Raw genomic sequence first — 72089 nt, forward strand, 5'->3', positions numbered from 1 at the left:
CTTTTTTTCCTCAGTTTTCTCCAAGTTTATAGTCTTACACTTTGTCAATAAAATGCCTTTTAAGCCACCATCAAACAAGAAAATACACTGAATAATTTTGACAGGACTTTTTCACTTATTTTTTGGTATTTTTTTTCAATTGCAAAGTGCTAAAAGGTTATTTTAAACAGAAGATTAAGAATTATTTTCTAGGAGAAAACTCAGGAGAAAAAGTAAACTGCATATGAGCCATTGCAAAATATTAGACTGTTCATTTAAAAACACTCTATAAAGATGTTTAAATTAACTTGGTAAAAATCAGTATAGATTCCATGTGAAGTATATTTTCTCATTACGACAATTTTGTTAATATTGTGCAGCCACTTAAAATAATATGCTGACAATTTTTATAGTGACACATATGAGGCAAGGTCAGAGCTTTGCACTGCAATGCAAGGCAATGCAGAAATCACATCTGCTTGTTAAAGCTTATCTGTAGAGTTATTGTAATTGTTATTATTCACATACTCCAAATTGTCCATGTAAGTTTCACCTAGACATAATCTGAAATGATAGTTGCACTATATAAACATCACTTCTTCTACATACAGGCTACTGTTATTTCATACAGATTTATTCAGGTTATATTAGATTCAACTAGGATGCACAAAACATGGAATTATTGTGATAAGCTCAGGGGGCAAAGACCAAACAAATTATTGGCTGTACCTGGGGTCAATAAGGTATTCAGATTTAAAAGTTAAAGGTTGATTTTCAGTCTGGTGTCATATACAAACACCGGCGTTCAAAACGCAGCATTTTAGTGCATTTTTTTACAGACCTTATACTGTTTTATGTTGGTGAATATTTTAATGATATTTCCACCCTGCTGTATTCTGCCGTTTTAATGAGTCACTTAAAGTTTTTACTATTTGTAATTGAATAAATTTGTATTTTACCAAATGGAAGTGACAGATAGTCACTCCCCCACTCCGCCCTCCACCGGAGGTATAATTTACCAGCCGTCACCGCCATCACATCACCTGACGAAGGCATGGCTTACTGCCGAAACGCGTAGTGAAGTCAGATGGCTCCAGCGCGACCAGGCCCCGCCCACCGCACCTCGCTCCATGCCGATCATCGCCCCTGCTGCTCTGGCCAAGCGCAGGAGAGGAGAGAGTACTCGCTGGCAGGCCTTTGATGCGCTCATATTTTACTACAACACTGTAAGTGTCATTTTAATCGTGATCGAAGCAATAAAAAAGTTAATGCACCAGGAGGAGCGCTCCTTTCTCTTTTCATTTTATACTGATATAAAAGCCTGAGAAGCTTCTGAGCTAAAGCAGGATTACAATTAAAAAATTTACAACTCAGGAGAAAGTCCTTTTTTAGCACAGAAGTCCTTTAGGTGTCTAGTAAAACTATTTTAGTAGAGGATAGCTAAGGTGGCCATACCTGATTCAATTTTTTTATTTTATAGATCCAGTAGAATTGTCACACAACAGTTAGAAGGCCAATATTGCACATGAGCTGGTAAGGCAGCATTGTACGTGAAGACCTATTTAGCTACATGAAGGATTAAGATGCATGGGGTAAATGATAGCCAATGAGGGTGAATGCTGTTATTGGAGGTGAGTATAAATGGTACAAGGGCAGTTCAACTGTAAATGGTTGGAGTGAGACCTGCCAATGAGGTGGGGTAATCTGTTATTTAATGGGAGGAGATGCAGTGTCATGGCTGAGGGTGAGACTTGTCACGGGGAGAGATTTTGAACTATCACTAAGAGGTGTGGGTGACCATGAACTGGAAATGAGAACTGTTGCCACAGTGGATCCCCAGGGATAGTAGAATTAGGGGGCATGTACATTGTGAGAGGGAGGAAAAGAGTGATGTATAATGTAGGTGGGGTTTCGGTTTGACGAAGAGAGATGTATAAGGTATATAGTGGCCTGTGTGCATGTGAGTAAGGGATAAATAATTTGAGTACAGCCCAAGGAAAGTAAGGTGCTTACAGCAAATATCAGACAAGTGTAGTTGAATATCAGGCTGAAAGTCAACATACTTTGGGCAACTGGTAAGTATAATCATGAACTAGCCAAATACCCATCAAGAAACATTCAGTATATTTCTGCTACAGGAAGCATCAGTAATATTTGATAAGATACTGAATTTGTTCCATCAAGAACAACATGAACTACCGTATTTTTCGGACTATAACAGGCACTTTTTCTCCCACAAAAGTATGTGTATGGGGGGGGGGGGGGAGTCAGCGTGTCTTATAGTGCGAATAACACATATTCAGCAGAGAACATGTGCAGCAGAAGCCCTCACTTATCTAGCTGGACACCCGTGGCTCTGAGTACGCCGATCATCCTGTCTTCTTCCTGCATCATCAAGTGTGTGTAGAAGCTCTACACTGTGACATCACCACCATACATCTGGAAGGCTAGGGGAACCTGTACGGACTGAGTGCTGCAGATATCTGCATACCACCTGTCACTATCCAGCCACAGGAGTAAACATAAACCAAGACAGCCTGGGAACTCACGCCAAGAAAGAGGAATGCATAGCACACTGAACTCCGCTGGTTGTAGCTGCTGGCCACCGGACCCAATGAGGTTGAGCTACTTCTACAAGCTTTATGCCAATCACTGCAAGCTTTGTGTCTCATCAAAACCTCAAAACAGTGAGTGACGGATCCCTCTGCTGCAGAAGGTGTTAACCCTTTGTTTGTTACAGTTGGCAATTAGCAAACCACTTCAAAGCATATGTACTTTATCTGGAGTGCAAACACAGCAAGAGCAAGGAACCAGCATTAAGGGGCTGATGAATTATTGAGGATCATTTTTTGCCTAATTTTTGTACAAATTTCAGGAATATTCCTACCAATTACCACGTTACTTTACGGTTTGTTACAATTAACTTTCATTCATTTTTATTGAATTCTTCATTTTTATTTTTTATATAGACATCCTATTGTTTGCACTGCAGCACTATAAATTGCATTTTGTTTACTTGATAAATTTAATGCACTTACTTATGAATCATTATTGAATTGTCATACAACTTTCCATTTGTGCGAGGTAGTCTGTCTACCCCCTAGCAGCAATGAACTCCTGCCTTTGAGGAACACAGCAAAGATGAAGTGTATGGAATGTTGCAAGACACTTAATTTTTGTGACTTGGGGAGAAGCTCTACAAGATGCCCCCTCCACCATGGACACACCAGGTTTAGTATATTTTTTCCCTGGATTTTGTCCTCTAAACCTTGGTGCCTCTTATGGTCTGGAGCATCTTATAGTTCAAAAATACAGTAGTTGACTTGACTAGTGACTAAAGTGGCAAACAATTATGACAGTGTGTGTATTAATGAACATGAATCTAATTAAAGCATTGCTCTTGCCAAGACCAAGCAGAAGGCTAGGCTAGTTTTGTGTAAAGTGTAAAAGTAATGCCTGATCCTACAGGATCAGTCACAGGGTTGGGAGCATATCTGATGCGGTCACCTGGTAAATGATCCATTTCTTTAAAACTGGTGAACAATTTTATGAAGAGATGATTAAAAAAAATCCAGCATGATTCCTGCATGATTCCTGCATGATTCCTGCATGATCACTTGACATTCTATGCAAGTGTTTCCCTTCACAATGTGTACCAACCTGATCATTATAGGCCCACTGAAGCAATCATATCTTCATGTATAGCCAGTATGACACCTAACTACCAATACCTATTGGGATTCAAAATTGTAACAGAAGTATGATTCCATTAGAGAACTATAAATAACATAAGCTTCATTTTTAACTCCGTTTTACAAATATAATAATAATTACATTTTTTCCTTAAATAAGAATAAGTTCAACACAAATGCACTTTGTGTTGAGTAGATAATAGAAAAACATCTATACCAGAGGGTTTTACTTTTATGATTTTTATCATCAGCATTATCACCGTTAGTCATGAACAAAAATGATTGCGTTCATCTTGTAAAATCTCAAATATAAATATCACATTTTTGAAAACAGTCAGATTTTCATGAAACAATGATTTTTTAAAGATACGTTGATGTCAATGGGGAATGCCTCAAATGATATCAATACTTTTTTTTTTACAAAATTATGTTGTACTTAATTAATATTTTATAAATAAGGTCAATGCATTTGCACCTGCCATGCCAAACACATAGCCATTCCTATATTTTAACTGCTCTAAGATTACCAGTATCGGCAACAACAAAAAATGACTTGTCCTTATTGTTCCTGAATGATACAGAAAGTAAGAACATATACCTAAACTTGACTAGCTTTAAAGATGTTTAGATGTCTTGTGACCAGTTCTTCTAGAACTGCAGTTCCTCAACTTTAAAGAAAACCTGTAACATCAAAAAGTTCCCCTGGGAGGTACTCACCTCGGGAGGGGGAAGCCTCGGGTCCCAATGAGGCTTCCCACGCCGTCCTTCGTCCCTCGGGGGTCTCGCTGCAGCCCTCCGAACAGCAGTGATGTAAATATTTACCTTCCCGGCTCCTGCGCAGGCGCTGTGGCAGCTCTCGGCTCCGAAATAGGCGGTAATACCGGATCGCCGTCGGGTCTGCTCTACTGTGCAGGCACAAGTCTCCGGCGCCTGCGCAGTAGAGCGAACCCGACTGAGATCAGGTATTTCCGTCTACTTTGGAGCCGAAGGCCACAACAGCGCCCCCGCTGGAGCCTGGAAAAGTAAATATTGAACCAGCTGTCAGATCTGTCGGGCCGCTGTTCAGGGGGTTGCAGCGAGACCCCCGTGGGACAGAGGACAGCGTGGGAAGCCTCATTGGGACACGGAGCGGAACACAGTGTAGGAGCAGCGTGCTGCTAAATGTGAACCGAGCCTAAGTCTGTCAAACATTTTGGGCTTATTTTCCATTTTCTTTACTTCTGAATGGGACAGTGTTGGCTTTCTAATGGGTTTATTATTTGACTTTTGTGTATATGTATATTCAGACTTATATTGTTAGGACTGGAGGCTGTTTAAGTTATACGTTTAGTTGTCTAACTGGAAAATTCTATAAAAACTATAATAATCCCACAGAATTAGACAACCACTATAAAGGCTTTTTCAGACATTCTAGAATGGATCAACACCCATCAGTCCCAATGACGTTTGGCAATCCCTATGTTCACAGTTTGAGCCAATGACCTTTAGTGGCTGTTCTCAATTCCCAAAACAATAAGTACAGAACAATAGTTCTCTGCACCTTTAGCAATAAAAACTTACCGCAGATGAAGTTAGGTCAATACATGCTTTTGAGTAGATCCAAACATGTCCCTTTCGTGCAGAGTCCCCCCATCATTCTAATAGTACCCAACTGCTTTCATCTGAATATTTTATCAAGGGTTTTTGTATGATAACAAGTAACCAATTGAGGCAGCCTTTACTTTCCAGTGACAGGCTTCCTTGTTATTAGCTGTTACCGCTATTGCTCAGCAACAGCTAGGGTTCACTAGTGAAGCTATTTCTGCAGCTAAACAATGAGATTTGTGGGAGGTGCCTAGTGTGTAATGTACAATTTTAACCAATTATAAGTCACTAGAAATAAGTACAAAGGGGTCCCTTACATCTTCTGATGATTCACACCATTTAATGGAGAAAAAAAATATTTGTAATGATTAATACTGTAAACAATGCATTTCACGGGTCTCTGCCTGCTTCCTCAGGTCAATAATGATGAATAATCCTGCTCTGTGTAGAGAGTGGGTGCTTGCATAAACATTATACAGGTGCCCACGCTCCACACAATCTGCAGAACATAACAGGGCTACTTTTTTTCTAACCTGAATAATACAACATATCCAGACAGCTATATTTTTCACAAAAAGATGCCTCTACGTTTCATGAAATGTAAGAAAGGTCATGTCTCTTCCTATTCCTGCAGAACTTTGTTTTTGATGGAGTGCACCTGATTCCATACAATTGGTCAAGCAAGAACATATGTGTCAGTATATTCCTTTGCCTAATAATGTGTTTTTATACATTTTAATAAAACAGACAGTGTGTTGTCCTCCCTCCCAAACTTGTGTGCAGTCAGGGCTCCAAATTCTGGCTATACAAGGCTACGTGGTTGACAGGGAGTAAAAGAGGCTTGGGAGGGGGAACCCCACACTGTCCATTTTTTTGCAATGCAACTAAATGTATAAAAACATATAATAAAATACCTAGTCATAGGATGTAATTGTTCTATAAATTATTGATTAACGATCTGGATAATGATTCACCTGTATATTTTCAGAGGTGGGAAGAGGATGTGGGTGTTTCAATTAGTGTTCAGCTGAGGACAAAAATTTGTATATTGTCTCATGCGACCTCTGTTTGTTCCAGGGCAAAAGAAAATCATTTTAAAATATTAACTAGATGGTACAGGACTCCTGTTAAATTGAGCTTAATGTTAATGTTTCCTGGGGTGGATGATAGATGCTGGAGGGGTTGTAGTGAGAGGGGAATATTGCGGCATTTATTTTGGGATTGCCTTCGATTGAGATCATTTTGGGGGTTGTTTTGTTGCATATTAATAAGATTGCTGTTCATCAGATTAGTAGTAATCCTCTAGAGGTATTGTTGCATTGTACTCCTATGTACATTTCTAGATCTAAAGGCGTGTACACACGCCATACTTCCTCAATTGACGGGTCCACCAGACCCTCCGTCTAGGCGGACATTCTGCCGGCAGTAGCACATGTGGATGCACTGTCGGCAGACTGGTAAGGCTGTTTCTGAACAATCCGCTCAGCGTCATTTGTGGAAGTATGGCGTCATTTGCGGAAGTATGGCGTGTGTACGCGCCTTTAGATCTAGAAATGGACATAGGAGTACATAGAGGATTACTACTAATCTGATCAACAGCAATCTTATTAACATGCAACAAAAAAACCTCCCAAAATGATCTCAATCGAGAGCAATCCCAAAATAAATGCAGCAATATTCCCCTCTCACTACAACCCCTCAGCATCTATCATCCAACAAAACAAAATCCCAAGGTGGATCGTTCACAAACAGCCTTATCAGTCTGCCGACAGTGCTTACACACGTGCTACTGTCAGCAGACCGTCCGCCCAGTGGGAGGGTCTGGCAGACCTGTTGTTTGCGGAAGTATGGCGTGTGTACGCGCCTTTAAAGGTCAGTTGTGCGTGCCCAAGTTACTTATTGCTGCAAAAAGTTTAATATCGGTATGTTGGAAGCGCCCAGATCCTCCATCACTTTTTGATTGGGTTAAAAAGGTTATCTTGATAAAAGACGCTGAAGAGCTGATTGCCTTGCAATTAGATAAGTGGGAGAGTTTTTGTGCAAAATGGTTGGGTTGGATAGATTTTATGAATTCAGATGAATTGAAAGAGACGTTGCTCTTGATGGAAGTTTGTTTTGGGTTTTTTTTTTTGAGGGTTGGGAATTTTTGTGTTGTGTTATTTTTTATGTATTTCTTTGATTTGTTGTTTTCTTTATATATATCAATGCAAATCTAATTATATTTAAAAAAAATGTTATTAGGCAAACCACAGCAATTCGTCATTTAACCGTATAGAAATACCATTTTTCCTGTTGTAACCTTAAAATCGATTTTCTAAAAAATAACAAGATATTTAATTTATTCCCACTATTCCCTTTAATATACCTAGAAAATTTAGTGATGGGAGCACGTATGAGTCCTTTACCATTAACTGCAGAAATCAGCATCAATGAATTCAATGTAGAATTCAAAACTTATATCCGAAATTCGCCTGCAATTTTGCCAAATATTTTGCTAAGCAAGATTTGCCCAATTCACCATGAGTTCAAAATTGTAAATCTTGCTTGCTCATTCCTAGTTAATACATGCAAAGGGGGCTGCTATTTTTAGAAAGATACAATATTTTACCCTCAATAGATGCACTACAGCTAGATTTTTTTTTAATTTCATGATTTTAGTTTTACTTTTAGAAGTGGTAGCATGTAATAGACATTTTTAAGAATGTTATCAGAATAAGGAAAACATTTTTTTAAATATCATACAAGGAATCTGAGTTTGCAGCTGCTCAAGAAATAATATCAATTTAGGAATCAAACAGACTGTTTAAATTATTTGTTACGGTGTTACAGGACCACTATAGGGAGAGGGATATGGAGGCTGCCATATTTATTTACCTCTATTACTTGTAGCCATAGACCCTGAACAAGCATGCAGCAGATCAGGTGTTTCTGACATTATTGTCAGATCTGACAAGACTAGCCGCATGCTTATTTCTGGTGTCAAACACTACTTCAGCCAAATAGACCAGCAGGGCTGCCAGGCAACTGTCATTGTTTAAAAGGAAATAAACATGGCAGCCTCCATATTCTTCTCATTACAGTTATCCTTTAAGGGTTCATTACATAGAGCTCTGCTGGGTTCTGGCTTAGATCCCAGCATTTGGTAAGTCATTATTGGTGGTGTTGGAGCAATTTGTGCAGTTCATCATTAAATTGGGCTGTCTAAAAGAAACACTTATCTTTAAACCTGGACGGTCTTGTTCTGAAGCTTTGTATCTCAATCATGCAAGATAAAAACTAGAAAAGGCCAAAGTCACCTTCTCCAGTTCTGTTCTTCAGCCAAACCAGCCAAACACTGAAGATGTGAGGACTGACTCAATGATAGCTTAAACTAAATTCACAACGAAGGAGTCTCCCTAACCTCATGCCGATACAGCAATACACCCAGAAAAGGATGCAAGTGGTGCTTCAGAGAAGCAACCAACCACTGCCTGGTGATAGGTCTCCAACTGTCACCACTGATAAATATGAAATATATGGTTTCAAGAAGAATATTGCCTACTAGCTTGCCAAAACTACTGGTCAGAGTCCAAGCAGTCTCCGAAACAACACCAAAACATAGCTTTTAAAGGCAGATACGCCTATTTGTTGTACTTCATAACCCAGCAAAACAAACACACACCTTCTCATTATCATTAATGTAATCCCACCAAAATTAGAGGACGTTAGAGTTATTTAGTGGCAATAAAAAGTTATTGTTAATTATGAAAAGAATTATACATATTAGGCTAGAGACCCTGCCCTGAAGAGCTTATAATCAAAGTGGCGTAGAGGGAACTATGAAAACTCGGCTACAAGCATGCATTAATTAAAAGTGCAAGTCAGCTAGGTCAAGTGCATCCGGAGCCAGTAGTGTAAACATAACAAATTTAATACAAGATTTGTCTGGAGATAGAGAAAGAGCATAATGTCAATCAATAGCTACAGTCTCAATGTTCTTACAGGTGTTGCTCCTGATTGATAGCTCGCATCTGTATTAATACAATAAGCCGCTGCTTTCCTTGTCCAGACAATTTCAGATAAAATAGAACAGGGGTCATTGAGAGACTAATAAGTCTGAAAAGATTAGAAAAAAATGCCTCATACAAATTAGAATGTATAAAAAGTGTGTAGTTCTATGTTGAAAAAAAAAATCTAAAACCTAAAAGGCACCGTAGTTATATATAATAAAACGCAGTCAATTATTCAGGATTTTATGGTAAGTTTCTTGATTTCAGCATCAGAACTGCTTTTTTATATCTTTATATTGCTGGGTATTGAATGCAGCCCTGCCCTCCCTGTAATGTTTATCCTAGATTGATTAGCTGATTAGCTATGCGGATTTCTCCCCCAGAGCATTCTGGGAGACCTGGCGTTATTTTGTACTGGCTTCAGAACTTTCTGTAAAAAGCACATTCCACAACATTCCGCAGAGATCCTCTGACAGAACTAAGATGCAGCCACCTGTGATACATTTCAGAAAGTAAATCAGAGTGAGGAAATATTTTAGACTAAGCAAACGCTGACTAAATCATTTATAAAATAATTTTGTATAAAAAAATTAAGCAATTTTTGTTCATTATATTATTTTCACTACAACAGTTTTTCTTGAATGGGAGGGAGAGTCAGTTTTATTTTGAAAGTGTAAGTGAACCTATAAAGCATCTCTTCTAGCTTAAAGAGGAACTTCAGCCTAAACAAACATACTGTCATTAAGTTACATTAGTTATGTTAATTAAAATAGATAGATAATATAATCTCTTTCCCACCCTGTTTTAAAAGAACAAGCAAAGGTTTGTGATTTCATGGGGCAGCCATCTTTTTGGTTGAAAAGAGGTGACAGGGAGCATGAGACACAGTTCCAACTGTCCTGTGTGCTGATCACCCCTCCCAGTTGCTAGGCAACGTGAACAACCTAGGAAATACCATCATTCTTTGCACAGCATCAGGGGAAAAAAAGCCCACGCAGTTTTCTTTGATGGGGCGGAGCTTAGCTAAGAATGCAGCTAAAAATGAGACTTCTATAAGAAAAACAAAGTTCTGATGCTGTGAAACTGTTAAAGAAACACCAAGCCTTTTCAGTTCTGCTGAGTAGATTTTTAGTCCGGAGGTTCACTATAAACAGAGAAATTGAGCAAAAGGGGAAAAAAGAGGGTGGAGATTTCACTGAAAAAAATGCCTCGCTCAATGTCTCAATGCAGTGAATACAGAATACCTCCACTGTTCTACTCTCATTTTGTGCCCAGGCTAGCCAGAGGTTAGGCACATGTCCAGCATAACTCAGAACCAGTAGCAGCACCCACAGTGTTCTACTCCCATTTTGTAGAGTTGAGTACTTGGGTCACAGTGTAGAGTCAACTGCTACTAGATTGGAAATGCAGTTAGAAGGGTACCAGGTCACTGGCTAGGCTGAGGACTGAACTGCGCACTCATGCACACCATAGATGATCAAAAAAATTCTTGGCTAAGAATGTTATGTTTGCACAGCTGCCCCACAACATGGTTGATCATTAAACAAGTAATGAACAAGACCACTGTGCTCATACACATCTGCATGCCAAATGGTATTCAGTCTTGTGCCATCCCACCATCTTTTCTCCCCTCTCCAATGACCATACATGCTGCTTGGCTATAGCAGAACAGCATGTAGGCACAGTGCTCATTCTCCACATTTTTGCACTGGCAGTCAAATAACGATTGTTAAGAGTGAGATCGACAAAGCATGTATATGGTGCTTAAGAGGAGGATTTTGATCAGTTAAATTTACATGAAAGACAAAGCCAAGAGGAGTCATCCATGTTTATATTTCATAACCTCTGAACTATACTTACTAATATGTGAGATGTATACCATGATGGGGAGAACACAAGTTTGAAGTAACTGTAGGACTGGGGAAAACAAAAATAACCTAAATTGGGAAAGAGTAAAGAAAGTCAAAGGGAAGCTAAGTTATCCAGATAGATGCACATTTTGTTGCAATTTTTATGGAGCTTTAAAGAGAAACTTTCACCCAAAGTTTAAACTTCATCCCAAACAATTGCTTTAACACCCTTTCCCATGAGAAATATTTACCTTTGCTTAAACAGATAATCAGAAATGTTTGTATGGCTGATATTGTGTTAAACCCCTCCCACGGCGTGATGTCAGGTCCATGACCCTGACAGCTTCCTGTCTGTGAACCTTATTGCATTGTGGGACATATTTGGGTTTCCAACTGCCAAGCAAGCAGCATGTCCCTCTGTGAATTTATATATTAAAAGACAACCATTTAGCCACTGTCAAATTGTTAGTGGGTGTATTTAAAGATAATGGCAGTTGGTACTGTTTTATTTTCTGGTCTGCTTGCGGTAAATATGATGAACCAAAGGCTCACTGTGGATTACACAACAAAAACAAATTACATGGCAAGTATCAATCACTTCTAGATCTATGTTTTAATTTTTAACTTCTAATTTTGCAATGTATTGATTTACTTTCCCCCCTACTACTATATTTTGGTAAAGTTTCTCTTTGAAATGAGCCATTAAAATGCAGATATTGCCAATTTGGACTGGTCCAGTTTCAGTTTACAGACAAATTTCCTCACAATTTGAATCAGCTTAAAAGAAAACTACAATACATTGTTCATTGGAATTTGAGAATATGTTTAATTTAGATATATCAGAGGTTTGGTTCTATTACAACTCTCAATAGCAATAAGGGGTTAGCCTATTGTATGGAAATGTATTTTCACATGACTCAATTGTAGAAACTGTTGTGTGAAAGTTACCTTGCCTGTGAAACCAAAAACAAAATCACTAGTGAGAAGTAACTGTTTTTTATGGTTCCAGTATTATTTTTTTACTGGTTTAATTTTTGTTTTTAGATATGGGAGGGATTGTTGATGAGGGGGTATGAGAGAAAAGATTTTGTTCCTGCTCTGTCTAGATAAAAAGACATCTCACCCATCATAGGATAAACACTGTTGTAAATTGAATGGATTTAAATTTTCAATTTCTTTCTGTGACAGTAGGGAGAAGTTACGTCATATCCGACGCCCTATCATTGTTCTTGGCTATAACCGGTGCCCTTTTATAAATTTAAAGAGAATCTGTACTCTAAAATTCTTACAATAAAAAGCATACCATTCTCGTCATTATGTTCTCCTGGGCCCCTCTGTGCTGTTTCTGCCACTCCCTGCTGCAATCCTGCCTTGTAATTAACAGTTTTAGGCAGTGTTTACAAACAAATGACATGGCTGCCTTCTAACCAGAGTATGATACACTGAGAACAGCTTACTGTGTGACTCAGGCAGAGCTTGGAGAGGGTGTGTAAAGCTTCTGCCAATGACAAGCGGTTCTGCACATTCTACAAATTCCAGCCTCAGCCCGACAGAGCCGACAGAGGAAAGAAGATAAGATTTATTACAGAGATAGTGCAACTAGAAAATGCTGCAGTAAGACAGACCACATTATAACAGGCATAGGAACTTATTGGATAGAAGAAATAAGGCTCAAAATTTTGTTACAGAGTCTCTTTAAGCACTTTCCCTACACACAGCATTATTTTAGGACCAAAATTCTGTTTCTCAGCTACATCTGGCACCCTTTTTTTTCCAGGTGCCCTTTTCAAAAGAATGCATTATTGGAGCACTATTGAGGTTGCCATCTTGATCTCCTACAAATATCAAGGTATGAAGTTATGCTGATCTCTTGCAAATAATATGTTATAAACAATTGTTCTGGTAGGATTAAGCAAAGTGGATCAGGTGTTTTTCCAGTGAAACCCTATACCCATTGGATCAACATTTTTAGTATGAGATCAAGATGGAAGCCTCCATAGCTCTCTAACAATCTATTAATATTTAAAATGTTACTTCACTTAGAGGGATTTTACTTGAATTATGTATTTTAGCCCCATATTGTGATGATTTGCTCAGCTGCCTGTGCAGGCAGCCAGCCTTTTGACCATTGTGTAGGTTTGCATGCTGCAGGACTCTGGAAAGAACAGCTTCTGTCAGTTTTGCAGCTTGTGCTTGCAGAGGAATTTGCATACGTTGTCATGCAAATTGCCTGGCCACATTCATTGGAGGCGTGTACTATAAGTACTATGTCTTTCCCACAATGCTTCGCTGTTCATAAGGATTTCGTCCTATGTAACACTCCTGGTGGGGTGTCAGCCTTGCTCTCTGTTTGAACATCAGCTTAGAGTAATTCCTAAATCTGCGCTAGGCAGATTTCCCTAGTGCTGTTAGGATTGTATTATCTGTATTGCCTGTTCTGTCTTGTCTTGCCTGTTTGCCATTGTCCTGTCCCTATGATGGTTGACAGGAAATGGTTCTGATCTCTGTTCTTGGAGTATAGCTGGTGCAGCGGTTGCTACCAGCTATCTCTTCTGTTCTGTCTCCTGGGATCGCACTAGCTACTTTTTGCTAGCGCTGGGGATCCTTCTGTTCTGTCTCCTGGGATCGCGCTAGCTACTTTTCGCTAGCGCTGGGGATCCTTCTGTTCTGTCTTCTGGGATCGCGCTGGTCACTTTTCGCTGGCGCTGTGGATCCTATCTCTCGCTTGTCCCTGTTTTCGTGTGTCTGTCTGCTACGCTTGCTGGAGGCTCGGTGAGGTAACCGTTAAGCAAGCGCTCGCGTCCTCTGCTTCATGTTTGTCTGTTAATGGTTAGTTAGGCGTGCTTGTCTCTATTGTGCTTATCACGTGGAGACCGCGCATAACCGCGTGCACTGTTGCAAATGAGTGCGGTGTTCGCGGTTAGCTAGCATTTGTTCTTTTCCGTATCTCCTCATTGTATTGTTTGCTGTGCCTTTGCTAACCTCGTATTCTGTTCTGATCTGCCTTGTGTCTTGTCTGGCAATCGCACCTCTGGTGATCGCGTTCCTATTTCATATCTGCTGTTGTGTGTGTGCGGTTGCGGGGTGGCGACTGGATTGGCACACACACATACAACCTGTCCCTTTGCTCATTCTCATTCGCAATCGCCTCTCTTGCGATTGCGTTCTGCGTTTTGTACAATTCCTGTCTTGCATTTGTGGAGGTACAGAGGATTGGTTCCTCTGCACTCCCCAGCGCCATCTGCCGACAGGAATTTTCCCTCTACGGGTGCGTAGCACCTTTTGCTGGGTTCCTGCAAATTATACGCTTGTGGAGGATTTCCGCCGTGTCAGCGCACGCGTTGTGCGCTGATCACGGGGAAAGTTCCACAATCGTTACACATATAAACTGAGTTTATACTAACAGTAAACTAGCTATAGTGTATGCCCGATAATGCTCGAAAAATATGCTATTTTTTCCTCCTTGCGTGTCTGCATTCCTTATCATCCCTTTGCATATCTCACCAGCACATTGGTACACACCAAGTACATACTAGGGATTAGCAAAAGTGTTTAATTTTTTTTATTTTTTCAGGAACCAGAATTATGCAAGTTTCTAAATGGATCTTTGCATGAGGCATGCAATCAAAGTCTTAATTACCAGTCAACAATTTTAATCATGGTGATATAAAAGAGGTTGGCAGATTTTCAAAGAATATCTCCCGATTGTTATGTATCTTTTGTTCTCCTTGTATATACAGTATATGCCACTTCATTGTGTATTTGTAATGGAATGCTATGCTACAATGTCAGAGCAGTACTTTCTTCATTGATCACCTTACCTCTATGTATGCACAGGTGCAATATCACCTGCTGATGTTGATTATTTATTTATTTATTTATTTTAGCACTGATTGAAATTTTTGGCCTGCAGTCCCTCAATTTGAATTACAAAAAAGAAAGCTGCAGGGCACAGCCTTAGGGAGAGAAACAGTGGGGACAGCATCAACAGGAGTCAGGTCTTCCCCACTGAATACAGAAGTCTGCAGAGCATGTACGTTTTTATATGGACTTGGGGCCATGCATACATCATATTGTACATAAATATAAAGGTGTTCCAGCAGGGAAACTGACAATCAGGATCTTTTCAGGATACAGAACCTGTTTGCCCTTTAAATGAAAATCTACTTTGTAAGTTCATGCTATCTACATACATTTATTCTGTGAATCTGGAAAGCCTACTTGTCCAACTTTGAGCAGAGAGAATACAGAGTGAATAACAAAAATAACAGTCACATAAATATCACCATTGCATTTTTCACACAGTGGCATCTTGTGGTTGTTTTACTGTACTGCAGTTTAAGGTAACTATTTTGTTAAACCTCTCACAAACAGAAGAGTTAAGGTTAGAATAGGTGTCGGTAAGCCGACATATTACTAATAGTAGCTTATCCCAGCACCCAACTGATGTGACACATGTACTCAAATATAAAGGTTGCCATTTCCATTCCCTTTCAACAATGCTAGTTGCCTGGCTGTGTGGAGATAGCCTGTCTCTAATTCTTTCTGAACCCCTGATTTAGAATGAGTATGTGGGTCAAGAGTTCTGATTCCTCTAGCAGCATGCTCACTAAACGATTGTCACTTTTAAAGAAAACCTTTAGGTGTAGTATTATGGAGGCTGCCATGTTTCTTCCTTTTTTTAAAGGGACACTGTAGGGGGTCGGGGGAAAATGAGTTTAACTTACCCGGGGCTTCTAACAATCCCCCGCAGACATGATGTGCCCGCGCAGCCACTCACCGATGCTCCGGCCCCGCCTCCGGTTCACTTCTGGAATTCCAGACTTTACAGTCTGAAAACCCCTGCGCCTATGTTGCCGTGTCCTCGATCCCGCTGATGTCACCAGGAGCATACTGCGCAGGCACAGTATGGTCTGTGTCTGCCAGAGGACATGGCAACGCAGGTGTAATGGTTTTCAGACTTTAAAGTCTGAAATTCCAGAAGTGAACCGGAGGCGGGCCGGAGCATCGGTGAGTTGCTGCATGGGCACAGGATGTCTGCAGGGGATCGTTAGAAGGCCCGTGTAAGTTCAACTAATTTTCCCCCGACCCACAGTATCCCTTTAAGTTAGTTTTATAAATGTCATACTGATCATTTGGCTACACAAGTCACAAGCTTGGATCAAGCACAGGTCCGCATTTACCTTATAGGAGACTATAGGCACAGATGTCCTGGCACCTTAAATGTTGCCCTCCATGAACCTACAAACCCCCACCTAACTACACCGCAAGTGTGCTGGCTGGCCCAGCTCTCACTTCTCCCTTACTTTTCCTGCCCGTTATAGGTAGCTACAGGTGCTCCTTAGCATTAGGTAGCCAGAAGTACCCTCAATAATAAGTAGCTAGATGTGCCCCCAAGTATTAGGTAGCTAGAGGAACCGCAGTATTAAGTAGGTAGATGTGTACCTGACTGTAGGGAGACCTCATCAGTGGAATGCCCAGAGCCAGGTGAGTAACCTCTCATCAGGACTCCGCATAGGGAAGAAGGGAGAGAGGCGCTCTGGGGAGGGGAGCGAGCAGCCTTTCCATCATCAGACGCCTATAGTCACGTGCCTACAGTGCCTTATGGTAAATCTGGCCCTGATCAAGCAGGCAGCTTGTACAAACAAACTACACTAAAAACAACTGATCTGTATATAGCTGAGTCCCTGTTATCCAGAACTCAGGCAACTGGAAGTCTCAACTAACCGGCATGCCTGAGGGGATAACAGGGACTGTTTTTGGGGGCTACAAAATACTTACCAAGCCTCCAGCAACATCATGTAGCTCCTAGCAGCTTTCCGGTGTCCATACATGGCTCCCAATGTGTCACGGGACCTGACTCTGGTCAGGTGACATGCCGGGAGCCATGCACGGAGGACACCAGAAAGCCTCCAGAAGCCTGCTAGGCGCTATAGGACGGTGCTGGTGGCTTGGTGAGTATTTTATCCTGCACAGGGAGGAGGTTTGTGGGGTTTTTTTGCTGTTTACTCAAGCAACCGGCGAGCACATGTATCCGGCACAGCCGATCCCCTCCGATGCCGGATACTGGGGACTATGCTGTACTTATTCTGCATATAGCATTAGGGGCAAAGGATCAGCTCAACAGCTAGGAAACATAGCAATTTATATCGGCATACATATGGCCTCCTCCATATTCCTTCTTATTATAAGCTTCCCAAATCCCGATAAATGATTTTGGCTTATCTTGAAAAAAAAGTTTAATTTAGTTACATTTTTTTAACTCAGAAATTATGAAAAGATTGCAATAGGATAATAGTGCAAAGTTTACATATTCATTACTGGTAATGCATGCAGGAGTGTGGTTCCCTGATTTGACTTTCCTGAATGTATTACCGCTGTGAAGGAAGCTCACATTTCTTTTGTTCTGAAACAAGGAACGTTTTTTTTTCACAACACGTAGCTTTGGCTGACATCTACTGTGCACTGCTGGTATTACCGCGCTGCTTCTCATCCATTTCAGGGGATCGTTTCGCAAAATTTTCCCTTGATTCTCTGAACTAAGGATCACTGCAAGAAGATTAACACCAAACTGTAGAATCATTTTATTGTACTTCTCCAATCACATATTAACCCTTTCAAAAGACAACATCTATTTCCAATTGTAAGTAAAGCTCTTGAGAATAGTGGCTGGATAGTGTAATGGTTAAGGGCTCTGTCTCTGACACAGGAGACCTGGGTTCAAATCTCTCATGGGGGCTTAGCCTTGCCTTCCTCCGTCAAGCTAGTCAAACCAAAAGCATTCATAGATTTTTTTTTCAATAATTTATTTGGGGGGATGTGGGGAGTAGTGATGATCGTAAGGAGTATTGTATGCTACACTGGAATTGTAATTCTCTGCAATTACGCGTAGTTAAATTACGTTATGTTTCAATTTGCTCAACTACTAATGTGCACCGTAATTATGCATTAATCTACGAAATTATGCGTAATCCATAATGTAGTTGTATGAGGATGGACATGCCGTCATGCGGAAAAATTATTTGCGATGTGGGTACTTAGCCCGCAAGTATAGGTAGCCAAGCAAAGGTGTCCCCAGTATAGGTAGCCAGACATAGATGCCCCTAGTATAGGTTAGAAAGGTATAGGTGCCCCCAGTATAGGTAGCCAGGTATAGATGCCCCTAGTATAGGTTAGCTAGGTATAGGTGCCCCCAGTATAGGTTAGCCAAGTATAGGTGCCCCCAGTGTAGGTTAGCCAGGTATATGTGTCCCCAGTATAGGTAGCCAGGTATAGATGCCCCTAGTATAGGTTAATAAGGTATAGGTGCCCCCAGTATAGGTTAGCCAAGTATAGGTGCCCCCAGTATAGGTTAGCTAGGTATAGGTGATCCCAGAATAAGTTAGACAGGTATAGGTGCCCCCAGTGTAGGTTGTCTAGGTATAGGTGCCCTCAGTATAGGTTAGCCAGGTATAGGTGCCCCCAGTGTAGGTTAGCTAGGTATAGGTGCTCCCAGTATAGGTTAGCCAGGTACAGGTGCCCCAGTATAGCTTAGCCAAGTATAATTGTCCCAGTACAGGTTATCCAGGTATTGGTTCCCCAGTATAGCCTAGCCAGGTATAGGCGACTGGCAGTGGAAGCAGGGCAGTAAAGACTCACCTTCTGGGTTCAATGCATTTTCTTGGGTTCATCGGTCAACCAAGATATTGCTCACTGTTACTGCCACACAACTGATCAACCATGACACAGCATGTCCGATCAATACATGTGACCAATTTCGAACTGAAATTGATCACATCATTAATCAGGCAGGCTCTTGGCGGCACAGATTTTCATTGAATTCAATAATAATAATGGGATCGGATGGTTGATCAGCCGCCAAGTGGATAGCTGTATGGCCACCTTAAGGCTCTCTGACCAGCAGATATTCTATGGGGAGGAAAAGGGCAAACAGAAGGTGTTCTACGGCATTACACTAGTAGACATTTCTGCAGGAACAGTAGAGGCTGGTAGTTTGTGATCCACCACAATGCATCAATAGTTTACACAGTTAAAGAGCCATGGGTACTTATTGTGACCCCCCCCCCCCACACACACACACACACACCACAACACACACACAACCTCCTCACCAGCTTTCCAAGAGCAACTAGTGTATGATAGTGGCGTAAACAGAGGAAAAGGGGAGTTTTTTTGATAATTACCACTATTCAAAGCACATGTAGTGGTGATCCTTAACACTACAATACAGAGACGAAATAAATAATATAGAGCTAATGTAGCAATTTGGGGAGGACCGCATTGGGGCCCCTCAATGCCAGAGGTCCTGGCACAGTCACAGCCTCTGCATGTCATTTTTCTCTGCCACCGATACCATCTCACTGGCATCAGGAAACACCTGCCCATTCTCTAAATTTTTGTTTAAAACTATCACAATAATCTCTTTTTTTCTGAAGAAAATCAAAAACGTAGCTTAAATGACTAACACTCTTGAATTCCAGTGCTAAGGTCATTAGATAGTGAGCCCCCAGATGGGCATTTATTGACAGAAATCCTTCAATAGTAATATTTATATCCTTAAGCATATTTATGTCATACGCGCTCTCGTCTTTTCATTTACATTCACCCTCTCCAGCACTACGCCTGATTTGCCTGCTTGCTGAAACCTGACAGGTCTATCTCCGAATTCTCTCTGTCTATATAAATTGGCCCCTTTGTGGACTCTTTAACCTCAACATCGCTATAATCTTATCTGGACGGCATTCATGGTTGACTAGTTTCCACTTTCATTTTATGCGGGGTTGTTCTTTAAAGAAAGAATCCCATTATTATTACTATTTGAAGCGCTATTAAAAGAACAGGTGATGGTCAGGAAACTTAAGGCAACATATCAATTATTAAGCGGCTTTCGCAGTGCAGCATTACTCATGGGACGATGCATTATTTTGCAGATAAAGACTAGATTGCCCCACTACGCTTCATAAATCTTTTATTACCGATATATAATCATCATTTCATTCAAATTTCATTCACCTGTAAGCAAAGTTTATCTCGAAGCTGTCACATAAACTGCACACAGCACTTATTTCGTGCCTAAACTGACCTTTTGTCTGTCTTGTTTCTAAAGTGTGCAGGATAGAAAAATAAAAACAATGCAAAACGATCATTGTTTTGGTAACAGTATAATAACATCAGTTGCCCAAAGCGGAAAACAAAAATAGTTGCCTGGAAGTATGGTAGAGCTAGATTGATGCTACTTTAAATGCAGGCGTCCAGGTCAGCCTTCCGGGAAGAAATGCTGCGCGAATACGCACGGCCAGTTATCCACTCGGAATTCTATTTCCTCTCCATACTGCAAACCTGAAATAAAATAAACAAAATAAACCACCGCAAACCAAAGCCACAGCAACGTATGCGATAGCTGAATTTTTTTTTACTTTTCCTATTCTAGAAATGATTTGAAAACTAAGTCAAGAAGCCTTTCTATTAAAGAAAATATAGTTTAATATTTTCAGTTTTGTTTTATTTATACGTTTTAAAATAAAGTATTTTTTTAATCAGGGAAATGTTAAAGTGACTATTTTTTAAAGCGGACCTGAACTCAGAACTTCCTCTCTGCTCTAAAAGATAAGCAACTGCATAATAACCTTTAAAGAAAAACATTTCTTTGCTAGAGCAGGTACAAATCCTCCAATAAATCTGCAGTACATGTACTAGCTGCTTTCATAAGGAAGCAGACATAGGGTTAACATTCTGTGTTTACAAATTAGCTGCTCTGCCGTGGCAGAGGAGATTTCTGAGCTGACACAGTTGAGAGATCTAATTATGGTGGTGATTAGTCACAGATGAGTTAGACAGACTAAATTTTCTAAATTCATACTGGGTGAATTTCTCTATGTTTCCTAATGTCCTGTGCTAGCGTTCAAGTCCACTTCAAGAAGTGGTGAACTAACCTAATTGCTACTTTTATAATTGTCACATTTATAAACGGTGATTTATTACCATTCATTATCATTATTTGTATCGTGGCAATTAGGGCAATAAAAACAGAAGCATAATTCAGGTATCAGGTAATCAGGTAAACAACATATATATATACTGTATCTTGCTCTTACAATATACATATGGAAAACAAATGTTTGCTGTCTTAAAACAGAAATATTTTGCGATAATTCAGGTTGGAGTGAGCTTGAGATGTCTCCCAGGCACCACTGCTGAATATATGCAAATTAACCATTGTTGCCCTTAGAAGCTAAACACACCTCCAGATCTGCTGGAATGCAATGATGTGTCCGTTTGTTAATTTGTACAGAGCCATAATAATCCAACATGCATACAGACTGTTTCGGATTGATTTATCCTCATCAGTGCATGGCATGGAACAATGGTTAATTTGCATATATTCAGCAGTGATGCACTGGGAGACATCTCGGAGCTCACTCCAACTTGAATTATCGCAAATTCTTTCTGTTTCAAGAAAGCAAACTTTTGTTTTCCATAGCATTTTATTAAGGGGGCTTTTAGGACCATTGTAGCCCCTTACACACTCCAATGAGTTCTAGGTCACCATGAGCTTGCTGATTAGTCTGTATCTCTGGGTGTTTCAAGCCCTACTGCATAGAGCCAAATTAATCCATGCCATGCACTGATGAGGATCAACCAATCTGAAACAGTCTGTATGCATGTTGGATTATTATGGCTCTGTACAAATTAACAAACTGACACATCATTGCATTCCAGCGGTTCTGGAGGTGTGTTTAGCTTTTAAGGGCAACAATGGTTAATTTGCATATATCCAGTAGTGATGCACTGGTAGACATCTCAAGCTCACTCCAACCTGAATTATCACAAATTCTTTCTGTTTTATGAAACCAAACTTTTGTTTTCCATAGCATTTTAGTAAGGGGGCTTTTAGGGCGTACGAGAGAGAACAGCGCCGGAGACTTGGGCGCAGGACACACCCAGTATATGGCTGATCCTGCTGCCGCACAAGTCCCAGCCGTGTTAATTACAATTCCCCCTCCAGGCCGCCATGGATAGTGGAGGAATGAAATAATTCGGCTTCCAGCAATTGCTGGAAGCCGAATTATTGTTTTAAAAGCAACTTCAGCTCCGTCTTCTGACGGCACCGAAGTTACCCCCTGTGCCTGCGATAGCTGTAGTTCCTATTACGGCCTATGGTGACGCCGGCTGCGCCCAGGTCTCCTGCGCTAATGCGCCCAAGTCTCCAGTGCCGGATTTAGCGTGTTCAGCTTTTAGGACCATTGTAGCCCTCCAATGTGTTCTGGGTCACCATGAACTTGCTGGTTAGTCTGTACAATATACATACCTGTATATACATCATTCAGGCAGTGTTTGCCTCTTGTAAAATCGTTCCACTCCTTGATTTATATTTAAAAATGTATCACAGGTGGTGACATTTTTAGACCTGGCCGGTGTTGTCTGTGGAATATTTGGTTACTGAGAGTTCTGAAGCCAGTTCAAATTATAGCTAGTCTCCCACAATAAAAGGGAGACACAGAGAGCCCAATATAGCACTCAGGCAACCACTGTAAATGCAGGTGAGGAGATTAGACCTGTCCTCACTCAGGATTAAGATGTCGCTCTCTGTAGATCGGAAAGGTAAGGGTAGGTCACCCCTTCACCAGGGGTGGACACGCTCCCTCAAAACCCACCTTTTCCGACAAGCATATTCTCTAGCTTAGGCCATGCACCCACTAAATAACCTAATTACGCACTGCCTGTACATATACTGTATACTTCCCCACCTCTTGTTTCCACCATACTCCTTTAGATTGTAAGCTCGCAAGGGCAGGGCTCTCACCCTTTTGTGTCATGGAATGTTATTAATTGAATTGCTTGCACACTGTTAGACATTTATACATTTTAGTCATCATGTTAAAACAAATTGTAATCAGCAGTGCTGTATTTTGTATCAGTGTTCATATTTGATGTATATCATTGTCTGTATCATTATATATCCCTTGTTTGTTTTCTTACATTGTACAGCGCCACGGAATATGTTGGCGCTTTATAAATAAATAATAATAATAATAATAACATATGCTAGAGAACAGAGGCGCCAACAGGATAAAAATTGATAAAAACTTTAAAATTGCTAAGGAGGTAGTGGTGGACTTACCTCTGGAAAGCAGACATGAACAACTGTCTGAATCAAACAATTGAATTTATTAAGAGTACCCCAAGAAATGCAATGCGTTTCGCAGGCACAGCCCGCTTCATCAGGCAATAGAATAGGGGACAAAAACACAAATTATTCGTGTTTCTACCGAGCTACTGTTTTGTGTCCCCTATTCTATTGTCTGATGAAGCGAGCTGTGCCTGTGAAACGCGTTGCATCCCTTGGGGTACTCTTAATACGTTAAATTGTTTGATTCAGACAGTTGTGCATGTCTGCTTTCCGGGGGTAAGTCCACCACTGCCTCCCTAGCAATTTTAAAGTTTTTATCACTTTTTATCCTGTTGGCGCCTCTGTTCTCTAGCAGTCTCCCACAATGCCCTGGAGGGGCGTGGGGAGGGGGGGAGGGGGATTCTGTATAGTTAAACAGCAGTTATGGGGGGAAGGTGATGTAAAAGCACTCTGATGGAAAACAGCACAGAGACAACGGGAGCCCCGATGGTGCAGTATGTCACAGAAAATATAAGTGAACATTGTAGAATGTGGTACTCACTCAGTTATCCAGCCCAGCCGGATACGGTCGCACTCTTGATACAAAATGGCTAAGTGGTTCCAAAGCGTAGCAGAGCCACTAATGAGCCAAATAGCCTAATGAGCCAACACCCCTCCCAAGGAGGGTGAGAAGCACAAAAGGTCAAAGAGGTGCTCAAAAAATTAGGTTAAAAACACATAAAATAGAAAAGAAAGTGAGGTAGCTTACCTCATTGAAGACAAATTCATGTTGATAATTAATTTTAATATGAACTGGCAACGCATTTTGTGGGTCTATGCCCACTTCCTCAGTCAGAATAAATAGCCAAGGAGGGATTTGAGCTGAGTCTGAGGCACCTTAGACTCAGTTCAGAGCACCCTTTGGCACTTTATTAACCTCCTTGCCGGTTATCCCGAGCTCAGCTCGGGGTAACCTGCGCAGGAGGATTTCTCAGGCCCCGCTGGGCCGATTTGCATATTTTTTTTTTGTTACATGCAGCTAGCACCTTGCTAGCTGCTTGTAACATTCGATCGCCGACGCTACCCGCCGATTCGCCGCTACCCGCCGAGCCGCCTCCCGCCCCAGACCCCTGCGCAGCCTGGCCAATCAGTGCCAGGCAGCGCTGACGGGTGGATCGGGATTCCCTGTGACGTCCCGATGTCCATGACGTCGGTGACGTCATCCCGCCCCATCGCCATGGCGACCGGGGAAGCCCTGCAGGAAATCCCGTACTGAACGGGATTTCCTGCTTACTCTGATCGCCGAAGGCGATCGGAGTGGGTGGAGGGATGCCGCCGTTCAGCGGCTATCATGTAGCGAGCCCTGGGCTCGCTACATGATTTAAAAAAAAAAAGTTCTGCGCTGCCTCCTTGCCAGCGGGAATTAGACCGGCAAGGAGGTTAATAACACCCTAGGCTAAACATCACTGGAAGGATGGGACTACATTCAATATTCAGCAATATATAGATATAGGAAGTATGCCTGATGCTGAAACTAGGATAATTTCTGTAAAAGTGGGTATCCTGAATAATTTACTGCATTCTAATATATGTCACTACAGTGCCTCTTTAATAAAACTGATGCATGGTTCTGGTTATTCCGTAGATGAAACGCCATTCTGGGTTATAAGTGTGGAGTTGTGACTATTGCATAGTCAGAAGCATTATAATATGTACCGGAGCCAGGAGGGTAGATTTGGCACAGCATTTCATCGTCGCTGGGATAAGCAGAGATGCGCGCGCATCGGCACACGTGATCTCCTGCAAAACACGCCCCCAGTACTGAACGCCGACCGGCGTTAAATGGTCCTGGGGCTGCCGCCACGTCCATGCTAATTGGCATGGAGCGGTCTTTAAGTAGTTAATAGTCCAGGGCACTCTGGTATTACAGCAGCCAGTGCACATGGCTACTAATGACAGACAACTTCTGAAACACTAAACACATCCTGCCACCTTCCCCTTCTAATGCCCTAGCTACAGCACAGCAATCATTCTCTCTACTCACCCTGCTGCTCTCTACATTCACTCACTGCAGGCTGTGTGTAGCGAGCGAGGAGACACATCGCCAATGGGACAGGAAGGGGGAAGGGTGCTCCATCCAGTGCAGAAAGTAGTACAGTCCCCTGCATTGCCTGCTGCTATTTTCCTGAATGTTGCCCAAAATATGAAAGAAGTTCCCAGGTGAAAGAACACAGTGGCAGAGCACCACAGTGGCACCCCTAGGGCTTGATTCCCTATGCGGTGCTAACCTACTTAGCACGTCTAAAGTCTTTAGGCGTGGTAACCAGGGTGCTAAGTAGGTTAGCACCGGTTTTCTCAATCAGACCGCGCGCTAAGTACCAGAACTTTGCGCTTGCAAAGTCCTATGCGCGCACTAAGTCCCATAGGCTTTAATGGGCACTTTGCGTGGAGCGCCCTGCGCGTGTGAAGTTGTATGCGCATAAAGTTTTGTGCGCGTAAAGTTTTGCACGGAAAAAGCTCATTTAGACGTGCTAAGAGGGTTTTCACAGGCGTGCTAACAGTTAGCACTGCTTTGTGAATCAAGCCCCTTTGCCAAACTACGGCTTCGAAATCAAATATTCACTTTGTATGCATTTTGTAGACTACGCATTAAAATACGCAAATAAGTGTAGTGCGAAGCGTAGTATATACGGATGCTTATGCCCGCATGCAGAAAATTTTATGCATTAATTCCCTGGTTAATGCTTATAGCTTATACAGGGAACTCTTCTATGCGTACATTCTCCTTTCCAATGCTTAAATTTGTACGCATACAATCGCACACGGAAAATTAGACGCGAGTAACGCATTCGTAGTTCACTACGCAATACACATGTAAACTACACATAGTGGGCGTAAGCTACGCGTAGCGGTACTTCGCGTAAATTCGTAAGTGTAGTTATAACTTATGAAACTTCACCTACAAACTACGATGCGTAGTGTGATTTGCATGTTCTCAACATAGCCTTTAAAGTGGACCTGTCTTACACAGGACTGAAGAAATACATAGAGACATGCACCCTTTATGTATTTAGAGCGTTTAGCCTGTTTATTTACCCCTCATTTGTGTCTTATCACAAGTTGTAATAATCTCATCATTCCCGTGTCACATGATTGCCTATGGCAGAGATGGCAGATAAGGCCATTTGAGAGCACAGGAGGTTGACAGTATGTCTGCTTCCATGAATCAGGAAGTAGAAACAGTGCAGATTTATTGTAGGATTTGTATCAGCTGTAACAAAGAAATGTTTTTTGTTTAAAGGTTATTATGCTGTTGTGTATCTTTTAGAGCAGAGAGGATGTCCTGAGTTCAGGTCCGCTTTAAAGTGAACTAGAGGCAAAACTCTGGATCGTCCAGAGGTTTCCCATGTCTTCTTTACCCACACTGCCACTCACCTCTGGAAGATCCAAGCTGCACTCCTTATCATGCATGGGCAGCTCTAGCTTGCTGCACAGACCATACTCCTGCCGATGCAGTACGACCACGCTCATGCATGAAGAGGATCTGAAATCCAACACAAGCTCTTATCGGAGTACATTATTGAAGAATACTTTTGGAACTTGTATCTTGTTGAATTTTCTATGGGGAGGGGAGTACCTATTCCCCTATTTTCAATTGGAACACTGTTTTATCCTTTTGGCGCCTCTGTGTTTCTGTTACAAGTCCACCTTTGGTGGAGGAGTCTACCCCGAGGGGACGAGTCAAGTTCCCCTAACGTACAGTGACCATACGTCCCGCTTTACCCGGGACGCGTCCCGTCTTCGGGGGGCGCTGTCCCAGGCTGCATGAGGTTCCAGGAAACGTCCCGCTTTCAGCAGCGGGACGTCCCGGCCTCGGGACTCTGGCCACCATACAATGAACTAGCCACAGCATCTCAAAGACGCTGCGCTAGTTCATTTCCCGCAGCCCCGCTCCAGCAGCCTGCATTGTGCTCCGGCAGGCACAGGCAGAGCAGGGCTACGGGAAGATGGTGTCTGGAGGCGGAGCCTTGTATTGGAGACTATTTGTGTCTCCAGTACAGGGCTCTGCCTCCGGACGCCAACTTGCTGTAGCCCTGCTCTGCCTGTGAGAAGAGAGCGGGAGATTGAAGGAGGATCGTCCGGAGGAGCTGCACACAACAGAGGCCGGCTGTGTGAGGGGACCTGTGTTATGTCAGGTGAGTAAATGCTTTTTTTTTTCAGGTGAAATGTGCCCACATTGCGTTTAATTTGTACTGACATGTTTGCCCCACATTGCGTTTAATTTGTGCTGACACGTTTGCCCCATATTGCGTTTAATTTGTACTGACGTGTTTGCCCCATATTGCATTTAATTTGTACTGACATGTTTGCCCCATATTGCGTTTAATTTGTGCTGACGTGTTGCCCCATATTGCGTTTAATTTGTACTGACATGTTTGCTCCATATTGCGTTTAATTCGTACTGACATGTTTTCTCCATATTACGTTTAATTTATGCTGAAATGTTGCCCGCAATGCGTTAATTTTGTGCTGAAATGTTGCCCCATTGCGTTTATTTTGTACTGACATGTTTGCCCCCATTGCGTTTATTTTGTGCTGATATGTTGCCCGCAATGCATTTATTTTGTACTGACATGTTGCCCATTGTGTTTATTTTGTGGTGGGTAACTGTTGCTGCATTTATTATTTAATGGGCATAGTTGGCTATGTTTGCTGCTTTGGGGTTACGGTATACTATTAAATAGCATCACACAGTTTCTGCACACCCATGATGCGAATCCTCGTTTGACCACATCATGGCGTAAACACTGCTTTCTCATGCCTCGCTGTTACATCATTACGTTAACTCCGCCCATAGAATGTCATGGTCATGCCCATTTTTCGACGCGGCGCGCAGCCACCACATTTTTCGGCGCGGCACACCTCCCCCCTACCCCCCCTGACCCCCCCCTGATCCCTCCCTGATCCCCCCCCAAACCCTGTCCCAGGTTCAGCCTACAAAAACTGGTCACTGTACCTAACGTCTTGTAAGTGGTTGCTTATCAGCAACCTACCTTTGCGAGTATAACTTATATTTGTAACGATCGGTGAAGCACAGAGAGGTCTGATTACCGGTGATCTGCAGTATCACGGGAAATACAGACGTATACCAGATTATTTGTGATCTGCAGTATCACCGATAATCCAATATACTAGCTAACCTCTGTTCACCTGAGTAAAGTGTAGTGATTGGTGTAACAGTAACAGAGGACAAGCCTCAGTGCAGCAAGGGGTGTTGCACAAATACCTTCCACAGATCTGAGCTCTCCAAGACGGGAGGAGTCAGATTGACAATAGGAAGGAAAGTCCAAGAGTGACACTCAGGAAGAAGTGTCACTAACAGGACAGGGAACCGCCTCCAATCGTGAGGTCGGTTCTCGAGGTCGGACAAGCCAGGTCGTAACACACGGACAGATAAGGTACAGGTACAGCAGGCAAAGGCGGAGTCAAAGTACAGGCAGGGTTCGGCAACTGGGTATCAGATATAATCGGGGTACAGAATCAGGAGGCAGAAAACAGAGTCTAGGTATGAGCCGGGGTTCGGCAACAGAGTATCAGAAATATCGAGGTACAAGATCAGGGTTCAGGAGAATGGTCGGAACAGGCAATAGGTCATAACATATAATCACAATCAAACTAGTACTTTAGCTATCAAATATCTAGCTAAGTGTAGGATTACAGCTCCAGCTGGTCCCGGCACACTTCAGGATCTGACTACGGATCTGGGTGCTCCCACGAATGTGATCGCAACGCCAGACACCCGAGAAATGACCAGGCAGCAGTATATATACTCTTCTCACTCCCCAGCACCTCCCACAGTGCTGGACCAATGGGGAGTGAAGCCAGAGTCAGCTGACCAGCCTGGTCAGCTGACTACCTCTGGCTGCCATATATGCCCTGCCTGAGTGCGCGCGCGCGCGTCACTCTGAATCTGGAGGGACTACATGTCCCAGTCACAGCAGCCCCGCTCTGAGCCTCCACAGCGGAGGTACTCGCGCCAACCGCCGCGTCCAACGCGGCGGTTTCTCCGCGTTCCGCATGGTTCACGGGGACAGCCGCCTCACGCTGGGAGAAGGCGGCTGCCTCACCGTGTGTGGGCTGCGTCTGTGCGCGGAAGGAGCCGCCCGCCGCTGGATCATGGCGGCGGTTCCTCCGCGTTCTTACAATATTGTTTTCTTTTTACCATATTGGACAAAATTACTACACTGTAGTGGGCTCTTTACTTCTCTATTATTTTTACAAGCTCTTATCTGATTTCTTTTGGGGGTCCATGAGCGGCAACGGTTGACCTGAGGTTTGCCTTGGGTACACTTTAATTTCTCTGCTTTTGACATATGTACACAAGGCCAGATTTATACTTTGTGTGCCGCTAGGCCAAGTATTTTGTAGTTCCCCTTCCATGTGCAGCAGCACCCCTCCCATTCCATGGGCAGCCCCTCTTCCATGTGTATCATCCATGTATGTAGCCCCTCTCTTTCATGAACAGCTCCCTTGGGCATCAGCTCCCTTTTCATGTGTTACTCCCCATTTTCAGTCTCCTCTTTCATATGTCCAGGTGCCTCCTTGGGTTCCAGCCAACAAGGCATGGACCTTTGTGGCCTTTCCAGTAATTCGGCCCTGTATGTATGAAAAGTGGCATAGCAATAGGAGATGCAGAGGTAGCGACCACACCAGGACCCCTGATCCAGAGGGACCTGATAAGAGCCCTCTTTCAACTACTTTATTAGCTTTTTATTGGTGCCAAGCTAGTAATGAGCACCTCTATATGTGCTTTGATTAGTTTCAACGTTTAATAAAGTGTTCTCCTCCCCAGCCTACACCCCTCTGACACTGCAATGTATCAAGGATACAGAGGCGCCAGAAGAAAAAAAATGTCTAAAAAGTTTAAATTTTGTGGAGGCAGTAGTGGAGTTACCTCCTCCAAACGGACACAAGATATGCCAACAAAGTTTAGCAGAAACTCTGTATCCCTGTTACTTTGTTCTAAGTCCACACTTTTTTCCTGATCTATGGAGAGCAGCTTCTTAATCCTGAGTGGAGTCAGGTCTAATCTCCCCACCTGCTGATACAGTGGTAGCCTTTGAGGTAACCCTGCTTTGTGAGTACCAACTTCATCCCATATCCCCAGTACATACTACAATATATATGGCTCTTGGTGTCCCTATCTTTAGTCTCTGACACTGCAGTTGTTCTTGGCAGGTTTTCATGCTCCGCATCAATTGTTATGTACAGAGCTCTTGAGGGGCCCAATGTAAAACTCACACTGGGGCCCAGAGCTCCTAAGCTACACTACTGTGTAACAAGTACCCAATGATGGATTAAGATAAATGGGGCCCTAGGCATGGTAGTAGTTTTGCCTCATCCTGATGGTCCTTTTGGCAATCTGAGGTGGGAGACAGTACAAAAAAAGTGTCAGTTGGGCCAGGCACTAGGTCCCAGGCGCTTGACTAGGTTGCTGTGTGCATAATCCTGCTCTGTTCAAGTACCTGTGAACACAGAAAGGTGAGAGTATTGCCCAGGGGGTGGGGAGGGGGCAGGAGGGGTGCTAATGTGGACTCACACAGTTTAAGGCTCCCTGCACACTGCATATCCTTTCTGTGATTTCATTTCCGATTTTGTTTCCGATTTGCAATTTCGATTTTTCCTGAATACAATCAACAGAAAAATGGAGGAAAAAAACGCAGCATGCAGTTACGATTAAAAATCGGAATCGGAATTGCATGCAGTGTGCAGGGAGCCTAAAGCAAGCTTGTAATCAAGCTTTTAATCTGAAACTTGTGGGCAAACTTTATAGTGAACAGTTTTATCACATTAATAGTGAAGCAGTCAGCTGATAAAAATAGCTGAGCTGAGCCAAAGCAGCTCCCCAAATCAGCTAGACTTCCATGCAGGGAAGTCCTGCTACCCCTGCTGAGGCTCAGTAGAACCCAATTTTAAAAAGCTGTCTGCAGTGACACAGTGGTATGGCAGCTTAGCCTACTTTCTATTTAGCTACCTGACTGTAAGTACGCTTTAAGTGTTGAAAATCCTCTTTGAAAGTGGTACACGCTCTAGGCAGATTTTTCTATATCTGGCTGTTCGGGGTGCCAGAAACTGTGCTCTGCAGGTAGCTGCCATTTCCTTAACAGGCCTTTACATTAAAGTAATTCCTTATTTAAACTTGGTGGATTTTTCTGTTTCTTTCATGAGGAAAAAAAAAGACCTTCTTTTAGGTTAAATGGCAGTTGCATATATTTCCTTAGCAAACACTGCCATCTCCTGGCTTAATTGTGCATTGCAGATTTTGCTCTGTATCCACTCTGTACTTGTATAGCCCACATGCATACTGTTTGAAAACATAAAAAAGGCAACGTTATTGTAAAGTTGAATCCCCTTTCCATAAAAATGTATTTTTATGTTAACGAATGTCTACCACAGATTAGTACAATATAATGAAAATGCACAAGAAAAAACAAACCAAAACTTTTTTTTACAACTGCAGCATAAAAGCCTTTATGTACAAGTACAGATGTGCTATGCTAAGAAGCTCAGTCACTTTTTTGTGCCTATAAAATCAAGGTGCAAGGAAAAAAGTGTGTATAACTAAATCATAATTAACCATAAAGATCGTTTTTAACTGGGCATAAAGTGAAGTTGAAAATATGTAAACAATAAGTATCGTAAAACAGATTGGAAATGAAAACAAAAAGATATTTACTTTAAATACTGTTTCATTATTCAATAATACAGCTTAACCTAAGCCTACTCTCACACAGAACCCTCCCCTGGTGGTGCCTAACACTAAGACCCCGTCCCCTTGGTGGTGTCTATCCCTAAGACCCCCCTGGTGGTCCCTAACCTAAACCTTAGACCCTCCCTGGTGGTGCCTAACCTAGGACCCCCCTGGTGGTGCCTAACCCTAAGACCTCCTTGGTGGTGCCTAACCCTAAGACCTCCTTGGTTTTGCTCTCTAAACCCCCCTTTCCTGACGCCCTTTCAAATGCAGAAACAATAACATATTTGATAACATAATTTTTACACACAAATGAAATAATATGACAAAAACTATAACTTTGCAAGTTTCAAAACCATAACATATTTCAAAATCTGTAATGTTCTAATGTTGAAAACGATAATTCTCGGGCGCTCTAGTTTCTACTTTGAGCGGTATTAATGATATTTGCATTAGCATCTATAGTGGCTCTCAAAGCGTCCACTATCCACCGGCCCTTTTTTTTCCTGATGCCCTTTTTTTCCCTTTTTTGACACTTTAATCAAGAAATTACAGCTGGTTGACACTCTCACCTAGCACTTGCTGTCATAAACCCCTTGTATATGGTGTGTTTCTAAAGCTTCTTACACACACCTGACCGAAGTCTTCTAACATGCGTAGCAATTCTGGTGATGCATGGTTGGGGTCTTTGCTATTAACTGCTGAAATCGGCACAAGATTATGCGAAAATTACATGAAATTGCAAAATTACTCTTCCTGATTCCTGATACATATTATATTATATTACGGTGACCATACATCCCGCATTACCCGGGACGCGTACCGCCTTTGGGGGACGCTGTCCCAGGCTGCATGAGGTCCCGGGAAACGTCCCGCTTTTAGCAGCGGGATGTCCCGGCCTCGAGACTCTGGCCACCGTAATGAATGAACTGGCTGCAGCGTCTCATAGACGCTGCGCCAGTTCATTCCCCACAGCCCCGCTCCAGCAGCCTGCATTGTCCTCTGGCAGGCACTGGCAAAGCAGGGCTACGGGAAGATGGCATCCGGAGGCGGAGCCCTGTATTGGAGACTATTTGCGTCTCCAGTACGGGGCTTCGGGCGCCATCTTCCCGTAGCCCTGCTCTGCCTGTGAGTGCGGGAGATTGGAGGAGGATCGTCCGGCGGAGCTGCGCGCCAGAGGCCGGCCGGGAGCAAGAGGAGACTTCTATCAGGTGAGTAAATGCTTTTTTTTCCAGGTGAAATGTGCCCACATTGCATTTATTTTGTGCTGACATGTTTGCCCCCATTGTGTTTATTTTGTGCTGACATGTTGCCCGCAATGTGTTTATTTTGTGCTGACATGTTGCCCGCAATGCGTTTATTTTGTGCTGACATGTTGCCTGCAATGCGTTTCTTTTGTGCTGACATGTTGCCCGCAATGCGTTTATTTTGTGCTGAAATGTTGCCCGCAATGTGTTTATTTTGTGCTTACATGTTGCCCACAATGCGTTTATTTTGTGCTGACATGTTGCCCGCAATGCGTTTATTTTGTGCTGACATGTTTTCCGCCACGCGTTTATTTTGTGCTGAACTGTTGCCCGCAATGCGTTTCTTTTTTGCCGAAATGTTGCCCACAATGCGTTTATTTTGTGCTGAAATGTTGCCCGCAATGCGTTTATTTTGTGCTGACATGTTGCCTGCAATGCGTTTATTTTGTGCTGACATGTTGCCCGCAATGCGTTTATTTTGTGCTGAAATGTTGCCCGCAATGTGTTTTTTTTGTGCTTACATGTTGCCCACAATGCGTTTATTTTGTGCTGACATGTTGCCAGCAATGCGTTTATTTTGTGCTGACATGTTGCCCGCAATGCGTTTATTTTGTGCTGAACTGTTGCCCACAATGCGTTTCTTTTGTGCCGAAATGTTGCCCGCAATGCGTTTATTTTGTGCTGAAATGTTGCCCACATTGCGTTTATTTTGTGCTGACATGTTGCCCACATTGCGTTTATTTTGTGCTGAAATGTTGCCCACATTGCATTTATTTTGTACTGACATGTTGCCCACATTGCATTTATTTTGTACTGACATGTTGCCCACATTGCGTTTATTTTGTACTGACATGTTGCCCACAATGCGTTTATTTTGTACTGACATGTTGCCCACATTGCGTTTATTTTCTGGTGCCTGGGGTAACTGTTGCTGCATTTATTATTTAATGGTTATAGTTGGCTATGTTTGCTGCTTTGGGGTTACAGTATACTATTAAATAGCATCACACGGTTTCTGCACACCCATGATGTGAATCCTCGTTTGACCACATCATGGCGTAAACGCTGCTTTCTTATGCCTTGCTGTTACATTATTATGTTAGCTCTGCCCATACAATGTCATGGCCACACCCACTTTTTGGCACGGCGCAGCCCCCCAATTTTCGGCGCAGCAGCCCTCCCATTTTTCATCACGACGCGCTGCGTGCCCGGCACCCCCCACCCCTCTTTTTGGCACGGCACATTTTCTACAGCTTCCTCAAAGAATCTCCTTGATGCACTGCTGTGTAGAGATGTCCCGAACCTCCGATTTTCGGTCCGCGAACTCAATTCGCGAACTCCCACCAAAAGTTTGGTTCATGAACCGCAATAGACTTCAATGAGGAGGCAAACTTTGAAAACTAGAAAAATTTATGCTGACCACAAAAGTGATGGAAAAGTGATGGAAAAGATGTTTCAAGGGGTCTAACATCTGAGTTTTTGCATGGATGAGTGGGATAGACGCCAAAAATCTGGATTTGACGCAAAGCAGCGTTTTAAGGGCAGAAATCACATTGAATGCTAAATTGCAGACCTAAAGTGCTTTAAAACATCTTGCATGTGTATACATCAATCAGGGAGTGCAATTAGAGTACTGCTTCACACTGACACACCAAACTCACTGTGTAACGCACCGTGACGTAACGTGACGGTCGTGCTGGACTGATGCGCACCATGGCGAGAGTGCAGGCCGTGGCGGTTTTCAAGCCCATATGGTTGCCAGGCTGTGGTAGCTCAATGATAGAACAACAGTGACTGTCCAGCTGATCAAATTTGGTCTGTCTACAATGAAGCAACGACCTTATTATCTTTGGTGTGCCACCCCCCGAGACACTCATATAGCCGGCGGGAATTGCTGCATTGTGATACGCAAGCCCCTTCAACGCGGCAAGGTAATGATCACAAAGGGGAATGGGCACATGTACATGCCTTTTGTTTTGTTGTTGCAGCTGCACTGCCAGAAAAATTAGGCAGGCATGTACACGCACCAGAAAAATTAGTATAGCAGCCTCAGGAATTCAGGAATCCACCTGGAGTCCTGGACCCTGTTGGTAATGGCGGAGAAGGCAAGCGGCCTGCAGGCAGAGAGGCTGTGTGTGGGGACTGACTTAGTCTTTGGGCGGGCAGTAGCCCTCCAGGATCCATGCCTCATTCATTTTGATAAAGGTCAGGTACTGAACACTTTTGTGACTTAGGAGACTTCTCTTCTCAGTGACAATGCCTCCAGCTGCGCTGAAGGTCCTTTCTGACAGGACGCTTGAGGCAGGGCAAGACAGAAGTTGGATGGCAAATTGGGACAGCTCTGGCCACAGGTCAAGCCTGCACACCCAGTAGTCCAAGGGTTCATCGCTGCTCACAGTGTCTACATCCACACTTAAGGCCAGGTAGTCGGCTACCTGCCGGTCCAGGCGTTGGTGTAGGGTGGATCCGGAAGGGCTAAGGCAAGGCATTTGACTAAAGAATGTCCGCATGTCCGACATCACCATGAGATCGCTGGAGCGTCCTGTCCTTGCCTGCATGAACATGGGAGAAGGAGTACTGGCAGTGGTACCTTTATTGTGTTGTGCTGTGACATCACCCTTATACCCTATGTAAAGCATACTTGCCAGCTTGTTCTGCATGTGTAGCATTCTTTCTGCCTTCAGGTGACTTGGTAACATGTCCGCCATTTTGTGCCTATACCGAGGGTTTAGTAGCGTGGCCACCCAGTACAGCTCATGCCCCTTGATTTTTTTTTTATATGGGGGTCCCTCAACAGGCTGGATAGCATGAAAGACACCATCTGCACAAAGTTGGATCCAGACGTACTCTCCATCTCCTCTTGCACATCCTCAGTGACGTCAGGTAAGTCCTCCTCCTCCCCCCAGCCACGAACAATACCACAGAACTGTTGAGCAGCACAAGCCCCCTGCGACGCCTGCTGTGGTTGTTCTTCTGCCGCTGCCTCCTCCTCCACAGAAACACATTCCTCATCATCTGAGTCTAACTCCTCTTCCCCACACGACTCTTCCTCCTCCTCCCCCCTCTGTGCTGCCGCAGGTGTTGAGGAAACATCTGGTTCTGATGTAAATTACTACCACAACTGTTCCTGCCATAACTGTTCCTCTTCACGCTCCTCCACAGCTTGATCGACCACTCTACGCATGGCACGCTCCAGGAAGTAAGCGTAGGGGATCAAGTCACTGATGGTGCCTTCACTGCGACTCACCAGGTTGGTCACCTCCTCAAACGGCCGCATGAGCCTGCATGCATTTCGCATCAATGTCCAGTTGTTGGGCCACAACATCCCCATCTCCCCAGATTGTGTCCTTCTACTGAAATTGTAGAGGTACTGGGTGACGGCTTTCTCCTGTTCTAGCAGGGGAGAGAACATGAGCAGGGTCGAACTCCAGCGAGTCTGGCTATCACATATCAAGCGTCTCACCGGCAATTTGTTTCTCCGCTTAAAGTCCGCAAAGTGTGCCATGGCCGTGTAAGACCGCCTGAAATGCCCACACAACTTCCTGGCCTGCTTCAGGATGTCCTCTAAGCCTGGGTACTTTGACACAAAACTTTGAATGACTAGATTGAGAACATGTGCCATGCAGGGTACATGTGTCAGCTTTCCCAAATTCAATGCGGAAAGGAGATTGCTGCCATTGTCACACACCACGTTGCCGATCTCCAGCTGGTGCGGGGTCAGCCACTGATCCACCTGTTTGTTAAGAGCAGCCAGGAGAGCTGGTCCAGTGTGACTCTCCGCTTTGAGGCAAGACATGTCTAAGATGGCGTGACACCGTCGTACCTGGCATGCAGCATAGGCCCTGGAGAGCTGGGGCTGTGTAGCTGGAGAGGAGATCGTGGCACCAGCCAAGGAGGAGGAGGATGATGACAGCAAAGAGGATGCAGCAGGTGGAGAGGAGGTAGCAGGAGGCCTGCCTGCAAGCCGTGGAGGTGTCAAGAGTTGGTCCGCTGCACAGCCACGTACTCCTTGCTTGCCATCGGTCACCAGGTTGACCCAATGGGCTGTGTAAGTAATGTAGCGGCCCTGACCGTGCTTGGCAGACCAGGCATCCATGGTCAGGTGGACCCTTGACCCAACGCTGTGTGCCAGAGATGACACCACTTGCCTCTCCACTTCATGGTGCAGTTTGGGTATTGCCTTTTTAGAGAAAAAAGTGCGGCCTGGCATCTTCCACTGCGGTGTCCCAATGACCACAAATTTACGGAAAGCCTCAGAGTCCAGAGTCCAGAGTCCTCAGAGACGCCGGGCAAGGGGGTGACGTTAAAGGGCATGTTGGCTGGCTGTCCATAGGTGGCGATACATGGTGCCGGACACTGCCACCAGCTGTTTCTGATGACAAGCTCCCCCTGCTTCTTTCAGGAACTCGTATCCTCCTACTCCTCTCTGAGTCCCCCTCTGAACTGTCCCCTTGGTCATCTTGTCTCTTAGGAACCCATGTGGGATCCATATCATCATTATCATCATAATCATCCTGCCCAGCTTCGCTTGCCTCAGACACCTCCCAAACTGCACCAACAGCAGTGTGTGAGTTAGGCGACACTATGGACGTAACGTGATGATGAAGTCATCATCACGTTACGTCCATAGTGTCACCTAACTCACACATATGAGGTGGTGTAACTTGCTTAGCGCCTTCATCTTGTTGTTGCAGTAGTGGCTGGGAATCAGTGATTTCACCACCAAAAAACTCCTGCGAAGTGTCAAATGCAGTGGATGTGGTGCTTGTAGTAGTGCTGGTGGCTGCAGGAGATGAGGTGTTCTGTTTTAAATAGTCAACCATGTCCTGACATTCTTGAGAGTTGATGGAACATGCCTTCTTCTGAGCACTGTATTTTGGGCCAGGGCCGCAAGAAATCACATCAACATGACCTCGCATAGCGAGGAGAACGCCAGCGCATACCACTAAGGCTGCATCTGAAATGACCACCTGCTCAGTGTGTAGCACCTAAATAGATTTTCTGCACACTTCGCATTCAATTCAGATGCAAATCATATGCAAATCTGCTACTACGTATCATGCAAACAGGAAACTCAGAAGGAGGGGCTGGGAGCAGCTAACCTGACAGTTACATAGTTACAAAGTTAAGGAAAGGTGGGGGGAAAGGCTGCGCATCCCTAAACACATGCTGCAATTGAATGGTTAATCGCACAGGCGTACACCGCCTCTGCCAGACTGAAAAATGCATGCCCTGCATCCAAAACAATGCTAACATTTATTACGCTAGGAGGAACTTTAGCTTCCAATATGGTTTGCATGCAAAGTATATTATACTAGACACTTGCGCCTGAATTGAATGCGAAGTGCCTGTGCGATTAACCATTCAATTGCAGCATGCAATAAACCCCACAGACAGCAACAGGCAATGTTATCTTTGTATTTTCATAGATTTCCTCCAGGCATTCTGATTTCCACTCACAATCCAACAAATATGTACAGATAAGGTAATTGGCTTTGCCCAAAATTGGTCCTAGACTATGATGGACATATGTCTATGGTAGGGATTAGATTGTGAGCCCTCCAACACCCCCCCCCCCTTCTGTGGGACAGCCGAACAACCACAAAATAAATAATGTGCATGATGAGTACTTTAAACAGAGCTATACACTAACACTAGAAGTATCATATAACTTGTCTGTATTAAGTTCTTATATCCTGTAAAATACTGCACTATATAAGTCCCCAACAGCAGCAGAAATCAGTTAATTTCCCCCCAAAAAATGGCCTAATCGTGTCTTCATTAGCACAAATTAAAAAAGACTGTAACAAAATTTTGAGCCTTATTCCTTCTATACTTCTAAGTTTCTATAGCTGTTCTAATGTGCTCTGTCTTACTGCAGCCTTTCCTAGTTGCACAGTGGCTGTGTTATCTCTGTTATATGATCTAATCTTCTCTCCTCTGTCGGGTCTGTCGGGCTCAGGCAGTCAGGCTGGAATGTGCTGTGCTGCTTGTGGTTGGATAGAAGCTATACACACCCTCTCCAGGCCCCCTGCACACTCTGTATGACTCACAAACTGAGCTACTCTCAGTCTATCACTTGCTATGTATTTTGTTTGTAAACACTGTATAAAAATGGCAATTACAAGCCAGCATTGCAGCAGGGAGTGGCAGAAACAGCACAGAGGGGCCCAGGAGAACATAATGAATAGAATGGTATGCTTTTTATCGTAAGAATTTTACAATACAGATTCTCTTTAACTAGCTAGCTAGAACAGATTCATGGAATCCTAACATTTCTGGGGGTGGGGCTTGTAAGAAGAATATGTAAAAAAAACCTTTTTAAAACACCTTATAGTTTTTGAGAAAACCGATTTTAAAAAGTTGAAAGTAAATTGGTTTTTAGACTAGCTAAAAATACATTTTGCTGCGTACACTGATCTCCAAGTTTCAATTTTTGTGCACATTTGACAATATTTAACGAAAACAGACAGCCAGGGATCACCCTTTCAGAGTCTCTTTAACTCCTGCTTCCCATGCATGCAGATATCGCCAGACTTCTGAGCCAAGACTGTGAAGAGTCTGAACCTTGAGCTATACCAGCCCATGAGGTACATCATATCAGCCTTTCCTTCTCCCCAAAACCCTTGTTCATGTGGGTGAAGGCCCCGGAATTGGGGTAAGTTTTAAGAGCAAGGTGAAATAGGTATAGTGGTGCGACTGTACCACTTAATCATTTCCACAAAGAGTTAAAGTATAACAAAAAACAACACAGAAAAAAGTCCTTCATTATTCTAAATTAACAATACATTCTTATTTTTAATGAATGATCATATGCCAGGTTTGTTTAACTCCAATCCTTACTATGCCAGTGTTTTAGATAGACAACAAGTTAAATAATAATATTGAATGCCAAGCAACTGCCTCTAACGTAAATACAATTTTGTGATGCATTAAAAGGCAAATAAAAAATTGGGATGCTAGCATAAAATTGCCCCTGATTAGCTCTCTTGTAAGGCCACAACTGGAATATATGGAATACAGTTCTGAGCACCAAATTACAGGAGGGATGTTACAGTTATGGAGCAGATGCAGAGATTTATTTAGTCTGGAGAAAATATACCTTAGAGGAGATCTTATTAAAATGTATAAATACATCAACGGGCAATATAAAAGCTTGGCAGATTAATTTGCTGTCTCTAGGCTTATGCAAACGACAAGGGGAAACCACCTGTGTATGGAGGAAAAAAGTTTTTGCCACATATTCGGAAGGCGTTCATTACAGTTAGAGTGGTTAAAATGTGTTGTATATTACCACAGGCAAATTCTATATCTCAGTTTAACCACTTCAGGACCACAGTCTTTTCGCCCCTTAAGGACCAGAGCCTTTTTCTCCATTCAGACCACTGCAGCTTTCACGGTTTATTGCTCGGTCATACAACCTACCACCTAAATGAATTTTACCTCCTTTTCTTGTCACTAATACAGCTTTCTTTTGCTGCTATTTGATTGCTGCTGCGAGTTTTAGTTTTTATTATATTCATCAAAAAAGACATGAATTTTGGCAAAAAAATGACTTTTTTAACTTGCTGTGCTGACATTTTTCAAATAAAGTAAAATGTCCTATACATTTGAGCGCGAAAGTTATTCTGCTACATGTCTTTGATAAAAAAAAAACCATTCAGTGTATATTTATTGGATTGGGTAAAAGTTATAGCGTTTACAAACTATGGTGCCAAAAGTGAATTTTCCCATTTTCAAGCATCTCTGACTTTTCTGACCACCTGTCAGGTTTCATGAGGGGCTAAAATTCCAGGATAGTACAAATACCCCCCAAATGACCCCATTTTGGAAAGAAGACATCCCAAAGTATTCAGTGAGAGGCATGGTGAGTTCATAGAAGATTTTATTTTTTGTCACAAGTTAGCGGAAAATGACACTTTCTGACAAAAAAAAGAAAAAGAAAAAGTTTCCATTTCTTCTAACTTGCGACAAAAAAAAATGAAATCTGCCACGGACTCACTATGCTCCTCTCTGAATACCTTGAAGTGTCTACTTTCCAAAATGGGGTCATTTGTGGGGTGTGTTCACTGTCCTGGCATTTTGGAGGGTGCCTAATTGTAAGCACCCCTGTAAAGCCTAAAGATGCTCATTGGACTTTTGGCCCCTTAGCGCAGTTAGGCTGCAAAAAAGTGCCACACATGTGGTATTGCCGTACTCAGGAGAAGTAGTATAATGTGTTTTGGGGTATATTTTAACACATACCCATGCTGGGTGGGAGAAATATCTACGTAAATGACAATTGTTTTATTTTTTTTACACACAATTGTCTATTTATAGAGATATTTCTCCCACTCAGCATGGGTATGTGGAAAAATGCACCCCAAAACACATTATACTACTTCTCCTGAGTACGGCGATACCACATGTGTGGCACTTTTTTGCACCCTAACTGCGCTAAGGGGCCCAAAGTTCAATGAGTACCTTTAGGATTTCACAGGTCATTTTGAGAAATTTCGTTTCAAGACTACTCCTCACGCTTTAGGGCCCCTAAAATGCCAGGACAGTATAGGAACCACACAAATTACCCCATTTTAGAAAGAAGACACCCCAAGGTATTCCGTTAGGAGGATGGTGAGTTCATAGAAGATTTTTTTTTTTGTCACAAGTTAGCGGAAATTGATTTTAATTGTTTTTTTTCACAAAGTGTCATTTTCCGCTAACTTGTAACAAAAAATAAAATCTTCTATGAACTCACCATACTCCTAACGGAATACCTTGGGGTGTCTTCTTTCTAAAATGGGGTCATTTGTGGGGTTCCTATACTGCCCTGGCATTTTAGGGGCCCTAAACCGTGAGGAGTAGTCTTGAAACCAAATGTCGCAAAATGACCTGTGAAATCCTAAAGGTACTCATTGGACTTTGGGCCTCTAAGCGCACTTAGGGTGCAAAAAAGTGCCACACATGTGGTACCGCCGTGCTCAGGAGAAGTAGTATAATGTGTTTTGGGGTGTATTTTTACACATACCCATGCTGGGTGGGAGAAATATCTCTGTAAATGACAATTGTTTGATTTTTTTTACACACAATTGTCCTTTTACAGAGATATTTCTCCCACCCAGCATGGGTATGTGTAAAAATACACCCCAAAACACAATATACTACTTCTTCTGAGTACGGCGATACCACATGTGACACTTTTTTGCAACCTAGGTGCGCTAAGGGGCCTAACGTCCTATTCACAGGTCATTTTGAGGCATTTGGATTCTAGACTACTGCTCACGGTTTAGGGCCCCTAAAATGCCAGGGCAGTATAGGAACCCCACAAGTGACCCCATTTTAGAAAGAAGACACCCCAAGGTATTCTGTTAGGAGTATGGTGAGTTCATAGAAGATTTTTTTTGTCACAAGTTAGCGGAAAATGACACTTTGTGAAAAAAAAAACAATACATATCAATTTCCGCTAACTTGTGACAAAAAATAAAATCTTCTATGAACTCATCATACACCTAACAGAATACCTTGGGGTGTCTTCTTTCTAAAATGGGGTCACTTGTGGGGTTCCTATACTGCCCTGGCATTTTAGGGGCCCTAAACCGTGAGGAGTAGTCTTGAACCCAAATGTCTCAAAATGACCTGTGAAATCCTAAAGGTACTCATTGGACTTTGGGCCCCTTAGCACAGTTAGGCTGCAAAAAAGTGTCACACATGTGGTATCGCCGTACTCAGAAGAAGTAGTATAATGTGTTTTGTGGTGTATTTTTACATATAACCATGCTGGGTGGGAGAAATATCTCTGTAAATGACACATTTTTGATTTTTTTTACACACAATTGTCCATTTACAGAGAGATTTCTCCCACCCAGCATGGGTATGTGTAAAAATACACCCCAAAACACATTATACTACTTCTCCTGAGTATGGCGATACCACATGTGTGACACTTTTTTGCAGCCTAGGTGCGCTAAGGGGCCCAACGTCCTATTCACAGGTCATTTTGAGGCATTTGTTTTCTAGACTACTCCTCACGGTTTAGGGCCCCTAAAATGCCAGGGCAGTATAGGAACCCCACAAGTGACCCCATTTTAGAAAGAAGACACCCCAACGTATTCCGTTAGCAGTATGGTGAGTTCATAGAAGATTTTATTTTTTGTCACAAGTTAGTGAAAAATGACACTTTGTGAAAAAAACAATAAAAATCCAATTTCCACTAACTTTTGACAAAAAATAAAATCTTCTATGAACTCATCATACACCTAACAGAATACCTTGGGGTGTCTTCTTTCTAAAATGGGGTCACTTGTGGGGTTCCTATACTGCCCTGGCATTTTACGGGCCCAAAACTGTGAGTAGTCTGGAAACCAAATTTCTCAAAATGACTGTTCAGGGGTATAAGCATCTGCAAATTTTGATGACAGGTGGTCTATGAGGGGGCAAATTTTGTGGAACCGGTCATAAGCAGGGTGGCCTCTTAGATGACAGGATGTTTTGGGCCTGATCTGATGGATAGGAGTGCTAGGGGGGTGACAGGAGGTGATTGATGGGTGTCTCAGGGGGCGGTTAGAGGGGAAAATAGATGCAATCAATGCACTGGGGAGGTGATCGGAAGGGGGTCTGAGGGGGATCTGAGGGTTTGGCCGAGTGATCAGGAGCCCACACGGGGCAAATTAGGGCCTGATCTGATGGGTAGGTGTGCTAGGGGGTGACAGGAGGTGATTGATGGGTGTCTCAAGGTGTGATTAGAGGGGGAAAATAGATGCAAGCAATGCACTAGCGAGGTGATCAGGGCTGGGGTCTGAGGACGTTCTGAGGTGTGGGCGGGTGATTGGGTGCCCGCAAGGGGCAGATTAGGGTCTAATCTGATGGGTAACCGTGACAGGTGGTGATAGGGGGTGATTGATGGGTAATTAGTGGGTGTTTAGAGGAGAGAAGAGATGTAAACACTGCACTTGGGAGGTGATCTGATGTCGGATCTGCGGGCGATCTATTGGTGTGGGTGGGTGATCAGATTGCCCGCAAGGGGCAAGTTAGGGGCTGATTGATGGGTGGCAGTGACAGGGGGTGATTGATGGGTGGCAGTGACAGGGGGTGATTGATAGGTGATTGACAGATGATCAGTGGGTTATTACAGGGAATAACAGATGTAAATATTGCACTGGCGAATTGATAAGGGGGGGTCTGAGGGCAATCTGAGTGTGTGGGCGGGTGATTGGGTGCCCGCAAGGGGCAGATTAGGGTCTAATCTGATGGATAACAGTGACAGGTGGTGATAGGGGGTGATTGATGGGTAATTAGTGGGTGTTTAGAGGAGAGAAGAGATGTGAACACTGCACTTGGGAGGTGATCTGATGTCGGATCTGCGGGCGATCTATTGGTGTGGGTGGGTGATCAGATTGCCCGCAAGGGGCAGGTTAGGGGCTGATTGATGGGTGGCAATGACAGGGGGTGATTGATGGGTGGCAGTGACAGGGGGTGATTGACAGGTGATTGACAGGTGATCAGTGGGTTATTACAGGGAATAACAGATGTAAATATTGCACTGGCGAATTGATAAAGGGGGGTCTGAGGGCAATCTGAGCGTGTGGGCGGGTGATTGGGTGCCCGCAAGGGGCAGATTAGGGTCTAATCTGATGGGTAACAGTGACAGGTGGTGATAGGGGGTGATTGATGGGTAATTAGTGGGTGTTTAGAGGAGAGAATAGATGTAAACGATGGATTTGGGAGGTGATCTGATGTCGGATCTGCGGGCGATCTATTGGTGTGGGTGGGTGATCAGATTGCCCGCAAGGGGCAGGTTAGGGGCTGATTGATGGGTGGCAGTGACAGGGGGTGATTGATGGGTGGCAGTGACAGGGGGTGATTGATAGGTGATTGACAGGTGATCAGTGGGTTATTACAGGGAATAACAGATGTAAATATTGCACTGGCCAATTGATAAAGGGGGGTCTGAGGGCAATCTGAGCGTGTGGGCGGGTGATTGGGTGCCTGCAAGGGGTAGATTAGGGTCTAATCTGATGGGTAACAGTGACAGGTGGTGATAGGGGGTGATTGATGGGTGATTGATGGGTAATTAGTGGGTGTTTAGAGGAGAGAAGAGATGTAAACACTGCACTTGGGAGGTGATCTGATGTCGGATCTGCGGGCGATCTATTGGTGTGGATGGGTGATCAGATTGCCCGCAAGGGGCAGGTTAGGGGCTGATTGATGGGTAGCAGTGACGGGGTGATTGACGGGTGATTGACGGGTGATTGATGGGTGATTGACAGGTGATTGACAGGTGATCAGGGGGGATAGATGCATACAGTACACGGGGGGGGGGGGGTCTGGGGGGGGGTCTGGGGAGAATCTGAGGGGTGGGGGGTGATCAGGAGGGGGCAGTGGGCAGGGGGGGGGGATAAAAAAAAATAGCGTTGACAGATAGTGACAGGGAGTGATTGATGGGTGATTAGGGGGGTGACTGGGTGCAAACAGTGGTCTGGGGGGTGGGCAGGGGGGGGTCTGAGGGGTGCTGTGGGCGATCAGGGGGCAGGGGGGGGAAATCAGTGTGCTTTGGTGCAGACTAGGGTGGCTGCAGCCTGCCCTGGTGGTCCCTCGGACACTGGGACCACCAGGGCAGGAGGCAGCCAGTATAATAGGCTTTGTATACATTACAAAGCCTATTATACTAAGTACATGCGGCGATCCGGGTGCTAGTAACCCGCCGCGCTTCCGAACGGCCGGCGGGTTACTACGAGCGGTGGGCGGAGCCAGTCCCCGGCGGCTGATCGCGTCACGAATGACGCGATCGCCGCATAGCCACTCCCGCAGCCGCCCCCGCCGATGGGCGTATTGCGGTCGTTTGGGCCCAGTCTTTGCCGCCACCCATCGGCTGGGGGCGGTCCTCAAGTGGTTAAAGTGGACCCAAATTTAAAAAATACAAGATTTCAGAAATAAAATCTATTTTCTAAATTATAATAATAAATAGCAGCCTTTTTTCAGCTGCATGATGACAAATATAAAATATTTTACATTTATTGGTAAAATTTGTATTGCCGGGACAGAATCCGGTAAACTGGTCCATGGAATGGCATGTGTCACTTTATTTGAATTAAAATATTCAGCTTGGTTCATCCAGAGTGTGCAGATCATTTGGATTTTTCTGTAAGCTACCCCGATCCAGCACCTCGACAGTGGTGTGCAATTCCATGCGGATTTGTGGACATGCTACCCCTGGGGTACACACTCCATGTATGCACCCTCAGTCCATGCTACCCCTGGGGTACACACACCATGTATGTACCCTCAGACCATGCTACCCCTGGGGTACACACACCATGTATGCACCCTCAGTCCATGCTACCCCTGGGGTACACACACCATGTATGCACCCTCAGCCCATGCTACCCCTAGGGTAAACACACCATGTATGCACCCTCACCCTGCTTTTAGGGCAAATTTTTTCCAATCCCTGTAAAGGCCCGTCCCTACGATGTCATTTTCCCGATGACCGCCGATACTTTGAGCGATGACTTATTGCTTCCATGATCTCATAACATGGGTTAATCGTTGTGCGGCAATAACAACTATCACAGTGGATCGGATGTGCAAAGTACCACGTTTGCTTGACTTTCCATTCACACCCGTCACGTAATGTTGCGTGACGTCGCGCATGTCCGCCAGACAGAAGATGGATGGGTTATGGGACGCCTGTCGTCAGGGAGATGTCACTGACTGCATCTTTTCCTCAATGCTGCGGTGAGTATTCAGCCTAAGGTGTTTTTGCCTTCCTTTAAATCAACTGGCAAATGTAAGGGTGCAGCCCAGTGTTCTACTATATTATGTATTTTTTCACCCCAACTAACAATGTACGAGAAAAATATAAATGTTTTCTATTGGATGAACCACACCTTTCCTGCTACAATTCACTATATTGGGGATAGCCAGCTAAGTTTTGGTATGAACATTGCTGTTTTTCAGTTCAGACTTTTTTTAACTGAATAACTGATATTTATGATGACTTTTACTTTCACCCTTATCTGACCAGCAGCGCTGCTGGCGGGACTCACAGACAGAGCCGGGACAAGGTCCTCCAGCACCCAAGGCTGAGACACCAAAATGCGCCCCTCCATCCCTCCCACCCCAGCCGTCACACACTGACTGCTATTAGACTAAGAGGCCCCCATGGGCCCACAACCTCCCCAACACCTTAATATCTAGTTATCTGGCTTGCAGTCACTGCCATGTATCCTCTTTTCTTATTTCTTTCTGCTTCAAACCCAATTAGGAATGACAGCTGAATGAATTCTGCGCCCCCTCCTACACTGCGCCCTGAGGCTGGAGCCTCTCCAGCCTATGCCTCGGCCCGGCCCTGCTCACAGACACTCTCTTACTAATTGGTGCATTTATTTAACTTCTGATGACTAGGGGTTTTCTGCACTTTTTGAATGGCTACTTCTGAGTATACAAAATCAGACCAGTAGCACCTGAGCAAAGGCCTCAAGACAAGGATTTCTCTATCATTCTATTGGAAATGCCTCTCCATATACTTACATGGTTACAAGCTAATCAGAGCTCCTGTTTTCTGGATCATCTATTCTAATACAAACAAAACTTCAGAAACTATATTTATTGTGCATCCTTGACTTAAAGGACCACTATTGCAAACATTTTAAAATATAAAATACATACAAACACATACAAATAACTTACTCCCAGAGTAAGATGAGCTACAAATTACTTTTCTCCTATGTTGCTATCAGCTATAGTATTAAGTAGAAATCTGATGGTGCTGACAGGTTTTGGACTAGCCCATCTCCTCATGGGGGCTTCTCAGGGTTTTCTTTATTTTCAAAAGCCCTTAGTGAATGGCAGTTGCTCCATCCAACTACCAAAATAGTGTGCGGTGAGCAGGGAAGCTGGTCAGCATCTTTGTATAGATCTTTTTCAGTAAGTGTCTTTAGAAAGAATAAAGGCCATGATGAGAATCCCCTATGAAGAGATGGACAAGTCCAAAACCTGTCAGTTCTGTCATATTTCTACTACCTACTGGCTACTGTAAGTGACAGCAACATAGGAGAGAAGTAATTTATAGCCCATCTTACCCTGGAAGAAACATACTTTTTATTTGTATGTGTTTACTTGTATTTTAAATGTTATGACATTTGTGATAGTCGTCCTTTAAGGCAACAGGGCAGTACAAATTGACTTTTTTCCTTTAGAGATCTCAACTAGCATTATAGATAGATAGATAGATAGATAGATAGATAGATAGATAGATAGATAGATAGATAGATAGATAGATAGATAATATACAATATGGCCAGTAGATGTCACTGTGATCCCTTTGTTTTACTCATAAACACTGAATATAGAAACTGTTTTCAGTTCATACCAAATCTATGGAATTGATTGTAATTGTAATTTTCTAGTAATTCTCTCCAGGACATAATTACAGTTTGTGCTGAATACAGTGATAGATATACAAAGTCAAACAGTGTGCTTAATTTATAATGCCTTCAAAACAGTATGCCCTTAGCCAAGGAGATCTGGCAGTGTAATTGGTATATGATACAATTATATAGAAAAGACCAATGCAAAAAAAAAGAGTAAGCACTCAACTGCCTGGAAGTTTAAATGAACTCTATGGCCTAGTGCACACCGGAGCGTTTCCGCTGCGGTTTGCGATCTGCTTGCGGGTGCGGATCCGCTAGGGTAATGTATTTCAATGGGCTGGTGCACACCAGAGCGGGAGGTGTTTTGCAGAAACGCATACTCCCGGGCTGCTGCAGATTTTGGATTGCGGATGCGTTTCTGCCTCAATGTTAAGTATAGGAAAACCGCAAACCGCTCTGAAAAACGGCACTTCAGAGCGGTTTTGCCGGCGTTTTTTGTTACAGTAGCTGTTCAGTAACAGCTTTACTGTAACAATACATGAAATCTACTATACCAAAACCGCTACACAAAACCGCAAAACGCTAGCTGAAACGCTGCAGAAAAATAAGAAAAAGCGTTTCAAAATCTGCTAGCATTTTGCGGATCTGCTAGCGGTTTTTGGTGTGCACCAGGCCTATCAGTGGATATGATAATAAGCTTAAAGGGGCCCTATGGCAAACATTTTTAAAATTTAAGATATGTCCAAACATAGACAAATAAGAAGTATGTTTTTTCCAGAGTAAAATGAGCCATAAATTACTTTTCTCCTATGTTGCTGTCACTTAAAGTAGGTAGGAGAATTCTGACAGAGCTGACAGGTTTTGGATTAGCCCATCTCCTCATGTGGATTCTCATGGTTTTCTTTATTTACAAAAGCACTTAGTGAATGGCAGTTGCCTAGTCGATCTGCCAGAATAGCATGCAAACAGGTGGTCGGTGGGGGGAGGGGGGGTGCCTTTTCAAAACCTTTTTCAAAACCCTTTTTGTTGCTGCAGCTGTGCACTTATCTATACAGGTGTAATAGCTAATACCTATTATATTTATTATTAGCTGATGAACCCTGGTGCATTTGCCCGGGTATGCATTTGGCTGTTGTTGGCTCCACCCACTTGTTGTAGCCTTGACACACAGTCGCTCAATGACCAAGTTTGTGAGTTTTGGGGTTCTTGGCATCAATAATGTGAGAATGGAAGCAGTTACAAAGAAATTGTAAGGATCCCTCCTGTAGCGTGTTCTGTCCGTTGCAGTGGGGCTGCAAACGGACAGTTCTGGCTTATCTGCTTGCATTCAGTTGTGCATTCGCAATAAGTCTCATTGTCATTTGCAATCGCTCTGCAGTTCTGGGCAGCTCAGGATGCTGCCATCACTCCACCAATTGCTTGTTGCAGCTGAGCTGTGGCCAGATAGCCCTGGATTTCCTGCATGCATGTTGTTACATAATACTGCATGTATTTCTTATGGGAGTCCTTTGCGTTCACAGCCAGCTAGCAAATGATAATCAAGCCAGCTCAGGATTGAATGATTACCATTCAGCTGTGTGGAAATTTGCATACTTGCATCCATTGGCTGATGGCAGCACAAAAGTCTGTCTCCCATTTTTGACCCCGCCCGACATAGTGTTCATCTCTCTGAGTTGTCGTTGAGTCTTTACTATGAAAGTTGTTATTGTAAATGTATAATGCCTTGCTCTGTATTGTCATGTCTGCTGGATGTTTGCTGACCTGCGGGGGTCAGTGAAGTCCTTCTGATCCTGATAGTTAGATTCTGCCAGCACCACATTGGTGACTGGTAGTATTCCTTCTAGCCTTGTTCTTGAGGACGAACTATAGCAGCGGTTGCCATTAGTTCGCTCCTACCTGTTAGTCTTGTCTATCTCAGTGTGAATGTTGCCATCGCTGAAACAGTGACTAGATTGGCAGAGCATTCTGTCTGTCTGTATATTGTCTGTCTTGTTAACTGTCATTACTTGTGCTTTAGCTAGTGAGTTATTTGAGAGCTACATTTCATTTATTGCGCATCAGCACGATATATATGTACTCTAGTCAGTCAGTATTGTATTATTGTAATATTGTATTGTGTACCAACCTTTGCCCGCTTCTCGACTACGAATCTGCCTAATCCTTCCAATACGACTGACATCTGAATTAACGTGTATGATCCAAGCCTGTTACCGACTATGTCTGATGTGTATTGTATCACATAGCATCTAGCCTGATAAGCGTCCCAGAGCTGCAGTTGCTCTGGGCAATCTTGCTCCCTTGTTCATTACTCCAGTGTCCATCTGTGGAGCCTCTTCCATTATCCAGCCACATAGCCTTGTTGCGCTGGGTGGTCAGAAAGTATGCCCCCCCCCCCAGAATTACAGAAATCTGATTGGCTGTTTGTGGCTGAGCCCCATTTTCTGAATGTGAACCCCAGTCACCCAATGAACAGGTTTGAGTCCTCTGACATTAACAGTGTAAGAATGGCAACAATTTAAATATTCCCTCTGAAAATCAATGGGTGACTTTTGATTGGCTGTTGTAGGCTACACCCTCTTATCTGAATACTAATCCTAGTCACAAAGTAACCAACTGAACCACGTTTGAGAACCCTGCGATTAATTGCTGAAATTTGATTGGCTGTTTTATGCTTGGCCCACTTTTATTACGGTTGGTCACCAAGTTTGGGGACTCTAGCTTTTTTCATTGATGTGAATGAGTGCAATCTGATTGGCTGTTTGTGGTTCTGCCCATGTGTGCAGGGAGGGGGGCAAGATCCCCAGAATATATTTTCCCAGGTAGTAAGTGCTATGTATACTAAGTTTTGCTAAAATTGGTCAAGGCGTTTTCGAGTTCTCACGGCACATACACACACATACAAACATCCGAGGTGATGTATAGATTTCCTTCTACTAGAGCTGAGGTCTTACAATTTCTTAAAGCTACTTTCTTTGAACTGCCAAGTCCCACCTCCTAGTGCAGACAAACAGTTGGTACTGTAAAATAGGGATTCTGTGAAATGTCTGACACCTGGTGCTCTTTCTATTTTGTGTGTCACATGGTCACACTCACACCTGATCCTGTCCCAGTCAGCAGCTCAATTCAATAAGGAAAGAATGTGGTCCCAGGTACATTTGGCTCATGAAATAGATACAGTATTCGATTATACACTTTGCTTCTGTACATTGTGTCATATGTCATATCTTTTGGACTTAAGTTTAAGCTGGTTTTGAGATCCGCCCTCAAAAGCCAATCTGTATAAAGAAGACCTTTATACAGATTGGCTTTTGAGGGTGGATCTCAAAACCAGCTTAAACTTAAGTCCAAAAGATATGACATTTTTCATAACTCAGCCCACGTTCGCTGCACACAATAAATAATAGAAAATCAACAATCCTCAAAAAACATCAATCTCATTGACACTAGACATGAATATGGTATAATATTCGGGTACTGAGAAGTTTAATAGGCCTGGTGTTGCGCGGATCCACCTTTTGCGCACTGAGAAGTTTAATAACCCAGCTGTGGCTTATCCCAGAGGTATAATATGAGAATATTCTGCCGATCCTGTCCTACAAAATGATACCATTTTCATACCTGTCATAAGTATGGTATCTCATAGAATGGCAAAAATCATGCAATACATTCATTTTAGCTATGATGAGAGTGGCTCCCGTGAGCCTGGATTTAAGCTTACTTCTGCTCTGTATCACCAAATGCTTCCTTTCAGATGGCAGTTTCACACCTAACTGTGAGGAGGTTCTATGACAGGGACTTCTTTTGTTCCAGTTAATTAAAACAAACATTGGCCTCCCAGGACAACAGCTGTAATCACATCAATATAATCTGTTATCTGCTGCAATAGACAGACCACAGAGAATTGCCTAAAGGTGGCCATACTCTGATGATTTGCCATCAGATTCGACCAACAGACAGATCCCTATCTGATCGAATCTGATCAGAGAGGGATCGTATGGCTACCTTTACTGCAAACAGATTGTGAACCGATTTCAGCCTGAAACCGTTCACAATCTGTGGTGGTCGTGGTGCTGCCTCCGCTTCCCCCCATACCGCATACATTACCTGCTCCGCCGGCGCGACTCCCGGGTCTCCGCTCTTCTTCTCCGCTCTGGTCTCCGGCATGCTTCCCTTCTTCCTGTCTGGGGGAAGTTTAAACAGTAGAGCGCCCTCTACTGTTTAAACTTCCTGCCAGGACAGGAAGAAGGGAAGCATGCCGGAGACCAGAGCGGAGAAGAAGAGCAGAGACCCGGGAGTCGCGCCGGCGGAGCAGGTAATGTATTGCAGCTCTATTGCGTCGGTCGTCGGGCACTCGAAAACCGCTAGCGACGCGCTTCTTACCCGCGGGCGATCGACGGTTATTTTTCGAAATTCGGCGTGTAGCGCGAACGATTGGCAGCAGATTCGATCCCAGTGATCGAATCTGCTGTCGAAACGGCGGCAAATCGGGCCAGTGTATGGCCAGCTTAAGTGGTCCCTAGACATGCAATCATGAAACACAATCAGAAAACCGATTGGTTGCATTTCTTCACGAATCGATTGCGTTTCTTCATGGTTCATCCTTGACACTCACTGCTTGGCTTACCACATGTAACGATTGGTGTCCGCACACAGAGACAATCTGACTATTGGTGATCTACAGTATCACCAACAATACAGATGCATACCCGATCATTGATGATCTGCAGAATCATCAAAAATACAAGTATGACTAACCTCTGGACACCTAAAAGAGTGTAAGAGTTTGGTGCAACTGTAGGCTATCTCCCGTGGGGCGGGAGACACAGATAGCTTCGAGCAGAGACCAACTAAGGAGCAGGTGGCCCTTGGCTGTGCTGGAACTTATCTCCTAAAATAGGAGATAGTGATAATCTGGCAGCCAGTGATTCCCTGGTAAACTGGGAATCAGACTGTACTGCAGCCAGAGGACTCCTATGGGATAGAGCCCCTGGCTGCACTGCAGGAGGGACTCTCTGAGGAGCAGGAGGTCCCTGCACCTAACTGACACCTGGTGGAATAGTGTCACGGGTAGCACAGACAGACTGAACACTCAAGGGATGAGTGACAGCCAGAAGGGTCGGGCAGGCCAGGTCGGCAACACCCGAGCAAATGGTAATAGCAGATATAAATCACAATCCTAGTCTGGGGTGTGAGGACCTTGGTCTCGACACCCAGGACCTAGTCCAAAGAATAACACAGTATCCTATGCTTGGGTGTGAGGTCCTTGATCACAACACCCTGGAACTGGTCTAAAGTATAACACAGTAATGACACAGTAATCCTAAGCTTGGGTGTGAGGTCCGTGGTCACAACACCCTGGAACTGATCTAAAGTATAACACAGTAATGACACAGTAATCCTAAGCTTGGGTGTGAGGTCCGTGGTCACAACACCCTGGAACTGGTCTAAAGTATAACACAGTAATGACACAGTAATCCTAAGCTTGGGTGTGAGGTCCGTGGTCACAACACCCTGGAACTGGTCTAAAGTATAACACAGTAATGACACAGTAATCCTAAGCTTGAGTGTGAGGTCCGTGGTCACAACACCCTGGAACTGGTCTAAAGTATAACACAGTAATGACACAGTAATCCTAAGATTGGGTGTGAAGTCCGTGGTCACAACACCCTGGAACTGGTCTAAAGTATAACACAGTAATGACACAGTAATCCTAAACTTTGGTGTGAGGTCCGTGGTCACAACACCCTGGAACTGGTCTAAAGTATAACGCAGCAATGACACAGTATCCCTAAGCTTGGGTGTGAGGTCCGTGGTCACAACACCCTGGAACTGGTCTAAAGTATAACACAGCAATGACACAGTATCCCTAAGCTTGGGTGTGAGGTCCGTGGTCACAACACCCTGGAACTGGTCTAACATATAACCCAAACGTAATCTGGCTAAGTGTGAATTCCCAGGTCCTCCTGGTTCTAACACACTGTGAGATCTGACTGGTCTGAGTGCTCACACGTAAGTATTCGCAACGGCAGACAACCAGCAACTGACAAGCAAGATCTATATATTACCTGCAGTGCTGTGCAGCTCCGCCCGAGCCACTCAGCCAATCCAGAGTCCAGCTGGGATCAGCTGATTGGCCTGATCAGCTGATTCCTCTTCTGCTGGTATAAATGTCCTGTCACCTGGCGCGCGCACGCGTAGCTCTCCATCTGTGTGCACTAGAAGGTCCAGCCAAGCCTGACGCGTGTTGCTGCGCGGAAACCGTCGGTCTGAACGCGGAGATAGCCGCCCTGTCACTAGACCGCGCAGCGGCATCTCCGCTGTTCATTACACCACAACCCAACTGGAGGCTGTCCAACTTCTTACTTCAGTGAGACACCATGTCTCACTGAAGAAGGACGTTGGACCGCCTCCAGTTGGAAAATCAGAATTGGACTTTCCTTTCCTTACTACTTGTATTTCCTAACAGGAAAAGAGAGTTGTGGATTACAGGGACATCGGTGCACAGCTGTGGTGGATTTTAGTGGACTTTTTATGTGAGTTTTTTACCTTAAAAATATCAGCGCAGTTTGGCATATATTATAAAGCAACTGGTATTGCTCAAAGAAATTCTGTAATTAAAAAAAGTGCCCTTGGGAAGTACTTACCTTGGGAGGGGGAAGCCTCTGTGTCCTAATGAAGCTTCCCTCGTCCTCCTGTGTAGCCCCGATCCGTCTCACAAAAATCTGCTGACAAGCTTGTCAGCGGGTGCATGCGGGCGCAATAGCACCTGCAGCACCCGTCGATATTTACATTAGGGATCCAGAGCAGGCACAGTACCCTCTTCACCCTCCAGTGGAAATAGCCAAGCCTGATTGGGTCAACTCAGCTCTACTGCGCAGGCACAAGACACCTGTGCAGTAGAGCGGATCCGATTGGGTTTGGTTATTTCCGCCAGACCCTGAGGGGACAGTACTGTGCCTGCAATGGATCAGAAAGGTAAATATTGCCGTCTGCTGCTGTCCGGCGGTGTCAGCGCTGGATCGGGGCTACTAAGGAAGAAGGAGAAGAAGTCTCATTAGGATCCAAAGGCTTCCCCCTCCTGAGGAAAGTACTGGCACTTTTTTTTGTTACAGATTCTCTTTCAAAAGAAATAAATATGGCAGCCTCTATATACCTCGCTTCAGTTGTCTTTTAAAAATGTCCTTTTCTATGACAGCCTATCATCTCCAAGTCTTCGCAGAGCACAGCATGTGACCATTTCCTCCCCATGTTTATCTGCCTGGTGAAAGCAGCGGGGGAGCCACAACTTCCCACCACTGAGCTGAGCTTTAGTTAATTGCTTTGCAGGGACTCATTACAGCGGTGCCAAAACTGTTACACAAATGTCAGGCAACCAACTTCAATATCTGTTTTCTTTCCTCCTCTATTTTGTATAATGTAAATACCTCCAGTCACTGAGGATGATAGATCACGTTAAATTAGATTTAAATTTGTCATGCTCTTCGTCAATAATAGTTCATTACAGAGAGATTTTATTTATCTTGTTATATCAAATTAAGATGATGTAGTTAATCAGTATAAAGAGGACAAAAACATAAAAAGCAATCAGTTGTTAGAGTAATTTTTGTGACTTGTGTTTCAAAGGTATCTGTGATCTTCTGAAAGATGAATTTTGAGTTTTGTATTGGAAAAGTGAAAACATTAAAGAGAATCTGTACTCTAAAATGCTTACAATAAAAAGCATACCATTCTATTCATGATGTTCTCCTGGGCCCCTCTGTGCTGTTTCTGCCACTCCCTGCTGCAATCCTGGCTTGTAATTGCCAGTTTTAGACAGTGTTTACAAACAAAAGACAAGGCTACTAAAAGCTTGTGATAGGCTCAGAGGAGCTCAGTCTGTGACTCACACAGAGACTGCAGGGGGCGTGGAGAGGGTGTGTATAGCTTCTATCCTATTACAAGCAGAGCAGCACATTCCAGCCTGAGTGCCTGAGCCTGACAAAGCCATCAGAGGAAAGAAGATTCGATTATATAACAGAGATAATACAGCCACTGTGCAACTAGGAAAGGCTGCAGTAAGACACACCACATTAGAACAGGTATAGGAACTTATAGGATAGAAGAAATAAGGCTGAAATGTTGGTACAGAGTCTCTTTAAAGAGAAACTTTAACCTAGGATTGGACTACATTCCAATCAGTAGCTGATACCCCCATACCATGAGAAATCATTATCTTTTCTCTAATAGATCATATGGGGGGCCTGTGTGGCGGATATTGTGGTGAAACCCCTCCTACAGTGTGGTGTCATGACCATGGTCCTGACAGTTTTTGTCTGTGGACTTGTTGCATGGTGGGATGTAACAGTGTTTTCCAACTGTCAAGCAAGCAATATCTACCTCTGTGCATAGAACTCACAGTATCGAACATTCCGTACAGATCACCTGGCAGAACTAAAGATGTTGCCACCAGTGATACATTTTAGAATGTAATCGGGAAAAGGAAATATTTTACAATGGGCAAACACAGACTAAATAATCTATAAATGAATACAGTAAAAAAAAAAAAAAAAAAAAAAAGCTATTTTATTAATTATGCTATTTCCCCTGCAGTTCCTCTTTAAATATCTCTAGTGATCTAAATATGAAGGCCGCCAACTGTTTTCCTGTATATATATTGTTAAATACCGGACTGCTATGCTGATCATTTGGTTTTCATTTTAAACTCTTAACCCTAACCTACAAAGCTCTCCACAAGCTTTCTCTCCCCTGTTCATCTCCTCGCTAGTTTTCAGGTACCACCCCAACTCCAATCTCTGCTCTCCACACATCCTCCTTCTGTCGTCCTATAGAGTCACCTCCTTGCATTCACCTATACAAGATTTCTCACCTTCCTCACCCCTCCTCTGGAATCCACTTCCAAAACACATCAGTCACTCTCCAACATTTGAAATAATGTTCCCTCAAACCTCACTGTTTTCAGCAAGCATGTGCTCTAACTTAGGCCATTTCTCTTCACCCTCTGGCCAAGTTGTATTCCTTGCTAAATATAACCTAAAAATACACTACCCCCAGCTATATTGTTCATTATACCACCTCTTGTTTCCTCCATATTCCTTTAGACTGTAACCTCTCAAGGGCAGGGCTCCTCTGTTATCCTTTTTTTGTCTTGATATTTATTTTGTTCATCATGTTCCATTTGTCACTGTAATTACTATGTCTAGCAATTCTGTATTATATACCAGTGACTATACTGTATTTTGTATATATCATCATCTGTTTTATTATGTACCCCATGTTTTGTTTTTTACCCTGTACAGTTCCATGGAATATGCAAATGATTTATAAATCAATAATGATAGTTCAGTAGCGTCTGAGTCACATGGGTGTAGCCGCAAGTGTAGTCAGAACAGAACACATCATTTTCATACTCCTTCTGGGTCAGTGAATCAGTATGGCAGCCAGACTTTCTTTTTGAAATTTGTGTACGATATAAGTAATGGTTTTTGGATTTAAAAATAGAGTATTTGAGTTTATTCAATGTCTGGCATTAAATTAAGTGCCTTGCACCTTTATGGGCCTTTCACACTTATCCCTGTAAATTTCGGCTGTGATTTTCTGCGGAGTTTTTTGAACGTCCAATTCTGCGTTTTGTGATTTTTCTGTTTTACTTTTGAACCCATTTTGTATGTGATTTTTCGGATTGCAATTTTTTGTGCACACCAATGAATTTAAAGCAGCTAAACTGAAAAAAAGGGACTTTTACTTTCCTGGGGCTACTTCCAGTAGTGTGTCAGGTCCCTTGGCATCTTTCGAGCCCCCTCTGTTCTGTCACACTGCTGGCAGCTCTGGAATTCCTGTGATTGGAGCTCCAGTTCTCAAAAGGACACAGGGGTCCATATGCAATTAACTTTTTCTCCTGAGTTTTTTCCTAGGAGATAATTGTTCATCTTCTATTTAATATAACTTTTTAGCACTTTACAATGGAAAAAGTACCAAAAAGTAAGTACTGTCAAAATATTTTGAGGATTTATTTGCTTGCTGGTAGTTTAATGGCGTTTTATTTACAAGTTGTAAAGATATCACCTTGGAGGAAACTCAGGGGAAAAGTGAATTGCATATAGGCCAAGATGTGTGCTTAAGTAGAAGAAAGTGATGTGGAATCATTCAGCTAAACTTACCCTGGGCTTCTTCCACCCCCCTGTAGGGGGCTTCTTCCACCCCCCCTGTAGTCCCTCAAGCCCATTACCATCCTCCCGGTCCGCTCACATGTGCTGCTGCCAGCACCAGCATAGTCCCGGACTACTGCTGCGCATGCATGGCTCTGGCCGTGTGCCTCCTCGATTTGCACATGTGCAGTTGCAAAGTTTACGAACTGCACATGCCACAGACAGCTCCAGGATGCAGGAGCACAATCAATAACAACGGGTCTGCTCTTGGGTCGACAGTCACACAACCAAGGGGACCGGGAGGACAGCAAGGGACCTGAAGGACTACAGGGTGCAGGAAATAGACCCCAGTTAGTTAAAGTTAACTTCTCCATGCCACTTAAAGGGAACCTTAAGTCTAAAAAAAAAAATAGTTTCACTTACCTGGGGCATCTACCAGCCCCCTGTGCCCTCGCAGTCACTCAAGACCCCTCTGGTCCCCCACCGCCAGCTAGTTTCATTTTTGCCGACTTGGAGTCTGTGGGTCGCCATGCGTACATTTGCACGCATTCCTGCTGGTGCAGGAAGCTATCACAGACATTAACACATATATTTTTACGTGGTACAGGTACAACACATACATTTTTACGCCTTGCACTTGCAAGGCGTAAAAATGTATGTGTTAATGTCCGCGATAGCTTACTGCACCAGCGGGAATGCGTGCAAATGAACCCGTGGCAGCCTGCTGATTCTGAGTCGGCCAAAACTAAACTAGTTGGCGGAGGGGGACCGAAGGAGCCATGAGTGACTGCGAGGGCACAGGATGGCTGCAGGAGGCTGGTAGATGCCCCAGGTAAGTGAAACTCATTTTTTTTTTAGAGTTAAGGTTCCTTTTAAGTTTTTCTTTAAAGCAAACCTGAAGCCAAAATAAACGTATGAGCTAATTAATTTTATGTGTAGTACTGCTAAGAAATAGAAGATTAGTAGCAAAGAAAAAAAAACTTCAGTTGTTATCTATGCAACAGACCCACTGGGCCAAATACAGTCTTCTGAAGCACTTAAACAGGGGTCATTAGCGCTACTCTGTTTTGTAACTTAAAAGACAGGGAGCCATATGCAATTCACTTTTTCACCTAACTTTTCTCCAAGGTGATATTTTCACAACATGTAAATAAATGCCTTTCAATCCACCAGCAAGCAAACATACTCAAAATAATTTTGACAGTACTTTTTCACCAATTTTGTTGCTACTTTTGCTGTTTCCAACTGCCAACAAAAAGCAAGCAGCAGCTACATCACCTGCCAGCAGTAAAAATGTCACCATGTGATAAATGTCGGAATGTAAATCAGGGATTTACAAGATTTTACAATGGGCAAACACTGACTAAATCATGTATACATAATTATTGTAAAAATTAAGCACTTTTTTATGACATTATTTTCACTGGAGTTCCTCTTTAAGTCTTTTTGGTCATTTATATGAGTGGCTAAAGGTCAAGCATGCTAGCTTCACAGCAACGGTCTCTAGTTTGGCTAGGACACTATCTCCATGAACTTCATGTATTCACCAGTTTCCACCAGGACTCCATGCAGTTGGGATGTTTTCCCCATTGTTGTTTGCGCCAGGAAAAAAGTTCCTGTCCGGATAACGAACTAGCGCCGGTGAAAAACGAAATCTTAATAACGATAAACATCATTGTAGAACCTGGTTAACTATAAATACCGTTTTAAAAACAGATGGGAGATAATAACGAAAATATAGTAACATTAAAAATTGTTACGTAATTCAACAATACAGCTTAACCCAACCCTACCCTCATACAGAACCCTCCTCTGGTGGTGCCTAAAGCTAAGCACTCCCTTGGCTGGATGGTGTAATGGTTAAGGGCTCTGCCTCTGACACAGGAGAACAGGGTTCGAATCTCGGCTTTGCCTGTTCAGTAAGCCAGCACCTTTTCAGTAGGAGACCTTAGGCAAGTCTCCCTAACACTGCTCCTGCCTATAGAGCGCGTCCTGGTGGCTGTAGCTCTGGCGTTTTGAGTCGAAAAACGCGATATAAATGTTATTTGTTTTGTCTTGTCTTGGTGGTGCCTAACCATTACCACCCCCCTGGTGGTTCCTAATCCTAACCACCCCCCTGGTGGTGCCTAACCCTAACCCCCGCAGTGGTGCCTAACCCTAACCACCCCCCTGGTGGTTCCTAACCCTAACCACCCCCCTGGTGGTGCCTAACCCTAACCCCCTCAGTGGTGCCTAACCCTAACCACCCCCCTGATGGTTCCTAATCCTAACCACCCCCCTGGTGGTGCCTAACCCTAACCCCCCCAGTGGTGCCTAACCCTAACCACTCCCCCTGGTGGTGCCTAACCCTAACCACTCCCTCTGCAGAAACACCTTTTTACACATAGAAACGATAATATCTTTGATAATGCAAAATCTGTACATACAAATGAAATAATATGACAAAAACTATAATGTTGCAAGCTTCTAAAATGATAATCTACTTAATAAACTGTAATGTTCTAATGTTGTTAACAATATTTATTGGGCACCTGCATTAGAGTCTATGACGGCGCCCTTTTCAACCACTAGCCACCGGCGCCCTTTTTTCCTGCTACCTTTAAAAAGAACCTACCACCACAAGTTCAGCTTTCCATCAACTGCTTTCATCAATTCCATTAAAGATTTTTTCTCCCTGTGTGTTTTACCCGAACATTTATCCTGAGAAATACTCATAATTACGATATTTTAGTAATTATGAAAACACAAAAACGATCTTAATTACTAAAACAATCGTATGATCATGATTACACAAATATATACTTCCATGTTGTGCTTAAACCTGGCTATCTAGGTTACTGCAGACATATAGGCCAGGAGTTACTGAGAGCTTTAGACCATGTGTGACAATGCTATGTTTTGGACACATGGCACATATAACTTGCATGAACTAGATATTGTAGATGCTGTATAACCAGGTACCCAGGCTTAGAGCCACTATTAGATAAGCTCATTAAATTATCCTTTCATTTCCAATAGTCCTACCTAGCTACCGCATAAAACCTAAGTAATACATCTCTAGGAGACTATAAGGAACACTACATAAGTAAGAGGTGCTCACTGGTGGTAAAAGGCTTAAATGTACAATGTTCTTAGGGGTTCCCTGCTTCCTCAGATTTATACATAGTCTAAATTGCCTCAGGCTCCAGTGCATCTGTGATAGTTGGGTTTAGGCCCGGTTTTACATCACAGGAGTCTATAGGCACAGATGTCCTGGCACCCTAGACATCGATCTCCATGAACCTACAAACACCCTCTGAACTGAACCGTGTGCTGGGTGACCCAGCTGTCACTTCTCCTTTAGTTCCCTTGCCCATCACAGGTGCCCCTTCATATTATGTGCCAGAGCTATCCTCAGAATTAAGTAGCTAGAGGTGCTCCAAGTATGAGGTAGCTAAAGGTGCCCTGACTGAATGGAGATCTGGTCAGTGTAATGTCGAGACCAGACTGAGTAACTTCTCATTTACACTACACACAGGACTCTGCATTGGTAAGGCAGGAGTGAGGTACCGGTACTTGGGGAGAGGTGTGAGCCACCTTTCCATCATCAGGCACCTGTAGGCTTGTAAATCCTGGTTGGATGACAATGGAAGTAGATGAATCCTGCAAAATGCCTCATGTTTTTCTTGCAATAGACTCCTTACCTTGCCTATTACATATGGAAATGTGTTTTTCTTTTGAGGTAAGGTACCCGAAACAGGTATTTTTGGCACAATATAACTTACTTATGGGGAGCTTGGGACCTTATAGCAGTGCTCGGCCCAGATATAGCCAACCATTCAGCAATCATGTAGCCAATCTGAAATTTGGCGTGACCACTTGCCTATGTTGTAGCCAAGCGCTTGGAGCAGTGGGGCAAGTGGGAAGGACAGCACTGCCTGCAATCAGTATTGAGATTGGATGTATTGTAGAAAAGCAGAGGGGAAGGGTCGTGTTAGTATTCAAGGGGGGGAAGGTTAGTATTGAAGTGGGAGGTTAGTGGGGGGAAGGTTAGTGTGAGAATTAAGAATGGTCGGAATTGCCGATTTCTGATTCCAATGGAAATTCTAATGTCCGCCAATGCTGACTACTACTAGTCTTTCCGAGTTGACTGTGCATTTTCTGATTGGTTCAATCCTTCTGAGTTCTGAAATTGGGCTAAAATTACCGAGCAGCAGTAATGCGTTTTTTCCACAGAAATCCAATTTCTGTTTTGAGAGTTCTAATTGGAAATGCCAATTTGTGATCGGAAATGTGGAAATTTGATTTCTACGGAATCCAAATGAGCACCCCTAGTGAGAATAGAAGACAGAGAGAATATGATGGGATAGTGCTGAAATGGTAACTTCGGCAATATCCTGGGCGGAAAGGAAAATGCAACAATGAAGATTGCATGCTAAGTTACCTCCCTGCTAATGTTTTATACTTTTAAGCATTTTCTCACCATTAATCACCTCATCATCCGTAAACTGTGTATCAGCCATTTATTTAGCCGTCTGACTGAAGCTCAGTTGTAACTATTCTATGGTGCTGATTCTGAATCCCGCCTCCATTACATCTCAATCCCTTGAGAGAAAGAGGAAAGCAAAATATGAAAACATCAAATACGAGCTAGTGTGATATCCGAACACTGAATATTTCTTTCTTGTCAAAAACGATTTTTGTGATTAATAAAACGGTTCCGAATACGGCAACCTGGAGAGCGGTGTGAATTATTGCCGGATTTTGGAGGCGCCGTATCATTTATAGGTGCACAGTCAGCGTTTCTATTTTTTATGGCTTTATGTGGCCTTTATGATTGGCATATAAATGATTCATGGGGAGACTTCCATTCATCACAAGGAATACGATTTCTGTGCAAGCAAGCCTGAGTACACCGCGTCCTAGAGACAATTCATAACAGAGCTGAAAGTCTCCAGCTATCTTCTATTTTAACAGCTTGCTGGTAATAATTATTTTTACCGGCGGCTAAAGTTTTTTATTTTACACAGACTGTATTTATTTTTATAGTACAAAATGTGCTGGTAAGGAAACCACCCACCTAGGTGAGTTCCGTTACATCTTTGTTATGTTTACTGCCATAATTTACCGGTGGTGGTCTACTGTACATGTGTGGGCTTTCAGATCTCTTTATGGAAAAGGATGATGAATTTGGATGAGGTTGAGGTTCACGATGGTAGCAGCATCACTGGAGGGCTGAGTGAGACAAGCTAGGAATATCGGTATGTTTGAGGGAACAGAGCGCTACTATAAATGGTTTATAAGCCTTACATATTGTCAAGGCGAGCATCCAGGGAGTGGTATGATTAGATTTACTGGCTGCAATGTAACTTAAAGAGGAACTGTAGTGAAAATAACGTAATAAATACAATTGTTTATTTTTTTTACAATATTCATGTATAAATGATGTAGTCATTGTTTGCCGATAGTAACGCTGATTTACATTTTGAAATTTATAAAGGTGAAGACATCGTTAGTCTGCACGGCCAAATTTCCAGGCAAAAATTAGATATGTATGGGCACCTATGGCAGCGCCCAAATGTTGCAGGTCTCTGGTATTTATCATTTTTTTGCGATGGAGGGGCAGTTAATGTTAGGTCAAGTGTCAGGAATGGAGTTTGGGGTGGTGGAAAATAGTTAAAGCGTAACTGTCCAGCATAAAATAATAAACAAGTAATAAGGATGCTAACCAGGCAATCCAAAAGTTAAAAATCACTCTTACTTTTCTTGTTTATAAAAGATTTCCCTGGCTCTTATTTAGTACATCTGCCGCCTAAAGGAAGTTGCAGGGAATGCTGGGTTTTCTTTTTCCTTCTATACTTTCCCCTCAGACTTAACTAATGCAGCCTGAATAGCTGCAGCCTCTTTCCTTCCTGTTTACCCCTCCCACACCTTTGTTCTTCTCTGATTGGCCAATATTTATAATGCTGAGAAGCTGTAGTCACACAATGATAATGCACTTTCTATTGCAGAACTGGGTGGGAGTGTCTGAAGACTGGTGGGGGGGGGGGCTAATGTAAATACAGACAGAGTAAGGTAGGAACTGATGTCAGGATTGGCTTCAAGATAGACAGAGTCAAGATGGAAAATGCTATGAAGGATTTTCTATTTTTATTACTATAGAAAAATCACAAAAATCACTAAAGTGTGGGTTTTTTTCTAAGATATTATGGCTGACAGCTCCTCTTTAAGGTTAGGTGTCAGGAAGAGGGTTTGTGTGGGGGGAAAGGTGAGGTTGTAATTAAGGTTAGGCGTAAGGAAGGTGAGTTTTAAGGTTAGGCATCAGGGGTGGAGTCAGGGTTACACATCGGCAGTGGTGTAGATAGTGTTAGGCATTGTGGGGGAAGGGTTCTATTTGAGAGTAGGGTTAAGTTTAGCCATAATAAAATATTGGTAATATTTACCAATATTCTACTTTTAGAATTGGAATTATATTGGAATTATTAAAATAATAGAATATTGGTAAACGTTACCAATATTCTATCATTTATTTCTCGTATGCATGGACAACATCCATGCTTTCAGTATTTTCTAGGTGAAAATACTCAATTAGATGCTACAGAACCTCATCCTTGAGCTAAATTATATATTATATTCACCAAGATATTTGCTTTGAACACGTTTCCTTGTCTAGTCTTTGGTATGCTGAATATTATGTAAAATTAATCAGAGGTTTAGTGGTGCTAGTATCATCCACTTGTAAATTATTCCTTTTCATCTGGAGGATTTTTTGATCCTCAAATGGACATTTTCTGTTTTTATCCTCCAAGCAAGGAGATGGTGGACAAGTTTAAATTCATGTAAAGACAACGAAACGTGACTGAAATCTGCCCAAATGACCTAATTTGAAATAAAACTGTTTTCCCCTTAAGACGGAATATTTGCAAAGAAGACCTGGGGATCTGTGGACAGCAAATATAACTACGATAAATATATGGTCTCCTAAATGCTCTGCCTAATATATATGTATAGCCACTTAAATACCTTAAATATTTAAACTAATTATCAGTGAAGCATGCCGCCTATATGTATACTGCTAAAGCGGACCCAAGCCAAACATTTTTTTTATTCAAAATATTTAGTTGCACCACTCTGACACATTCAAAGATAAATAAACACTCCTTCAAGCCTATGAGCATTTCAGTGCATGCTTTTCACCCTTCTCTTTTCATAACCAGGGTTATACAGGTGGCAGCCATTGGCAATTTCTCCATTGCCGGACACCACCTACTCCAACAGTTTGCCGGATTCTGTCCCGGCAATATGAAAGGAAGGGAAGGGTTCCGCCAATAAATGTAAAATATTTTATATTTGTCATCATGCAGCTGAAAAAAGGCTGCTATTTATTATTATAATTTAGAAAATAGATTTTATTTCTGAAATCTTGTATTTTTAATTTGGGTCCACTTTAATAATAGATGCTTATGTCTAGGGATGAGTTTCCAAATTCCAAGGATTTTTGATTTATGAGTTTCCGAACAGGAAATCAACTTGACATGGCTAAAATCATCATGTAGAAATCGGTATGCGGAAATTGGAAGTCTTCGGAATGCCGCATTACCAAGATAACCAAGAATTTTAAGCCGATCAATAGACTTAGAAGCAGTTGACCAATTAGAGAGTGCACAATTTTACAACGGAAATTGGATTACCTAGGAAATTTTAGGCCAATCAGAGAATGTAGAATTTTACCGTTGTTGCCGATTGGAATCGCAGTTTCTGCATAATAACGTACATACACAGAAAGTAGCGAATTCTGCAAAAAAAAAAAAGAAAACGCGGAAAGAAATAAGATTTTTCGACCATCCCAACTTAAGTCCACATGAAGTGCTGCACAGCCAGGGCCGGTTCTCTCATGAAGCAAGGTGAAATATTTGCATCAGGCGCAGAGATTTCAGGAGCAGCATTTCTGTACTGTATGTACCTTCCTGAGGAGGAATGGAGTGGCTGATGGTGAGCAGTTAGTTTGTCACAGACACACAGCCAGCCAGTGTGCTATTGTGTTCAGCTGCAGCATGTCATGTGAGAACATTACATGAAGCAGAGTAAATTGTCGGGTGCTGTGCAATAATTCGAAATCGGGGTGGGAGGCACATCCTCCTCACAAGTTTACCTCAGGCAGCAAAAAGTCTAGAACCGGTCCTGCGCACAGGCCAGGGCAACCAGTGTTTACATAACAAATGCATCCTTCTTTCTAGTCTCTGACCCCATGCCCTGCGTTTCTGCTGCCACAGAAGAGGCTAAAGCATTCCTCCCATCCTGCATAATGCTTTCTCAGCTCGCTCCTCTGCTCACATGACCATGTCTCCATCTTCTGCATTGATGGAAAAGGCAAACAGGAAGTTCCAGAGAAGTTGGTCAGTCTCACTCATTTGTCAGAAACATGGCCCACAGTAATGTTATTACACGCACATGCCAGACATCCCATAAACAGAAGGGATCATGAAGAGAACCCTAGATAGAACAAGAGCTATAACCAGCATTCTAGGAGGCACTGTAAGGGCCATGCCACATAGGTGTCTGAAGCACAGAAACTAATTGCAGCAACCTGTCACTGGTCATAGATGCTCTTACTGGAAACTCCACTAAAATGTATTTAAGTCTATTCACGATGACAGAATTGCTCATATGACATGGCTATCAAATCTGTAACAATATTACTCCTTGGAATGCACTTGATGAACCACTTGCAGACCAGATGACTCTGGCTCTTTAAGACCAGTGCTGTCTGTTCCCTTTTAAGCAGTGTGATTGCTGTGATTGGCTCACATCATTCACGGGGTCAAAATCTCCTGCTCCTGCATGATATAGAGAAGCTCTGCGGCCAGCGTGACAGCAGAGTGAGTGGGTGCAGCAACGAGGGTAGCGGCACAAATGGCAAAAGCAAATGGTTCTGCAGCAGTGATTGAAATCTACACCCTGGCAGGAATAAGGACACAAACAGGGCATAGATTGCAATCACCGCCATTCGTAGGAGGTTAATAAAGTTACATAAATCCTCCTTGGGGGCCAGGCATCAGACTGTTGGCCCACAGCCCATTCCAGATGAGCTTTAGCCAAGGTCCAGGTAATGGAATTTACAGAGTATACCTTGAGGCAGACACCCTCAGCCAAAGTCCAGGGTACCACCAGGCCATATACTCTCCCTAGCCCATTTCTAGGTGTTTTTCAGACAGTGTCAGGGCCTATAGGCTGGTGCACACCAGAGCGGTTTGTGAGCGTTTTTAAAAACACTAGCTAGCCCATTTCAATGGGCTGGTGCAAACTTGGGGGCTGCAGCATTTTTTAGATTTCTGAGGCATTTTTGCCTCAGTGTTACAGTATAGGAAAGTGGAAAACGCTCTAAAAAATGCTAGGCATGTTTAGAAAATCTATCTAAACATGCCTAGAATTGCTCTCAAAATCTGCTTCAAAAACCTCTAGCGTTTTGCAGATCTGTTAGAGGTTTTTGGTGTGCACTGGCCCTATCAGTACATCCAACATACTATAAAAGAGCAGCCTATCAGCCAAAAGACCCAATGGTCTGAAGATCAAAGGGGACCATTGGCCAAGGCTCAATAGCTCAAGTAGAAGACATCGGACATTAGTCTAATAGAAATCTTAGCTACCAATACTGAGAGGAACCTTCAGTCAGCATCACCTTCATTGCTCTAATCAAAATCATCCTTTGGAAATCTCAGCCAGCATCTGCCAAGGGAATGTTCAGTCAGCCAATGCCCAACAGGCTCCAGTGTCCAACCTTACAAATCCAGCTACCATCAGCCTGCATTCAAAAGCATTAGTCTGTATCCAGTCAAGTCTTCACCATAATTAGTCTTTATATAGTTAACTACAGTACAATGTAATACTAAGAAGATGAACACATCTGAAACCATGGAATCTTTCATCTTTTAGCAAAATGTGAGTATATTGTTAAATAGAATGACAGTTTTGTGAACAGCACGCCATATTCATCATTCAAGTTTAACCATATAAAAATCATGTTTCTATTACTGAGGTTAGGGTCCGATTAAGGAGAGACAAGGGCACTAGGCTTACACACAGCTTTGGCTTTCCCTACTTTCCATCTGGCCTTTTTGGTAAGGTAACACAGGAATAGACACTCAGAAGAGATGGCTGCCAGGCCCCTAGACACTCACCAGGCCGAAGACTAAGTCAGTCCCCACACACAGCATCTCTGCCTGCACGCCGTGTGACTGCCTGCCCCAAGACTAAGTCGCTCCCCACACAGCATTTCTGCCTGCAGGCCGCTTGACTGCTTTCTCCGCCACCACCAACAGGCTCCAGGACTTCAGGCGGATTCCTGAATTTTTAAGCGGCCGCTATAATAATTTTTCCTATGCGTGTACACGTCTGCCTAATTTTTCTGGCTGCACTGTAGCTGCAACAACAACACAAAAGGAATGTACATGTGTCAATTCCCCTTCGTGATCATTACTTTGCCGCGGTGAAGGGGCTTGCGTATCACAATGAAGCAATGACCGCCGGCTGTATAAGTGTCTCAGGGGGGGGGGGGGGCACACCCAAGATAATAAGGTTGTTGCTTCATTGTGGACAGACCAAATTTGATCAGCTGGACGGTCACTATCGTTCTATCATTGAGCTACCACAACCCGGCGACCATATGGGCTTGAAAACCACCATGGACTGCACGCTCGCCATGGTGCGCACCAGTCCAGCACGGCCGTCACTACACAAACAGCTGTTTGCGGTGCGTTACACAGTGAGTTTGGTGTGTCAGTGTGAAGCAGTACTCTAATTACACTCTCTAATTGATGTATACACATGCAAGATGTTTTAAAGCACTTTAGGCCTGCAATTTAGCATTCCATGTGATTTCTGCCCTTAAAACGCTGCTTTGCGTCAAATTCAGATTTTTCCCCGGGACTTTTGCCATCTATCCCACTCATCCATGCAAAAAACTCAGATGTTAGACCCCCTTGAAACATCTTTTCCATCACTTTTCTGGCCAGCATAAGTGTTTCTAGTTTTAAAAGTTCGCCTCCCCATTAAAGTCTATTGCGGTTCGCGAAAGTTCACTCGAACCGAACTTTCGCGGAAATCGGAGGTTTGGGCCATCTCTACTTATTAGCAGTTTAGCTATCCATTATTGCAGTGTTTCTCAAACCTGTCTTCGTGACTCCCCAACAGTGCATGTTTTGCAGGCAACCTCACCTATGCACAGGTGGGGTAATAGTGTCTCAACTAGGTTGTTTCCACATTGCTGAGACACTAATTGTCCCACCTGTGCATAGATGAGGTTGCCTGCAACACATGCACCATTGGGGAGTGACGAGGACAGGTTTGAGAAAAACTGCATTATTGGATTATAGAAATGAAAGAAGAAAAATACTGCAGAACAGTTGACCAGTTGACCTGAAGCATTTGAGGGACAATGGAGCAGCTCCTGCATGACATCACATGGCGGGCTGAGGCGGTCATCTTAAAGACAACCACTAGCTCTATTCAGAAAAGGATGATTGGTAATTTTTAACACCTGTATGGACATTGCTGATCAGCACCACAAATGATGGCTGACTAGGATAACAATGATGTGGCGGGTGCTAGTAAGGTGCTTATTAAGTTGTAATTGTTTTAGGTTTTGGCCTGAATTGAATTGATTGTTGCTACTCTTTTGGATTTCTGGGTAATGCCTCTATAAAGTTGCTACATAACTTTCATAAGAATTATAGGTAGAGTTTATTATGTGGGTTCTATCAGTTTGGTATATCTCTCATTTTCAGAAAAAACACAAGTTCTCGTTTCGAAATTTAACCTTATGTTATATTTTGTTATTTGTGCCAGCAGAACTAATTCATGTAAGTTAAGATCTTCCTATTTACAAGATTAAATGAGGCAAGAGGTGCCTAGTCTGTGACACCACAATGGCACCAAAAACAGCAATGTAAGCTATAATTTTGCCCAGGGCTGGCACTGCCATTGGGACATAGGGGGACCCTCGACCATTGCAGGGGCCTTGCACTGCCGGACCCCACCAGGTGTTCTCCCCTGACTACTCCCTGTAACTGCCCTGACCATTGCTGACCTGATCGCCAAAACAGGTGAAATATACAATACAGCCAAAAACTGTGCAGGGCCCCGGGGAGTACGTGCAAAGCAGGAAGCCTAGGGTAACTAGGGGGTGGGGCCTAGGCTTCTTCAGACTCCACAAGTAGTAGTGCGACATGTTCCGGGGAGGGGATGGTAGGGAGCCCCAAGCTCAAGTTTTCCCAGGGGCCCCAGTGCCGGCCCTGTTTTAGAATTAGGTAAGTCAGTTGACAGTGGTGAATCTGATCATAGCTTGTGCTCTTAGGTCTACACTGTGGATAGAAGCAAAGCATTCAGGAAAGTAGTTTGCCTTGATCCCATCAGAGAGTTCACATGAAAAGACAATCTGTAAGTCACAAGATACGAACAACATGATTACATCACTGCAGTGGTTGTTGTTAACAACCAATAAAAATCCTTGAAAGTAACTTTCCTTGCCAGCTCTAGACAAAACCACTAAAGAGCTAAATAGATGGCTTGACAATGCCAACGGCTCAGTATTAAAACCCACTGAAGCATTAACTCCAAGAAAGGAGTTTCTAACAAGTAGATGTCATTTTTTTCCATAGGCACTTTACTGTGGTTCTGATAAAAGGGTTTTTTTCCAGCAGACCTTCATACTGCAAACAGGCTTCTTGGGGAAAAAATCCCACTAAAGACGAAAACAATATTAATGGTCTCTTCACTTACTCTGTATAAAGATGCTTTTATTGACTGGAGAAAGCACATCTTACTGCATTTACGCTTTCTTTTACATCTGCTGGATGAAAACATTATGGTATGAATCACAAAAAAAGCATATCTGTACAATATAATGCAACCTGACTGTCCTTGTCTATAATGGGAACCACACAGAAGAGTTAAAGCGGATCTGAGATGAAAAATGAACTATAACAAGTAACTTGTCTATATATCTTATCTAAAGTTTAGATGGTTTACACAGCAAATCTAGCTGCAAACAGTTTTAATAGAATATGATTATTTATTCCTGTGATACAATGACAGCCACCATGTTGTTTGTAATCTTGTATCTTGAGCCATCAACCTAATCCCCTCTCCTCCTCTCTCCTCCCCTCTGCCTCTGAAATCAATGGCTAGTAACACCTCCCCCTCCTCCTGCCCAAACTGAGCTCCCATGAGCCCTTGCTACTGCCAAGGCTCTCTGAAACCCTGTGGGCGTGGCCTTTTTAGTTTATAGGGAATTAGAGTATTAAAACAAAAACAAAAAAGTATTTGGCTTGAGGAATGCCCTATAAACAATAGGAAAGGAACACAATTAAAGAGGAACTGTAACGGCAAAACGTCCCCTGGGGGGTACTCACCTCG

Source organism: Hyperolius riggenbachi, chromosome 7, assembly GCF_040937935.1.
Source record: "Hyperolius riggenbachi isolate aHypRig1 chromosome 7, aHypRig1.pri, whole genome shotgun sequence".
NCBI classification, from domain to species: Eukaryota; Metazoa; Chordata; class Amphibia; order Anura; family Hyperoliidae; genus Hyperolius; species Hyperolius riggenbachi.